The sequence below is a fragment of the Erinaceus europaeus genome, chromosome 17 (assembly GCF_950295315.1).
Source record: "Erinaceus europaeus chromosome 17, mEriEur2.1, whole genome shotgun sequence".
NCBI lineage: Eukaryota > Metazoa > Chordata > Mammalia > Eulipotyphla > Erinaceidae > Erinaceus > Erinaceus europaeus.
Window position 1 is genome coordinate 9,149,100 of NC_080178.1, and position 62,306 is coordinate 9,211,405.

At 45.4% G+C, this 62,306-nt stretch overlaps 1 protein-coding gene and 2 non-coding genes across 4 annotated transcripts; all 3 read right to left on the bottom strand.

Annotated features, from left to right (window-relative positions):
- Positions 1-3,713: 3,713 nt before the first annotated feature.
- Positions 3,714-3,845, bottom strand: LOC132534160 (small nucleolar RNA SNORA70). The gene has a single exon (XR_009545834.1). It is a non-coding gene; the product is annotated as a small nucleolar RNA SNORA70 (small nucleolar RNA).
- A 3,695-nt stretch (positions 3,846-7,540) lies between these two features.
- PATL1 (PAT1 homolog 1, processing body mRNA decay factor) lies at positions 7,541-60,480 on the bottom strand. 2 transcript variants are annotated; one of them, XM_007519504.3, is made up of 19 exons: positions 60,301-60,480; positions 56,764-56,875; positions 39,312-39,529; positions 38,606-38,686; positions 37,049-37,243; positions 35,942-36,043; positions 34,902-34,991; positions 34,470-34,690; positions 31,030-31,119; positions 26,852-27,032; positions 24,149-24,272; positions 22,462-22,559; positions 21,890-21,949; positions 19,272-19,420; positions 18,272-18,431; positions 12,738-12,893; positions 10,571-10,662; positions 10,329-10,478; positions 7,541-9,280 (listed from the first exon to the last, which is right to left on the bottom strand). In XM_007519504.3, the coding sequence occupies exons 1-19, from the start codon at positions 60,313-60,315 to the stop codon at positions 9,259-9,261; spliced, it is 2,316 nt and encodes a 771-aa protein (XP_007519566.1). In that variant the 5' UTR covers positions 60,316-60,480; the 3' UTR covers positions 7,541-9,258. The 2 variants fall into 2 exon arrangements, with proteins under 2 accessions (XP_007519566.1, XP_060032232.1); XM_060176249.1 differs by lacking the exon at positions 60,301-60,480 and adding an exon at positions 56,966-56,984.
- Positions 20,870-21,051, bottom strand: LOC132534167 (small nucleolar RNA SNORA23). The gene has a single exon (XR_009545840.1). It is a non-coding gene; the product is annotated as a small nucleolar RNA SNORA23 (small nucleolar RNA).
- Positions 60,481-62,306: the final 1,826 nt, after the last annotated feature.

A 62,306-nucleotide genomic window follows, 5' to 3' on the forward strand; every position in this document is an offset into this window, starting at 1 on the left:
ACAGAGGACCTAGTGGGGGTTGTATTGTTATATGGGAAACTGGGGAATGTTATGCATGTACAAACTATTGTATTTACTGTTGAATGTAAAACATTAATTCCCCAATAAAGAAATTAAAAAAAAGTATATTTCAACAAGTAGAACCTGAAATGGAATTGGCGTATTGCACCCAAGTAAAAGACCCTGGGGTGGGTGGGTGGGAAGAATACAGGTCCATGAAGGATGATAAATGACATAGTGGGGGTTGTATTGTTAAATGGGAAACTGGGGAATGTTATGCATGTACAAACTATTGTATTTACTGTTGAATGTAAAGTATTAATTCCCCAATAAAGAAATAAATAAAAAAAAAGTATATTTCACTCTCCCCCAGAACCTCATCCTGCTTCACTACAGAGCCTCAGATACGCTTTCCCACCCCCTGGCCCCGCGATTCCTTCTGAGCCCCTAGGTTTGCTATAATAGACCACAGGCAGGGAGGATTTCCCATTGTATTGTCCTTTGCTTTGTGTCTCTAAGTGGCACAACCTCAGTTGTGTGTATCAGTCTCCGTGTGTATTAGTAGCCCGAGCTTTTCAAGTTTTTATTTATTTATTTATTTTGGGGGGGAGGTTAAGTGGGGAATGCATAAAGATAACTTTTCATTATGCAAGACCAGCTTTGCAGTACATCAGAGCTAACTCAGAGAGGCCTATCTTCCTATGGGGGTATTAGATATGTCACAAAAAACAACAACAACAAAAAGCCGGGCAGGCGGGGGTAGATAGTGTAATGGTTATATAAAAAGACTCTCATGTCTCAGGCTCCTAAGTCCCAGGTTCAGTCCCCTGCACTACCATAAACCAGAGCTGAACCTGGCTCCTTGTGTAACATGTGCGTTCTGTCAGGTGCGCCATCACACGGCCCCTTCACACTGTAATTTCATTGACTATCACAACTCCATTTCTTCCCCCACTTCTTCCATAGGAAGGGAAACGGAGATTCAAACAAGTGAAGTAATTTATAAAGGCAAAAATCAGCATTCAGATATGAGCAGACCTGTATCCTTGGCAGACTCCATCCTACTTCTCATGCCTTAGGACTTCTATTTTTCCTTAATCATAGAAACAAGTCAAACTGAAACAACTTCATTCAACCCAATGAAGCAACATTTATTTATTGTTATTATTGCCTCCAGGGTTATTGTTGGGGCTCAGTGCCAGCACCATGAATCCACTGCTCCTGCAGGCCTTCCCCCCCCCCTCTTTTGTTGCCCTTGTTGTTGTAGCCTTGTTGTGATTATTATTTTTGTTGTTGATGTTGTTCGTTGTTGGACAGGACAGAGAAATGGTGAGAGGAGGGGAAGACAGAGAGGGAGAGAGAAAGACACCTGCAGACCTGCTTCACTGCTTGTGAAGTGATTCACCTGCAGGTGGGGAGCTGGGGGCTTGAACTGGGATCCTGTGAAGGGACTCCCCTGCAGGTGGGGGGCTGGGGGCTCGAGCCAGGATTCTTACTGGTCCTTGTGCTTTGTACCATGTGTGCTTAACTCGCTGTGATACCGCCTGACCTATTATTATTTTTTTAACCAGAGCACTGATCAGCTCTGGCTTATGATGGTGCAGGGGATTGAACTTGGGACTTTGGAGCCTCAAGCATGACAGTCTGTTTGCATAACCATTATGCTATCTACCTCCACCTGCAACATTTATTATTTACTTATTTATTATTATTGTTTTTTACCAAAGCACTACACTGTTCAGCTCTGGTTTATGGTGGTGCAGGGGATTGAACCTGGAACTTTGAAGCCTCAGGCATGACAGTCTATTCACATAACCATTATTCTATCTACCCCTGCTCTTTATTTATTATTTTTATCAGAATACTACTCAGTTCTGGCTATGGTGGTCCTAGAGATTGAACCTGGCACCTTTGGTGTCTCTGGCATGAAGATATTTTTAAAAAATATTTATTTATTTATTCTCTTTTGTTGTTATTGATGTCATTATTGTTGGACAGGACAGAGAGGAATGGAGAGATGAGGGGAAGTTAGAGAGGGGGAGAAAAAGATAGAAACCTGCAGACCTGCTTCACCACCTATGAAGTGACTCCCCTGCAGGTGGGGAGCCAGGGGCTCAAACCGGGATCCTTACTGGGGTCCTTGTGCTTTGCACCACCTGCGCTTAACCTGCCATGTTACCGCCCGACTCCCTTGAAGATCTTTTTGTATAAGCACTATGCTATCTCCCCAGCCCTAACATTTAACTTTGATAACAGGAAATGAATGGAATTTGTTTCTCTTATTATATAAAACCTAGGAATATATATATATATATATATATATATATATATATATATTGCAGGGCTATCCCTGCTGTTGTTCTCAGGACAGGCCCCAAAACTCTCCTATCTCTCTTCTAGCTACAGAAACCCTCCTGTTTTCTGCCAGATAATCAAGCATTATGCTTCAGCAAACAAACAAACAAAAACAAAAAGCTAGAGTCTGTAGGGCTAGGGAGACAGCATAACGGTTACGCAAAAATAGTTTTCAAAATTTGCCACCAGGGTTATCCCTTGGGGCCTGATGAGACTCCACTGTTTCTGGTGAATTTTTTTTTTGTCTTTTTAAATTTTTTTTAAAAATTATCTTTGTTGGATAGAGATAGCCAGAATTGAAATGAGAAGGGGAACTAGAGAGGGGAAAAGACAGAGAGACACCTGCAGCACCGCTTCACCACTTGCAAAGCTTTCCCCCTACACGTGGGGATCAGGGCCTCGAACCTGGGTTCTTGTGCATTGCAACATGTGCGCTCAACCAGGTGTGCCATCATCTGGTCCCTTTTTTGTTTTGTGTTTATTGTACCTAAAGCACAGAGGGAAAATACTTTTTAAAAAAATATTTATTCCCTTTTGTTGCCCCCCCACCTTTTTTTTTTAAACCAGAGCACTGCTCAGCTCCGGTTTATGGTGTTGCAAGGGATTGAAACTGGGACTTTGGATCCTCAGGCATGAGAGTCTCTTTGTATAACTAGTATGCTATCCACCCCTGTAGATCTTTCTTTTCATCTTTCCTTGCTATTCTTTCTTTCCTTCCTTTTTAATTTTTTTTTTAAAATCTTTATTTTTTTGATAGAAACAGCCAGAAGTCGAGAAGGGGAGATGGAGAGGAATAGAGACGGAGAGACACCTGTGGCCCTGCTTCAACACTCGTTAGGCTTTCTCCCTGCAGGTAAGGATGGGGGGGGGGCTCGAACCTGGGTCCTTGTGCACTGTAACATGTGCACTCAACCAGGTGCGCCACCACCCGGCCCCCTTTTTCTTTCTTTCTGTCATGCAGAATGTTGATTTATTGTGATTAAGGGGCATCTCTGGGGGTCTCAGAAGTGCAGGGCTGCCATTTGTCCAGGGGACCATGGTTGGAGATGTATCTGATTCCACAGCCATCTGGGATGAGGTGTTTTACAGCCCCAGGTCTTCAAATCCATCTGCCTTAAACTTGGTGAAGCCCCACCCACTTCTTGGAGATATGCATCTTGGACCCGGCCCTGCCTGTGCGGGGCCTCAATCACACGCCCCTAGGGCTGCAGCTTGGTGCGAATGGCTGTGAGGAGCGGGCTGATGTGGAGCCTGGCCACTGTGCCCTGGGGCTTCCCAGTGGCATCCCGCGTGTCTGTCTGGAGCCTAAGATTAGGGGCAGCAGAGGATCGGGGATGAAATGAAGACTGAGCAGGAAGGGCTGTCTCTAAGGTCCCTCATGGCGGCTTGTGCAAGTGACAGGCTGCAGACAATACCCAGGAGGTTGCGGTTTGCAGCAACTGCACATCTAGCGCCACCTGGTGGAAAGCAGTCAGCTTAACTGGCTGCAGATTCCTTCCCCTCCCCTCCCCTACCCTCTTTTCCTTCTCCTTTCTGTAGCTACAAGAAGAAATAGTTGGAGAGAGTGAGAAAAAGAAACACTTGCAATACTGCTTATGAAGCTTCTCTCCTGCAGATGGGGAGCAGGGGCTTGAACCCCGTCCTAGAACATAGAAATGTGTGCGCTTTTGTTTGCTGAATCTCTTTTCCCAGTGAAAGGTCTTACATACTACTGAATCAATGTTACTAGCACAGAAGCATAGAAATAAAAACTGCTTTCTGGGTGTTGGGTGGTAGCGCAGGACTGGCATGAGGATCCCTGTTCGAGCCCATACCCCCACTTCTCATCCCTTCACAAGTGAAGCAGGTTTGCAGGTGTCTTTTATTTATAAAAAGGAAACACTGACAAAACCATAGAATAAGAGGGGTATAACTCCACACAATTCCCACTACCAGAACTCCACATCCCATCCCCTCCCTTTATAGCTTTCCTATTCTTTAACCCTCTGGGAGTGTGGACCCAGGGTCATTGTAGGATGCAGAAGGTGGAAGGTCTGGCTTCTGTAATTGCTTTCCCACTGAACATGGGCGTTGACAGGTTGATGCATACTCCCAGCCTGCCAGTGGGAGTGGGGTTCTGGGGAATCGGGGCTCCAGGACACATTGGTGGGGTGGTCTGTCCAGGGAAGTCTGGTTGGCATCATGCTAGCATCTGGAACCTGGTGGCTGAAAAGAGTTAACATACAAATTGCTGATTGATCATGAACCTAAAGGCTGGAATAGTGCAGATGAAGAGTTGGGGGGGGGGCTCTGTTTTGTAGATAGCTGGTAGGCATATTTTAGTTATATTCCAAAGGGCTATACTAGTTTTTTTATTTTTTCCTGAGCCTGAAATCTGATATGCAGGTGGATCCAAGTTATTGTCTGGGGAGATGATGTCATGACTGGAAAAAGGACCAGAAAGCTGGATCTCTTCCCCTCTTCTCTTGATTTCTCTGTCCTATTCAACAACATCACTGGCAACAATAACAGTAACGGCAACAATAAGGGCAACAAAAATGGGGAAAAATTGGCCTCCAGGAACAATGGATTCGCAGTGCAGGCCAGGCAACGAGCCCCAGTGATAACCCTGGAGGCAAAAAAAAAAAAGAGTGCTTTCTGTAATAAAACACATCCAACTGTCCAGACAGTCTTTTTTTTTTTTTTTTTTAAGTTTCCTATGCTAAGATGCTCAGACTATACCTGACAGAGAATAAAAATGTGTGTGACGGCATGCGTGTGAGTTCTCAGAGACCCAGCTAAGTTTTTCTCCAATGGCTTTTCTCAGACCTGTCAGTTTTCATCTGAATTCATTTGAGAATGTGGTAAGTGCGTTTTTGTTCCTTGGCCAGGAGTCACACATTTTACCCTCAAAGTCTTTTTTTTTTTTTTAATATTTATTTTCCTTTTTGTTGCCCTTGTTTTTATTGTTGTTGTAGTTATTATTGTTGGTGTCTTGTTGTTGGATAGGACAGAGAAAAATGGAGAAAGGAGGGGAAGACAGAGAGGGGGAGAGAAAGACAGACACCTGCAGACCTGATTCACTGCTTGTGAAGTGACTCCCCTGCAGGTGGGAAGCCAGGGGCTCGAACTGGGATCCTTATGCCGGTCCTTGTGCTTTGTGCCGCGTGCGCTTAACATCTTTTTTCCTTTCCCCCAGAGCACTGCTTAGTTCTGGTTTACAGTGGTGCAGGGGATTGAACCTGGGACTCTGGAGCCTCCAGGATGAGTATCTCCTACATAAACCATTATGCTATCTAACCCCACCCTCACACCCTGAAAGTCTTGTGAAGATGTTCTGCAGAAAAATCACACAATGGTAGAGTTTTGAATCCTTTATCTTGAGCATTTTAACAGAAAAATGACACTCGAGTCTGAAATGATGAACGTGAAGAAACTACTGAAGTGTGACTAGCTGTGGTCCAGGAGGTGGCGCAGTGAATAAAGCAATCCCTGACAGCACGTGTACCAGAGTGATGTCTGGTTCTTTCTCTTATCTTTCTAATATTAAAAAAAAAGATGTGACTAGCTGTTCCCTATGTCTTTTGAAGAGGTGAATTAGATGTGAATCAGCAATAAGAACACTAATTATGATAGTTCATGGCCAAACTGGGTTACATGAAGGCTTTTAAAAAAAAGCTACATATGAGGGGGGGGCAGGTAAAACCACTCATTACAGTGCACAAGGACCCAGGTTCGAGTCCCTGACTCCCACTTGCAGGAGGAAGCTTTCTGAGCGGTGAAGCAGGGCTGCAGGTGTTTTCACCATCTCTGTCTCCCCCTTCCCTCCTCTCAATTTGTTTGTATTCAATAAGTAATAAAGCACTTTAAAAGCTACATATACCTACAGATAGACAGAAGGAAGATTAACTACAGTATACTGCCTAAAACTTTTAATTTTGGTTTACTGTTAAAAACAGGAAGGGAGGGGCCAGGTGGTGGCACACCTGGTTGAGCGCACGTTACAATGAGCAAAGACCCGGCCGGGTTCAGGTTCCTGGTCACCACCTGCAGGGGGAAAGCTTCACGAGTGGTGAGGCAGGGCTGCAGGTGTCTCTCCCCTCCCCTATCACCCCTTCCCTCTCAATTTCTGTCTCTAATAAATACTGTTAAAAAAATTAAAATAGGAAGGGGGAAAACTTAAAAGCATGTTAGGTTTTTTTCTTTTTTAAAAAAAGTCACCCTGTTTTCTGTTTGCTTCCCCCCACCCACCCACCCACACCCCAAATGGAGAAAGTTAACTGGTTGTGGTCCCAGAGGTGGTGCAGTGGATAAAATATCGGACTCTCAAGCGTGAGGTTCTGAGTTCGATCTCTGGCAGCACATGCACCAGAGTGATATCCGATTTCCTCTCTCCCTATTTTTCTCATTAATAAATAAATATTTAAAAAGTGGGGGTAGACAGCATAATGTTATGCAAAGAGATTCATGCCTGAAGCTCTGAAGTCCCAGGTTCAATCTCCCACACCACTATAAAACCAGAGCTGAGCAGTGCTCTGGTAAAAAAAAAAAAAGAAAAAAGAAAAGCTATTGGTGTATTGCACCAAAGTAAAAGACAAGGGTGGGGGGAAGAATACAGGTCCTAGAAGGATGACGGAGGACCTAAAGGGGGTTGTATTGTTATATGGAAAACTGAGAAATGTTATGCATGTACAAACTATTGTGTTTACTGTCAAATGTAAAACATTAACTTGTAAACATAATATCTTTATCTATTTTCCTTACAACAAAATATAAGGATAAATGTGAGTGATATTCTTACCAACCCTTAGCACGAAAAGTAATGCTGATCTTTTTTTTATACATTAAAAAAAATACTTTTCTCCTTTGTTGCCCTTGTTTTTTATTGTTGTTGTAGTTATTATTGTTATTGATGTCATTAGATAGGACAGAGAGAAATGGAGAGAGGAGAGGAAGACAGAGAGGGGGAGAGAAAGATAGACACCCGCAGACCTGCTTCACCACTTGTGAAGTGACTCCCCTGCAGGCGGGGAGCCGGTTGCTCGAACTGGGATCCTTAAGCCGGTCTTTGTGCTTCTTCGCGCCATGTGTGCTTACCTGCTGTGCTACCGCCTGGCCCCCCTCCATGCTGATCTTATAATATGTACGTCGGGAACACGCTGAAAACCACGCCTCGGAGTAATAGGCATAAATGTAAGCACACAGCTTTCTCAAGTATACAATTTGTTTTTATTTACAATACACTATAAAAATGTAAATTTAGAAACTTTAATTTTTATTAATTAGAACCAAACGAAAGATAAAATACAGAAAGGAAGAAATTATAATCAAGTGTTGACTTGATCGGTTGTGAAGGGAAGGCAGGGGAGGTGCAGAGTGGGACCAGTGCGTGGAGACGGCAGGGGGGAGCTAGGTGACACCACTGCAGGACAGCGGCACTCTGGGTAACAGAATGGGGAGAATGCGGAGAGGTGGTGATGAACAACTAGGACAGCTGGTTAGAAACGAGGAGTTTACCGTAGGATTATGTGTATGTGCAAATTTCTCCTTAAATATCGGAATGCGTCCCCCACTCTACAGCATTTGAAAAGGTGAGAACAGCAAAAAAAGTGTTTACCAGGACAGTCATGTGAAATTAATTCAGATTTAATTTTCTTGAGGGCCATAATCACTGGCGATCAGAACTCTTTATCCTGGTTGGTTGCTGAATGGGAGTGGGGTATAAGTGGAAGGGGCAGGGCAGCCTGTCCCAGCTGGGATTCAAAGCCAGGCAGGCAGGCACCTGCTTGTCTGGGGACAGGACTTGGGGGGGGAGACGGAGTAGCAAGGACAGCAGCCCTGGCTGTGGTGTGGAGGAGACAGACTGATGGAGAAAGCACGCTGCCTTGGCTTCCGTGCTTCCATGTGGAGGTCTCGACCCGTGATGCCAAATACAAGTGGGGGAAAAGAGAAGTCAGAGCGTGGCTTACTGAAGTGGTGTTAGGAAGACGGAGCGTGTGTGCAAAAGCCACAGCGTGGATGCGGGCTGTCAGGGTCAACTTGGGCCATCTGGCTCGCACCTGATGGGTTACACTCAAGTACACCCTCACTCGGGACAGGGAAAAGGACTTAACCGTGTGCTGTCTCCATTGAGGTGGACGGAAACAAACAAAATATGGGGGTGGGGGGTGAAGGGGGAGGAGGTCTTCTCAGTCTAGAACTGGGCACCAGCCAATGAAGTTTTGATTTTATTAAATGTACTGCATACCCTGTATTTAATATTAAACAAGTAGGACCTGCCAAATTAATTACAAGGACTAGAAACAGATTCAAAATTACATCAGCTGGTGTGTGTTCAGAGGAGGGGTGTGTAAACAAAAAAAAAAAATTTTTTTTTTCAGTGTAAAACTTGTTCTTTAAGGATCCTCTGGAGACCATATAAACTTATTTATGGGGGAAAGTGTGTGTGTGTGTGTATATATATATATATATATATATATATATATATATATTAACTTCTACTTCATTGGTTCTCCTATAGTCATATCGATATGGGGCCATCAGACATCAACAGGATAAACGAAGGAGTCCTTTGGCAGGCTATGATTTACTCAAAACTGGAGTAGTGGTGGTCGCATAAAGGGAAAGATTATGTCTGTTTCTAGAGCAAAAAAAAAAAAAGTGAAACTGAGAGGAATTGAGTAAAAGTAGGACATGCACAGTTATGACACAGAAGGTAAGAAGAAACCAGCAAAGTATCACCCAGCCTAATCCATAGAGCAGTGAGACAACACCTGGCATGAGATGACCCCTGTGAATAGGAATTAGTCCCACAAAGACGCTTTAATAAGCCACCTTCCCTCCCTCATGAAAAAACACTCCATTGGTGATGGCAGCAGTGCAGATGACAGCCAAAAGGAGGCACAGGACACATCTGGAGATCTTTTATCGTATCCCCTGAACTAGTCTATGGGTACAAAGGAAAAAAAAAAAAGGAAACTTGTTTGTATAAACGAGTCAAAACAGGGAGCAGTCATTTACATTAAAATTATATCCTTGTATGAATTCTCGTAATTTAACACCCAGAATTGTCCCTCACTCCGCACTGCACAGGCCAGAGCAGTGCTGTGATCTTCTTCACTTTTGTGAGTAAATTAATCTTTTTATAAACAGTAAAGTGACACCCAGGATACTGCTGTTTGAGCATTCAGGCAGGAGGGACGTGCCGCAGACAATAGCATTTTATCTGGCAGACACGTCAGATACCTTTCATCTTTTCCACCAGTTTCTTTCCTTTCTTTTTTTTTAAATTTTATTTATTTATTCCCTTTTGTTGCCCTTGTTGTTTTTTTATTGTTGTTGTCGTTGATGGATAGGACAGAGAGAAATGGAGAGAGGAGGGGAAGACAGAGAGGAGGAGAGAAAGATAAGACACCTGCAGACCTGCTTCACCGCCTGGGAAGCGACTCCCCTGCAGGTGGGGAGCCGGGTTCGAACCGGGATCCTTATGCCGGTCCTTGTGCTTTGCACCACCTGCGCTTAACCCGCTGCACTACAGCCCAACCCCCCCCCCCTTTTTTTAAACATTTATTTTCCTTTTTGTTGCCCTTGTTGTTTTTTAATGTTGTAATTGTTGTTATTGATGTCGTTGGATAGGACAGAGAGAAACGGAGAGAGGAGGGGAAGACAGAGAGGGGGAGAGAAAGATAGACACCTGCAGACCTGCTTCACCGCCTGTGAAGGGACCCCCCTGAAGGTGGGGAGCTGGAGGCTCGAACCGGGATCCTTAAGCCGGTCCTTGCTCTTTGCGCCACCTGCGCTTAACCCGCTGCGCTACCGCCCGACTCCCCCAACACATTTTCATGTCCCTCAAGCCCGACATCCTCACTGTAACTTTTTTTTAAAAATATTTATTCATTCCCTTTTGTCGCCCTTGTTTTATTGTTGTGGTTCTCACTGTAACGTCTAAAGGATCAACTTTAGTTGAGTGTAGAGCCTTTCTGTTTCAGACTTACTGCAGTTTTGTTTCCAGCAAGTTCAGTTTCTGTCGATCAACGTAGCGAGAAAACAGGGATACCAGGTTTGTGGGTATCGAGATCGGCTTGGCAAGGGCTGCTTGGGGAATCCGCAGGAGTTCCCGGGTTGCCATGCACATCACCTTCGTCCTGACAGGGAACACCAATTAACAATATGAGGAAGAGAAATGAACAGACAGCCGAAAACCTGAGACGACGGAAGGCACGTGACCCAGACTGACCACTGGTTATTTTGCGTTGATTCCGTAGCCGGTTCTGAACTCTGTAGGTCTTCCCCGCGGCTCAGGATGGCGAGGAGCAGTGACAGGCCAAACTAAAGGGGAGACAGCAGAGGGGATCCCCGCATTAGATGGGGGGGAAGGCAATCAAAGCGACTCTACTGCTGTGTTTTTCTATGAAACCGGGCGGAGGGTGGGCGATCGGGAGCTGAGAACCCTCATCTTTTTCCTGGTTTTATTTCTCGCACTACAGAAACATCAGTCAGTGAGGACAGATGAGTCTCAGCAGTGCTCTCTGCCTTCTCACCCTGAGATGGAAAGATGCCGGAAAGATAATGCAAGATTTAGCTTATCTTCTTCTTCTTTTAACCAGAGCACTGCTGAGCTCTGGCTTACGGTGGTCTGGAGGATTGAACCTGGGACTGAAGAGGCTGTTTGCATCATTATGCTATCCACCTTCACCCTCTTATCTTCTACTTATCACAACAGGAGTGAAAAGGAAAAGTCAAATGAAGATAAATTTTGATACAGAACATTAAAGTTTGTGGAAAAAAACAATCAAACAGAATTGAGATAAAATTTTGACTCAGAAAATGGTTCTTGAAGTCTGTGAGAAAAATGTATACAGAGGTACCTGAGATAATCAAACAAAGAGAAAGTGCTTTTTAAAAAAGAAATCACCTGATCTAAAAGTCTCAGGTGGGATCTTAATAGAAGTTAAAAAAAGAAAAAGTCTTAAGAATAGATATAGCGTGGTCTAGGAGGTGGCGCAGTGGCTAAGGCACTAGACTCTCAAGCATGAGGTCCTGAGTTCAATCCCTGGCAGCACATGTACCAGAGTGATGTCTGGTTCTTTCTCTCTCTCCCCTATCTTTCTCATAAATAAATAAATAAAATCTTTAAAAAAAAAGAATAGATATAGCAAGCATACCCAGAATTATTAAAATCCAGCAACATACTTTGGAGATGGAAATGTAACACACACACACACAGTCTCTCTCTCTTTCCCTGAGTATGTATGATTTCATCAGTCTGGGTCAACTGTCTCATTCACTCACGTAACAGTGAAAGACAGAGGTAGGGCTACCAGACCCCCCCCCCCCCAAGTCCCTCCAGAGCTACAGCAGCACCCCTGCGGAAATGTCAGGGGTGTGGGAAGGCAGGTGCCCACCTGGTAAACTATTTCTCCGGTGTCCTAGAGATCTGTGGGATTCAGTGGGTAAAGAAAGTCAGGGGCAGGTAGTCTAAAGGGGAGTTGACTGCAAGTCTAAACAGGAACAAGAGTTCCTAGGTTAAAATGTATGAAGAGTCAACAATTTGTTTGGCTTTGTATGTTAACTCTTTTCAGCTACCAGGTTCCAGATGCATGGTGCCGACCAGACTTCCCTGGACAGACAACCCCACCAATGTGTCCTGGAGCTCTGCTTCCCCAGAGCCCTTCCCCACTAGGGAAAGAGAGAGACAGGCTGGGAGTATGGATCGACCTGTCAACACCCATGTTCAGCGGGGAAGCAATTACAGAAGCCAGACCTTCCACCTTCTGCATCCCATAGTGACCCTGGGTCCATGCTCCCAGAGGGATAAAGAATAGGGAAGTTATCAGGGGAGGAGGTGGGATACGGAGTTCTGGTGGTGGGAACTGTGCAGAGTTGTATCCCTCTTATCCTATGGTTTTATTAATGTCTCCTTTTTTAAATTAAAAAAAAAAAAAGTATGAAGATGGTTTCCAGCCTTTCCTGCAGTGAGGTTTGGCTCTATAACTAAACTCTCACCACTCAGAGTGAGCAAAAGTTACCTACTAGAGCTCCTGGGAGAAGAGGAAATGAAGACAGTTCACCTACACCTTCTGGCCCCTCACATGCACCTCTTTTTTTCTGATGCAGAGTGGAGCCCTGCTTTCTACAAACACCGAGAAGCCTGAAGCCCTGACAGCACCACGGAGCCACGGTATCAGGTGGATTCCACACACAGCACAAAAAGTTCTGCTTTGTTGAAACCACTGACTTCTAGTCTTGGTTACTAGAAACATCGTGTACTTCTGTACACACTGCTACAGCCACAGCAGTCGTCGTCGTCATCATCATCATCATCATCATCATCATCATCATTTTATCTGCAATTCAAATTTAGAAGCCTTGCCAAGTGTAGGGACAGGAAGGGGCAAGGCCACCTTGTTCTGGAGCACAGCGCTGAGGTGAGGATTGGAGGGTGCCGGTACGGTCGCACTCTGAGGTAGGTTCATTAGCTGTTGCAGAAGGCTGGTGACAGTCACTGGTGGAAGATGATAGAGGAGGAGAGAGAAGGGATTCAGTAAGCACGGCAGCACCTACAAAGAAGAAGAAGAAGAAGAAGAAGAAGAAGCATTACATTCTAGCAGCTGTCACTTCACCCTCAGCAGGCAGGCATGGCTAGGATGGCCAGTAGTCCACTCAACAGCCCCAGGCAAAAATAAAGACACTTCTGTTACATCTCGCAGGTATTACCAGTGTCTTAAATTAATGGATTCTAAGATATCTACCAAGGATGTTAAAATACTCAATTTGCGTTAAGAAATGTCATGGTTTGTGTGAACCAAGGGTGTAAAACCACTTCTTGAATACACAGCAAGATTCACAATAAAAACATCAGTTATGGGAGTCGGGCTGTAGCGCAGCAGGTTAAGCGCAGGTGGCGCAAAGCACAAGGACCTGCATAAGGATCCTGGTTCGAACCCCGGCTCCCCACCTGCAGGGGAGTTGCTTCACAGGCGGTGAAGCAGGTCTGCAGGTGTCTATCTTTCTCTCCCCCTCTCTGTCTTCCCCTCCTCTCTCCGTTTCTCTCTGTCCTATCCAACAACGATGACAATAATAACTACAACAATAAAACAAGGGCAACAAAAGGGAATAAATAAATAAAATATTTAAAAACAAAAAACAAAAAAAAAATCAGTTATTTTAATTCATTCCACACAGTCCGAAATGCCTACACTGTGCCAGACATCATGGGGGAGGGGGAGGAAAAAGATAAACAAGACCAAGACCCTCAGGGACTTAATGTACACTGGAAATGACATAAACCAATAGACAAGTTTAGTAGGTTGCAAGAAGCATTTTATGACGGGTAAACTTTGAATACTACAGAGCAATCAAGAAGTATTTGTGGACTTATTTGTATCTTGTTTTATCTTTAAACAAGAGGTATTCAATAAGGGACTGACTGATAAATCTGTAATTTTTATAGATCATTACAAAAGCTAAGTGATCAGAGGTCAGCATTGAGCTAGGCAGCTTGGAACTAGAAGCAGAACCCAGAGTTGTTGAATTCTAGCTGGCCTGCTAGTCACTCCCAGGGCCCAGCCTGGAAGGTACAACTAGCATCAACACTGGTATAAAGGGGTCTTAATACATAAAAGGGGATGCAGAGGACTTCCAGGAACTCAGTGCTCGTGGTCTGAAGAGTGATGGCTGGCTTGACTTGAAATAGCCCCCAAGGATGAAAAGTCGACAACTTCCTGTGACTTACTATTTATTCTAAATCATCAAAGCTTTTTAAGAATCAAAGCGCTTGTAAACATACACCAAAGTACAAAGAGCAGCAGACTGAGGTCCGCTTCCCTGTCACGCCACTTGGCTGACAATTAACTCATCCACCTTTTGCCGATCTGATTGAATCGGAGCTGCTTCTGGGTGTCACTTCATCCATAAACGTGTTTGTATCCCTGGCAGAACCCCTCATACAATTTGGCAATTTGGCAAATAAAGCCGACGGTGACTCCTTGGTACCGTTTAACGTCTACTCCCAAATTCAAACTTCTCCTGATGTCTCAAAAGTGTCTTTTGGCTGCTGATATATATTTAGCATGATTCAAATAAGACCCACACATTGCTTCTGGCTGGGAAGGCCTTTAAAATTGGTTAAGGGCTCCATCGTCACTGCCCACCTCTGATTCCCGTTAACACTGATCATCAAAGAAGCTGGGCCACTTGTTCCACGGTCTAATGGTTTCACTTAAAAGGCTTTAATGTCCCGTATCCCGTCCTCAAAACATAGCTATTAGTGCAGGGACCGGTGTAAGGATGCCGATTTGAGCCCCCGGCTCCCCACCTGCAGGGGGGTCGCTTCACAGGCAGTGAAGCAGGTCTGCAGGTGTCTGACTTTCTCCCCCCGCCTTCCCCTCCTCTCTCCATTTCTCTCAGTCCTATCCAATGACAGCTATAACAACAATAATAGTAACGATAAACAACAAGGGCAACAAAAGAGAAAAAAAAAACAAGAACAAAAACAAAAAAACAAACGAACAAAAAACCACAGCTATTTATCAGAACTGAAGGCTGATGAGACTCAGGCGCAGTGCTGGAGGGCGGCACTGTGTGTCTCCTGCATCACATCGGCAAGCATGTAGTAGGTCTGGGAGCAGCTCAGCGGTCGAGCTTTGGACTTGAAAGCTTTCGAACACCAGTGGGGAGCCCCACCCACCTCACACACCGTAAGGCTTCAATATCTGGGGTTTTTAAAAAAATTTTTTTTTCATTATCTTTATTTACTTATTGGATAGAGACAGCCAGAAATCAAGGGGGAAGGATGGGATAAGAGGAAGCGAGACAGAGAGACACCTGAAACACTGCTTCACCACTTGTGAAGCTTTCCCCCTGCAGGTGGGGGGGACCGGGGACTCAAACCCGGGTCCTTGCACATTGTAGCGTGTGCGCTCAACCAGGTGCGCCACCACCCGGCCCCTCAATATCTGTTTTATCAGCAATAGTATCTGTTTGGACTGATGTAGAGCTTTTCTCACAAGCGCTATAAATGATTTCTATCACTTATTAGTAAAAATTCTTTTAAAGCGCACATAGTACTAAGCGCAAGGACCCGAGGAAGGATCCTTGGCTCTCACCTGCGGGGGGACTGGGGGGGGGTCCCCCGCTTCACAAGAGGTGAAGCACCAATATGTCCTGGAGCTCAGCTTCCCCAGAGACCCACCCTACTAGGGAAAGAGAGAGGCAGACTGGGAGTATGGACCGACCAGTCAACGCCCATGTTCAGCCAACATTTCAAGGAGAAAATGCCAACATTTCAAGGAGAAAACTTTTTCTTTCTTTCTTTCAAAGAAAGAGAGAGGCAGACTGGGAGTATGGACCGACCAGTCAACGCCCAAGTTCAGCGGGGAAGCAATTACAGAAGCCAGACCTTCCACCTTCTGCAACCCACAATGACCCTGGGTCCATGCTCCCAGAGGACTAGAGAATGGGAAAGCTATCAGGGGAGGGGGTGGGCTATGGAGATTGGGTGGTGGGAATTGTGTGGAATTGTACCCCTCCTACCCTATGGTTTTGTTAATTAATCCTTTCTTAAATAAAAAAAAATTAATTAATTAAAAAAAAAAGAGGTGAAGCAGGTCTACAAGTGTCTACCTTTCTCTCTCCCTATCTCCCCACTCCTTTCTCTATTTCTCTCTGTCTTACCCAATAAAATGGGAAACAATGGCTGTCAGAAGAAGTGGATTTATAATAGTGCCAATACCAAGCCTCGGAGGCAAGGAAAAAAAAACACACACACACACACACACACACACACACACACACACACACATATATATTTCCTATATATTTTTTAAATTCACCTTTCTCTACTTTTTTGTATGGGATCCAAACTTCTCACTCATCCGTAAATGCCAACATTTCAAGGAGAAAACTTTTTCTTTCTTTCTTTCAAAGATTTTATTTACTTATGAGAAAGACAGGAGGAGAGAGAAAGAACCAGACATCACTCTGGTACATGTGCTGCTGGGGATCAAACTCAGGACCTCATGCTTGAGAGTCTAAAGCTTTATCACTGTGCCACCTCCCAGACCACAGGAGAAAACTTTTTAATTCATTATTTAGGAAGAATACTTTCCAACTGAATCAAGCCATATGTATAATATATTTTTAATTCCAAACCAGAGCACTGCCTCAGCTGTGGCTTATGGTGGCGCAGGGAATTGATCCTGGGGTTTCAGGAGGCTCAGGCACGAGAGTTTTTGCATAACCATTAAGCTATCTTCCTTGCCCTGCCCTGTGTGACCATTTGGCACTATTTATTTTCTGAGGCTACCAGATAGTTATTACTTGATTTGCAGTTTGCTGTACCAGGTTCATTCTCGTTAGCTCTGTTCTATTAAATCTCATTTAATGTTGGCTCTCTGCCATGGTTTGAGCCTGGCCCTCACTGCACTGAAGGAAGTGCTATGATCTCTTTCACTCTCTCTACCTTTATCAAAAATAAACAAAATAAAACACTGTCCTTCAGTGTTATTGTATCAGTGTCTCACCGGGAACTTAAAGGACTATTCTAAATTTTGCTAATTTTTCAAGTATTATTGACGGTTAAGCAGAAATCAGCTCTAGCCAAGGGCTAAATACACAAATCAACTCTGACCGTTAAGTTTCAAGTTCCAGTCTAGTTTAGATCATAGTAAGATGCATTTAGACTAGTTCAGGAGCCTGGGGAGACAGCATAGTAGTTATGCAAATGACTTTCAAGCCTGAGGCTCAGAGTTCCGGGTTCAATCCCCAGCACTACCACAAAGCACAGCTGAGTAGTGCTCTGGTGAGGAAAAACAAAAACAAAAAAAAGAAAATGAAAAGAAATTCTGGCTTAATTCTTGTGGGGCACTGTTTAATTTCGGTTACTGGCAAATAGTAAGTTACAGGTAATGGCTGCAAGTGATACTTTATATCCAGCACAGTAACCAAGAACAGAAGTTTGTAAAACTTTGTTGATCATCAGAATCACACGGGGATTTAAAACAAAAAAAAAATTTTTTTTTTTGCTCCTGGGGTTATTGCTGGGGCTCGGTGCCTGCACTATGAATCCACTGCTCCTGGAGGCCATTTTTCCCTTTTGTTGCCCTTGTTTTTATTGTTATTATTGTTGTGATAACTATGTTGTTGTTGGATAGGACAGAGAAATTAAGAGAGATGGGGAAGACAGAGAGGGGGAGAGAAAGACAGACACCTGTAGACCTGCTTCACTGCTTGTGAAGTGAGGCCCCTCCCTGCAGGTGGGGAGCCAGGGGCTTGAACCGGGATCCTTAAGCCGGTCGTTGCGTTTGACACCATGTGTGCTTAACCTGCTACGTTACCGTCCAGCCCCCTAAAAGAAATTTTTTTTAAGACTTGGGGAGGGGAAACAGAGAGGGAGAGAGAAAGAGATAACCCTGCAGCATCGCTTCAGTGCTAGTGAAACAGAGAGAGAGAGAAAAGAGATAACCCTGCAGCATCGCTTCAGTGCTAGTGAAACCTCTCCCTGTAGGTGGGGAATGAGGGCTTGAACCTGGGTCCTTGTACATGGTAGTGTGTGTTCAACCGGGTGTGCCACCACCCAGCCTCACATGGGGATTTTACTGCAAGTCCAGAAGCCCTGGTCTTTCCTGTCAATTCTGATGGACTCTGCTTGAGACAGGGCTCAATTATCTGTTTCCCAAGTACTGCTCCAGACGGCGGTTTGACAGCAGTGCCAACTACAAAGAAACTTCTCAAACAGGTTCCCTTGGACCAAAAACGGGGTTAAAAAAAATAGGCTATGGTAGTTAGCAGTTTACTTTAAACAATGAAATTACACTGCCAAAGGTTAGACAAAAATAACACAACAGGGAAGGGGGAGGGAAGAGAAAGAGAAGTGTGAGTTTTAGGACTCTCAGCCAAGGAGGCCTAATAAAGGGGAGTTGTCCCACATGGCAATCACCTCGTCTTGCGCGTCTTTCTTGATAAGGAAAGGGAGGTTCCTGGTTGTTGTCATAAGGATGTCAGCTGCTTGCTCTGTGGACAGGAAAGGAAGAATCCGGGCAACCATTCTCTTCCCTTTTCGGATACACATGATCTGCACAAAATGGTCATCACTTGGCCTGTGGGAGAAGAGAAACGCTAACTTAGGTCAGCAAGAGCTTTGAACCTCCCCCCACCACATGTTATCAAATGAATATACTACAGTTTCTCTCTGGACCATGACTCCCAACCAAAGAAACAAATAGTAATTTCTTAAATTTCACAAATGTAGAAAATTATCATTCCACAAATACCACGCCAAAAAAATGGTCTAACGACATGCCCTAGTCTCTTTAAAAAAAAAAAAAATTAATGTTTATTTATTTTCCCTTTTGTTGCCCTTGTTGTTTTTTAATGTTGTTGTAGTTATTGATGTCATTGTTGTTAGGACAGAGAGAAATGGAGAGAGGAGGGGAAGACGGGGGGGGGGGGTAGAGAAAGATAAGACACCTGCAGACCTGCTTCACCGCCTGTGAAGTGACTCCCCTGCAGGTGGGGAGCCGGGAGCTTGAACCGGGATCCGTACGTCAGTCCTTGTGCTTTGTGCCACGTGTGCTCAACCCGCTGCGCTACCGCCCGACCCCCCCAGTCTCCTTTATTAATTCTTAGGTAACTACACAAATAACAGTATGGCAAGAATCTGGAGAAAAAAAAAAATGAAACATCCATAAAATCAAATGTCACCATTTTGAAGACTTTTTTTTTTAAATAAAAAAGGTTCCACAGAATCAGTATAGACATTAAGGCGCTCTGTCACTCTCTCCTGGCTGGGAAGGATTATGGAACACTTTCTATGGAATCATATTTGAGTTAGGTTGAAAGGCTTTGTGTTTACTGAGACAGGAAGAAAAGAAGGTAAAAATGGATGAGGCCTAGTTTAGTAACAGTCTCATCCTTTACTCAAAGTCTGGAATTCTTACCTCTCTTGTCCAGGTCCCTTTCCCCGTAAGTTGTCATACATGCTATAGATCTTGTGCTTCCTGTCCTCCGTCAGGGCAGGCCGGGCCTCTTCTAGACTCAGGAGGTAGCGTCTCTCATAGTCCTCCACATCAAGGAGCAAACTATAGGTCTGAGACACAAAGCAGGCCGCACAGGGTAAGGCCAGGGTCACAGGGCACTAGGCCAACAACTTCAAACAGTGACAAAAATCAAAACTCAATGTGTCAGACTGAGAGGGAAAAACAAACAAACCTAACCAACTCAACAAAACAATCGAATAAGAAGGAACTTCTTTGATGTGTGTACTTAACCAGGTGCGCCACCATCTGGCCCCCGAAGGAACTTCTTTTGACTCAGAAAAACATAGTGAGATGACTTAACATTCCTTTGCAACAGCATTCTTTGCCTTCCCTGACTGACTGTCCAGAAGACAATGATCACGAGCAGATCACACACTTCCCACATTCCCTAACAGGCAGAGTACCGTCCCCGGTACAAGTGATAGCTTGCATTCACGAGCACGTTGCCTCTTTAGAAGTCTTACTGTGGGCCTGAGACACTGTTCGCAACACCATTCATGTGCTCTTTCACCGCAAAGTTGATACAAACCCAGTGAAAGAGAGACTATATCTCTGTTATTACTAAGAAAGAAACTAAACACAGCAATGCTAGGGAACTCGTCTTGAGGCAAAGAGAGAGGACCCTGCGGCCTGTTACCAAGCCTGTGCTTTCAGACACTATGCTTATGGCCTTACAGTAAGATAAGGGACTGATGCTTTATAATGGCCCTATGTTCTTATTTCTGGCAGTGGGGTCTCACACATGGGAGGTTCCATGACTCTGGGTCACTTTTTCCTTCAGACTGAGAGACACAGAGGAGAGCACCACATCTGTGCTGAGACCACACCTCCTGGCTGGTGCAGGGGTGCAGACCTGGTCCTCACGCTTGGCAAGGTTGGTATCCCACCTGGTGAACTATCTCTCTGGTCCTACATTTATTTATTTATTTATTTATTCCCTTTTGTTGCCCTTGATGTAGTTATTATTGTTGTTGTCGTTGTTGGATAGGACAGAGAGAAATGGAGAGAGGAGGGGAAGACAGAGAGGGGGAGAGAAAGATAGACACCTGCAGACCTGCTTCACTGCTTGTGAAGGGACCCCCCCCCTGCAGGTGGGGAGCTGGGGGCTCAAACTGGGATCCTTATGCTTTGTGCCACCTGCACTTAACCCGCTGCGCTACCGCCCATCTTTCCTTTTCTTTTTAAGATTTTATTGATTGATTGATTGATAAGAAAGACAGGAGAGAAAGAACAAGACATCACTCTGGTACATGTGCTGCCAGGGACTGAACTTGGGACTTCCTGCTTGCAAATCCAACACTTTATCCACTGTGCCATCTCCCAGAGCACCCTACTTTGCTTTTCTTAATACTCAGATCTATGACCAGCATCTAGAAGGGATATATATATATGAACTTAACTAATTCACTGACATAACAATGTACTTTTCTTTTTTTTTTTTTTAATTTTACGTTGACGATTCCTACAGAAAAAGCGATACAATTCAGCTGTCACTACAGCTGTGTGTGGGGATTTGGAGGCTGACTTGTGATGAGTATGTCCAAAGAGACAGCACGAAGCCAGTACTATGACCCCGACTTATTTTTTGGCCCCATGGTGTGTGTGTGGACAACAGGGTCTGAATGCAAGACGCAGGCAGACGCCGCTCAGACACAGATGCAAACTGGGCACACATGACCAGGCAGCCATTAACAATGTACTTTTAAGACGATTTTATTTAATTAATTAATTGATTAATTAATTAATTTATTTATTTTTGCATAGAGACAGAGAGAAGTTGAGAGGAGGGGGAAGACAGAGAGGAAAAGAGGCAGAGAGATACCTGTAGCTCTGCTTCACCAATTGTGAAACTTTCCCCTTGCAGTTGGGGACCAGGGGCTTGAACCTAGGTCCTTGCACACCATAATGTGTGCACTCCACCAGGTGCACCACTACCCGGCCCCATGTACTTTTTATTTTCATCTTTTTAGAACATTGACCTGCTCCACAATACTCGGTCAATAATTTAAGAAGTTTGGAAAAAAGTGCAGTACTTCTAATTATAATTATAATTATAACTGTTCCATGAGACCACAGTGAATATTCCTGACGACTAATACACAATAATACACAACATACACTTAAAGCCACAGAATACGGATACTCTCTTCTTCACTTACAGACTCATACACAGATTTTAAAAATATCTTTACTGCCACCAGAGTGATTGCTGGGGCTCAGTGCCAGCATTATGAATCCATTGCTGTTGGTGGCCATTTTTCCTCTTTTCTTTTCTTTCTATTTTATTTTGATAAGACAGAGAGAAACTGAGAAGGGAGACCGACAGACATCTGCAGACCTGCTTCACTTCTCATGAAGTGGCCCCTCTGCAGGCGGAGAGCAGGGGTTTGAACCCAGGTCCTTGCACACGGTAACCTGTGTGCACGTCACCAAGTGTGCCACTGCCTAGCCCCTACAGACACCTATTTTGAACATCTCCCTATTTGCAGTCAAGTACATTAGTAGATTCTAAAACTTACTTTCTCAATAATGACAAGGGTTTTTCGTCTCTTGTCCCGAACCTGCTTTTCTTTTGTCTCCTGAAAAAAAGACAAACTATTACATGTGAACCCCCATCTGTTAAAAACAACTCAGTGTGCATTTACTCCTATCTGTGACAATTACACTAGAAGAGAATCCTTTTTTTTTTTTTTTTTTTTTGCCTCCAGGGTTATCACTGGGCTCAGTGCCCGCACGCTACAGATTCATAGCTCCTGTGGCCATTTTTTAAAAATTGTTTTGGATAGGACAGAGAGAAATCGAGAGAGGACGGAAGACAGAAGGGGAGAGAAAGACACCTGCAGACCTGTTTTACCGCTTGTGAAGTGGGAGCTGGGGGCTCTAACTGGGATCCTTGCATGGGTCCTTGAACTTAGAATCCTGACTCTTTATACCGGGATCTCTGCACTTGTGCAGAAAGCCAGGGTGCCACGGGTGACCAAGGGGTTAGGGGGTGAGAACTCCTGATTAGACTCAACTTTACCATGCCCGATCTCACTTCAGTGCCCACAAAGGACACAGTGCTCAACTGCGCGGTGCTGCTGACACTTACGTCATCTTCACTCCGAGACGTCACAACAGCATCAATCATTTTCCGGGGATTATTCACACTAGAGACAGTGAGTTTTCCCAAAGAACCTTCAAACTGCACTACAAGGACAGGGGGGAAAATTGCAGCAAATCAAAACTGAGCAGAGCACAGGCAAGGCAGCTTTCAAAGAAAATCTTCACTCAGAGCCCAACAATTCACTCAAAAAGCAACAGATTATTTCAGATTAGACAAAATCTCTTAACTGAATCTATCTTTTCCCATTTATATATCTTGTAATGATAATCACATAACTCCTTTCCTAGCTCTACTTCTGTGTTCTTTTATTTTTTAATATTTATTAATTAATGAGAAAGATAAAAGGAGAGAGAGAAAGAACCAGACATCACTCTGGTACACGTGCTGTCACGGATTGAACTCCAGACCTCCTGAGAGTCCAATGCTTTATCTACTGCGCCACCTCCAGATCACTATTTTATTTATTTATTTATTTAGGCTCCAGGGTTATTGCTGGGGCTCAGTGCCTGCACTACAAATCCACTGCTCCTGGAGACCATTCTCCTCATTTCTGTTGCCCTTGTTGCGTTTGTTGTAGTTGTTATTGTCATAGCTGTTGTTGGATAGGACAGAGAGATATTGAAGAGGGGAGACAGAGAGGGGGAGAGAAAGAGACACCTGCAGACCTGCTTCACTGCTTTCGAAGCGAGCCCCTGCAGGTGGGGTGCTGGGGGCTCGAACCGGGATCCTTACGCCATATGTGTTTAACCTGTTGTGCTACCGCCCAGTCCCCTGACCACTATTTTATTTATTTATTAATTTGCCTCCAGGGTTATCATTGGGGCTCAGTGCCTGCGGTATGAATCCACTGCTCCTGGAGGGTATTTTTTCCCTTTTGTTGTCCTTATTATCGATGTCATTGTTCTTGGATAGGACAGAGAGAAATCAAGAAAGGAGGGGAAGACAGAGAGGAGGAGAGAAAGATAGACACCTGGAGACCTGCTTCACCACCTGTGAGGTGACCCCCTGCAGGTGGGGAGCCAGGGACTCGAATGGGGATCCTTACACCAGTCCTTGCGCCTCGTGCCATGTGTGCTTAACCTGCTGCGCTACTGCCTGACCCCCTTTATTTATTTTTTAAGTACTGTTATGATCTTTATTTACTGGAGGCATCCAGAGGGGAGACAGAAAGGAAGCGAGACATCTGCAAATCTGCTTTACCGCTAGTAAAACATCCCCCTGAACCTGGGTCCTTGTGCACTGTAATGCGCGTAGCTCTACCAGGTGCGCCACCACCCGGCCCCCCAATTCAACTTTTAGAAGTCTTTTGTAATTTATAAAAAGAACTACGGAATCTTGAATAGAAAAGGGTCTAAAATTTCATGTCAGGCTGGGGATAACAGGTATGCAAAAGATTTTCATGCCTGAGGCTCAGAGGTCCCAGGTTCAATCCCCAGCACCACCATATGCCAGAGTTGAGCAGGGCTCTGGTGTCTGTCTCGCTTGTAAATAAGTAAAATTGAAACAAGTAAGATATCATGTCAAACCAGTCACTCCAGATTTTAGCACAAAGACTGCTCTCTGGATTTAAGGACACTGCTCCTTTACATATCAAGCAATTCCATCCTTTCTGTTTTCTCATTTCCTCATCTGATTTCTCATATGACAGATGTGGAGATCGGGCCGCCCTTACCTGGCTTGTACGCATGCTCCAGCCTGGCCACCTGAGGGGTGATGAGCTTTGTGCGCTCTTTTTTAGGGCCGTCGCCTTGTAGTTCCTCAGCAGCTGACAGTTTCTCCAGTTTTTCAAAGTAATTCTATAATTGGGCAGGGAAGACAGCATAATGGTTATGCCAAGAGACTTTCATGGCTTTGGAGTCCCAGGTTCAATCCCCCACACTGTCATGAGCCAGAGCTGAACAGTGCGCTGGTAAAAATAAATAAATAAATAAATAAATAAATAGTAATTCCAGACACAGAATGTTGTTCATCATTTAAAAAACAAAAATGGATGCTAATGATAGTAAGACAACTAAACTAAGCATTTATCAGATTACTATACATTTACCTGTACCCTATCAGTGGACCCCTTCCCCAGTCACAATAAAGTAATTTTATAAGAAATTTCAGGGCTAGGGAGATAGTATAATGGTTATGCAAAAGGCTCTCATGACTGAAGTTTAGAGTTCCCAGGTTCAATCCCTTAGCACCACCATTAACCAAAGCAGAGCAGTGCTCTGGTCTTGGGTGTCCGTCTTAACCAAAATAACGCAAAACTACACACACGCACACACATATACATGATGTGTTATTGTTAAAATAGAATGACAAAACAGGGAGGGGGTAGATAGCATAGCGGTTATGCAGAGTCTCTCGTGCCTGAAGCTCCAAAGTCCCAGGTTCAATCCTCTCCATCACTGTAAACCAGAGCCGAGCAGTGCTCTGGTAAATAAACAAAATAAATAAATTAATTAAAAACAGAATGACAGAACAGAATCCAGGCTTAGTGGTTCAGTAAATGATCTCTATTGTCAGAATACTGGACTCGCAGGCCTGAGGATCTCAGAGTGGAATGTACCCACCGAGCACACTGGCTTGCCTCTCTCGCTTTTTCTGCTTCATGAGAAACAAAACTGTTTCTCCTGTTTAACAGAAACAACACAAATCCCAACCTTCAAAAACCTGTTAACGGAAAGCAGACTGCTGACAATACTCAACGGACAGAGTCAGATTTTTAAAAAAAAGAAAGAAAAAAAAAAAGTACATCTATTTCTTTCACAAGTCAGTGTGAGAAGACCCAGAGTATCACTCTAGCGTATGTAATGCTTGGAACAAACCTGGGGACCTCATACTTGTAAATCCAGAAGTCTAGCACTGCGCCACCTCCTAGGTTGTGAAGAATTAAACCAGGGATACAAAACTTTGGTCTAAGAGTCTCTCCATGTAGGAAACAGAAGACAGGGATAGAAGCAGTTCAGTGAGAAGTGTGAGGGCCTTTCAAGTCTGACCAGGGGACAGAATTTGGTTAGGTAATTCTCTCTTTGCTATTTTATTTATTTATCTATTGGATACAGAGAGACATTGAGAGGGAGGAGGAGAGACACCTGCAGCACTGCTTCATCACTTGTGAAGCCCCCCCCCCCCCCCCCGGGTGGGATCTGGGTGCTTCAGCTGGGGCCTCTGGGCATTGTAATATGTGTGCTCTACTGGGCGTGTTATCTATCATCCAGTCCCCTGCTAAGTCGATTCTTTTTTAAAAATTATTTCTTTATTTATTCTCTTTTGTTGCCCGTTTTTTATTGTTGTAGTTGTTGCTGTTGTTGGATAGGACAGAGAGAAATGGAGAGAGGAGAGGAAGACAGAGTGGGGGAGAGAAAGACAGAGACCTGCAGACCTGCTTCACCGCTTGTGAAGTGACTCCCCTGCAGGTAGGGAGCCGGGGGCTCGAACCGGGATCCTTCCACCAGTCCTTGTGCTTTGCGCCACGTGCGCTTAACCCGCTGCGCTACCACCCGACTCCCTGCTAAGTCGATTCTTATCCATCGGAACATGGTTCTGATGTCAAAAAGCTCCATCTGGGATCAATTCTACTAGTATTATCTACTTTGACTTATTTTGGATATAGACAGCGAGAACTTGGGAGGGAGGAGTGTGAGAGAGGCACACCCCTACAATACAGCTTCACAGCTTGGGAAACCTCCCCCTGCAGGTGGGGACCAGGAGCTTGAACTTGGATCCCTGAGCACTGTAGTGTGTACACTCTGTGGGGGTGCGACACCATCTGGACCCTGTTTACTTTTTATTTCACAGGAGGGGGGTTAGTACTGTCTGGCTGGCATAAATGGTATTGGACACTGAATGTGGGGGCCTCATGAATGCATGCAAATCTCATGTTCTACCACTGAGCCACCCCTCCTGTTTTTTTTCTTTGCCTCCAAGGTTATTGCTGGGGTTCGGTGCCCACACCATGCATCCACTACTCCTGGAGGCTATTTTTTCCCATTTTGTTGCCCTTGTTGTTTAACGTTGTTGTAGCTATTAGTGCTGTTGTAGTTATTGATGTTGTTGGATAGGACAGAGAGAAATGGAGAGAGGAGGGGAAGACAGAGAGAGGGGGGAGAGAAAGACAGACACCTGCAGACCCGCTTCACCGCCTGTGAAGCGACTCCCCTGCAGGTGGGGAGCCAGTGGCTGGAACCAGGATCCTCACGCCGGTCCTTGTGCTTTGCGCCATGTGCACTCAACCTGTTGTGCTACCTACCACCCGAGTTAAAATATTATACACTTGTGGGCTGTAGTGGTTCCAACATTTTATGGTATCAAACACGTTTGGGAAATGCCTTTGCTGGGGGAGGGGGACAGACTGCTCTCTTTCTGAGTAGCACAGAACGCTGACCTGGTAATAAAAGTCATCCAGGTAGGGATCAGTGCTCTGCAGCTGCATCATCTGGATCTTAGCCACCCAGTCCTTTTCCCGCTGCAACATGAGGTTGGCATACGGGTCCTTCCGGAGATGGTCTTGGTGGCTGCTCCGATGACTTCCTCTGTCTCCTGCGCCGTTGAGATTCCGGTGCTGACTGCAAAAGAAACACACACCACGTTCACTCAAGTGGGGACATCTGTTACACCATGTAACAGCAGAGATATTGTCGGTCTGAATACAAAGTGTAATTGTAGTACACCAGGCCAATTAAAAAACGACTTCCCTTTGCTTGTGTTTGAAGATGATTAAAAACTTGAAATCTTTCTCTTTTTTTTTTTGCCTCCGGGGTTATTGCTGGGGCTCAGTGCCTGCACCATGAATCCACTGCTCCTGGAGGCCATTCCCTGCCTTCCCCCTTTTTTGTTGCCCTTGCTGTTGTAGCCTTGTTGTGGTTATTATTGTTATTGTTGATGTCCTTCGTTGTTGGATAGGACAGAGAGAAATGGAGAGAGGAGGGCAAGACAGAGAGGGGGAGAGAAAGATAAGACACCTGCAGACCTGCTTCACCGCCTGTGAAGCAACTCCCCTGCAGGTGGGGATCCAGGGGCTTGAACCGGGACCCTCACATCGGTCCTTGTGCTTGGCACCATGTGCGCTTAACCCACTGCACTACCACCCGACCCCTGCTGGGGCTTGGTGCCTGCACTATGAATCCACTGCTCCCGGAAGCTATTTTTTCCTTTTTGTTGCCTTTGTTGTTATTGCTGTTGTTGTTGGATAGGACAGAGAGAAATAGAGAGAGGAGGGGAAGACAGAGAAGGGGAGAGAAAGATAGATACCTGTAGACTTGCTTTACTACTTGTGAAGTGACTCCCTTGCAGGTGGGGAACCAGGGCTCGACCTGGGATTCTTACACTGGTTTTTGTGCTTTGTGCCACATGTGCTTATCCCGCTGCCCGACTTGCCCAAAACTTGGAATCTTAGCAAAATCTGAGAGGAAAGAGCTACAAAATACATAACTAAGGAAATAAAGAATCCGAGTGTGTGTCCAAGAGGTGGCACAGTGGATAAAGCTTTGGACTCTCAAGCATAAGGTCCCGAGTTCAATCCTGGGCAGCACATGTACCAGAGTGATGTCTGGTTCTTTCTCTCTCTCCTATCATTTATTTTCTTTCTTTTTTTTTTTTTTTTTAATTTATCTATTAATGAGAAAGGAGGAGAGAAAGAACTAGACATCTTTCTGATACATGTGCTGCCGAGGATCAAACTCAGGACCTCATGCTTGAGAGTGCAAAGCTTCAGCCACTGCGCCACCTCCTGGGCCACACTCTCTTCTATCATTCCTTATGAATAAATAAAATCTTAAAAAAAAAAAAAAAAGAAAGAAAGAAAGAGAAAAGAATCCGAGTGCTTTGCCATGCGCTCGTCTCTGTGGACTTTTGCATCCGCTCTCTAGTCACCTTACTACGGGAATAGTCGCATCTTCTCCACAGCAGACAAGTCGAGGCTAGAAGAAATCAAGTTGCTGTGAAAGGCTGCAGGCCTGATGGCCAGTTAGAGATCTGAGTACAGGCCAACTTGATTCTAAGTCTTTATACTTTTTTTTTTTCTTCCTTTTTCTTAATAACTCCAAAGTCATGAGATGACTCAGATAACAGAGAACAGCTCGGCGATATTAGTAAACACACACGTACCAACCACCCAACTACAACAGAATTTGCCCAAATTTGTCTTAAATTTCAAAGAGTAATGTTAAAGTTACAAAATCCAGTGCTAGTATGCCACTGAAAACCTTATTACTCCTCTCTGGATTCTGGACTCCAGTTTCCAGTGTCTCTGAATTCCTAGACAAAGCTGTCTATCCTGCCTGTGCTGTGTCCCCCTAAAATGTTGAACTACAAATGTCATTAGCTGGGCATCCGTCTTCAAGTATTTCACAGTCTGTTTTAATGCTCAGCTTTGGGTATCGGTGTGCTGGGGCCTTGGACATGTAAATTTGGTGTGCTACCACTGTGTTAGCTTCCCAGTCCTTCTGTAGTATGTGTGTGTGTCTAGGTTTTACGGAAATAGTTATGCATATATTTCTGCTCGTCTCCTTATTATCATTTAATTGTAAGATAGGAGAAAGACACCAGAGCACCACTCTGCCATTTCATGTGGTGCTGGGTCTCACACATTTAACCTATTACTCACTTTCCTAATTCCTGGTTCTTGTTTAACCACATGCTTTATGACTGATCCAGGCTGACAGGATAACCAAGGGCATAAAGAAAAGCCAAGTTACTAGTATACGATGTATCTGTATGTTCAATATTATTTATTACCAAATTCTCTCCTCTGTTCTTATCAGCCATCATCAGCAACGTAAAAAGGTCATCTCATTTTAATTTGCAGTTTTCTGATTACCAGTGAGCTTGAAAATTTTTTCATTTTTATGATCAGACAGATTTCCTCTATTGGGAATTATACGTTTGTATAGGATGTCTTTTGCTATACAGAAATTTATATATATATTTACCAGAGCACTGCTCAGCTCTAGTTTAAGGTGGTGCAGGGGATTGAACCTGGGAGTTTGGAGCCTCAGGCATGAGAGTCTCTTTGCTTAACCATTATGCTATCTACACCCACCCAGAAATTTTTTAAAAAATATTTATTTCCTTTTTGTTGCCCTTGTTTTTATTATTGTTGTAGTTATTAATTGTTTTGTTATTGATGTCGTCGTTGTTGGATAGGACAGAGAGAAATGGAGAGAGGAGGGGAAGACAGAGAGGGGGAGAGAAAGATACACACTTGCAGACCTGTTCCACCGCCTGTGAAGCGACTCTCCTGCAGGTGGGGAGCCGGGGGCTTGAACCGGGATCCTCACAATGGTCCTTGTACTTCGTGCCATGTGTGCTTAACCCGCTGCACTACCGCCCGACTCCCACCCACCCAGAAATCTAAAACTGTCGGGAGTCAGGCAATAGCGCAGCGGGCTAAGCGCAGGTGGCACAAAGTGTAAGGACCGGCTTAAGGATCCCGGTTCAAGCCCCCAGCTCCCCACCTGCAGGGAGTCACTTCACAGGCGGTGAAGTAGGTCAGCAGGTGTCTATCTTTCTCTCCCCCTCTCTGTCTAACCCCTCCTCCGTCCATTTCTCTCTGTCCTATCCAACAACAGTAACATCAATAATAACTGCAACAATAAAACAAGGGCTATAAAAAGGAATAAATATTTTAAAAAACTGTCAAGACCTAACTGATATAGGGAACTGAACATATTTAACGCATAGTCTGATATGTGAACATCTGCAAATGCCAGTGATATAATAAACACTATCAAAATAGCAGACATAGCCAGTACTTCCTCACGTTCCTCAGTGTTTGCCGTTAGTAACACAGCATCACACTGCTAACTTTAGGCACCAAAATTTCCTATTTTGATACAGTCAAATATACTAGTCATTTCCTGTATGTTTTGTATTTTCCGTATATTATTAGAGGCAAGAATAATGGCTTTAGGTAAAGTCCTAGTATAAGGTTAGTTACTGTGTTTTAAGGATACTTGTGAAGTAAAATGGTCAACAGAAAGTAGTTAAGAGCAAGAACCTGGTCAGGAGTGAGTCAGTCTCAGGGATGAAGACAGGGCTCAGTGTCCGCGCGCATGCCTTGCATGTATGAGGCCCTGGTTTAGTTTCCCACTCCTCCTCCAAATTAGCATTTAAAAAAATATTTATTTATTTCCTTTTGTTGCCCTTGTTTTATTGTCGTAGTTATTACTGTTGTTGTTATTGATGTCATCGTTGTTGACTAGGACAGAGAGAAAGGGAGAGAGGAGGGGAAGACAGAGATGGGAAGAGAAAGACAGACACCTGCAGACCTGCTTCACTGCTTGTGAAGCGACTCCCCTGCAGGTGGGGAGCCGGGGGCTTGAACCGGGATCCCTACGCCAGTCCTTGTGCTTTGCGTCACGTGCGCTTAACCCGCTGCGCTACCGCACAACTCCCCCGAATTAGTATTATCAGGATGACGGCATATATGTGAACTGCCTTTGCTGACAGAATAACCTTTATGCTAATTAAATTCACTAAAAAGTGAAATAAATGAGCAGGACCTGTTACACTGTTAAAATGAAAAGAACCGAGAAACCATAGAGGAGGAGGATGAGTACTTACTTCCGATTCTGTTGCTGTCTCTGATGCAAGAGTCGCCGATGTTGTGGATGGAGGTGAGTGGTGTCTGGTCTAAACATAGGGGCCTGAGATCTAAGGAGAACGGAAAACAGTAACGGATTCTGTCAGTCTGATGATATGAAATGGTGAAAGATGCCGTCAGCACAGAATGCTCAAACAGTTCCACCTAAAGGAATGTGGCAGCCTATTCTGCGGGAATCTTTTACAAGGAAAGACTGCAGTGCTTCTATGTCACCCAGGGGACAATTTTCAACTAGATAATCATAAAATCTGAGTGAATGGACAGTAGCTAGCAGTGTTCTTTTTCTATTTGTTTCTGTCTGTTAAGCAGAAGTCTCGAAACAGATATATGAGTGAGGACCCGGGTCTGAGCCCCTACTTGCAGGGGGAGAATTTTCATAAGCAGTGAAGCAAGTCTACAGATGTCCATCTTTTCCTCCCTTTTCAATTTCTCTCTGTCCTGTCAAGAAAAGAAAGTAAAAGCTTGCCAGGAGTGGTGGATTCACTGTGCAGGCATTAAACCTTGGTGGGGAAAAAAAAAATCTATGTGTCATGGTTAATTTTCTCTGTCATTCTGACTAAGCTAGGGAGTCCACCAATTTGATCAAACACTATTCCAGGGGCTGGGGGTGTGGCGCACCTGAAAGTACACATATTAACATGGGTAAGGAACTGCACTCTGGCTTACAGCCCCCACCTGCATGGGGGAAGCTTCAAGAGTGGTGGAACACTGTCAGAGAAGTCTCTCGGGGCCAGGCAGTGGTTAAGCATACACATTCAAAACTTTGGTCCCCACCTGTAGGGCCAAAACTTCACATGTGGTGAAGGAGGGTTGCAGGTGTATCTCTACCTTTCTCTATCTCCCCTCCCCCTCTTATTTCTCTCTATCCAATAATAAATTTAAAAAAAAAAACTCTCTTTCGGGAGTCCGGCATAGTGCAACAGGTTAAGCACACGTGGCGTAAAGTGCAAGGACCAGCTTAAGGATTCTGGTTCGAGCCCCCGGCTCCCCACCTGCAAGGGAGTCGCTTCACAAGCGGTGAAGCAGGTCTGCAGGTGTCTATCTTTCTCTTCCCCCTCTGTCTTCCCCATCTCTCTCCATCCTATCTAACAACAATGACATCAATAACAACAATAATAACTACAACAACAACAAAAAACAACAAGGGCAACAAAAGGGAAAATTAAAAAAAAAACAAACAGCTCTTTCTACCTCACTCCCTCTAATAAATAAAAAGGAAAAAACATGGCCACTGAGTGGTGGAGGCAGGTACAGTCCCAGCAGTAACCCTGGTGGAAAAAAAACAAAACAGGGGGTCGGGCGATAGCACAGCAGGTTAAGCACAAAGTGCAAGGACTGGAGGAAGGATCCCAGTTCGAGCCTCTAGCTCCCCACCTGCAGGGGAGTCCCTTCACAAATGGTGAAGCAGGTCTGCAGGTACCTGTCTTTCTCTCCTCTCTCCATTTTTCTGTCCTATCCAACAACGATGACAACAATGACAACTATAACAATAGAACAACAAGGGTAACAAAAGGGAATAAATAAATATAAAAAAAAAACAGAACAAAGAACAGGGAAAATAACAACAAAAGCATTATAAGCTAAAGCATTATAATCTAGATGTTACTATGAAGGCATTTTGTAGATGTTATTAACACATAGAATCCTTATTAAGGATAAAAAATACCATTGTTCATGTAAGGCAGACCTCACCCAGTCAGATGACTGCCTTTAAAGTTAAAAAAAAATTACATATATATATATATATATATATATATATGTGGTTTGAGATCGGGAAACATAAGTCCTGCCTGAGTTTAAGATTGCAATTTCAACTCTTACCTGAATTTTCTGACTACTGGTCTGTCCTACAAGATCTTGGACTTGGCAGCCCTCACAAAAATCATGTCCTCATTCTTTAAAATAAATATTGTGGGGCTGGGTGGTGGTGCACTCAGTATAGCACAGACATTACCAGGCACAAGGAGTCGGGTTCGAGTCCTCCCCTTGCCATCTGCAAGGGGGAAGCTTCATGAGTGGTGAAGCAAATACTATAGGTGTCACTCCCCTCTCAAATTCTCTCTGTACTATCAAATAAAGAAAAAAAAAAATCTCTGGGCTGGGAAGACAGCATAATTGTTATGCAAAATTTTCATCTGAGACTCCAAATTCCCAGGTTCAATCCCCTACACCATGAGCCAGAGCTGAGCAGTGCTCTGGTTGCTGTGTCTCTCTATCATTAAAAATAAATAAATTAGGGGGGCCGGGTGGTGGCGCACCAGGTTAATAGCACATAGTGAAAAAAAAAATAGGGAGTCGGGAGGTAGCGCAGTGGGTTAAAAGCATGTGGCGAGAAGCACAAGGACCTGCGTGAGGATCCGGGTTCCAGCCCCCAGCTCCCACCTGCAGGGGAGTCGCCTCACAAATGGTGAAGCAGGTCTGTAGGTGTCTGTCTTTCTCTCCCCCTCTGTCTTCCCCTCCTCTCTCCATGTCTCTCTGTCCTATCCAACAATGACAACATCAATAACTACAACAATAAAACAAAGGCAACAAAAGGGAAAATAAATATTAAATAAACTAAAAGAAAAAAAAGAAAAATCTTTCCATAAGCACACACCTCAGTGCTTGGATTTCTCTACAGAATTCTGACTGATATAATTTCACTGGAGCAGGAACATTCTCGAACCCCCCCCCCCTTTTTTTTTGCCTCCAGGATAATTGCTGGAGCTCAGTGCCTGCACTATGAACCCACTGCTCCTGGGGGCCATATTTCCCATTTTATTACTCTTATTATTGTTGTTATTGTTGTCATTGCTGTTGTTGGATAGGACAGAGAGAACTGGAGAGAGGAGGGGAAGACAGAGAGGGGGAGAGAAAGATAAGACACCTGCAGACCTGCTTCACCGCTTGTGAAGTGACCCCCCTGCAGGTGGGGAGCTGGGATCCTTACACCGGTCCTTGCGCTTGACGCCATGTGCGCTTAACCCACTGTGCTACTGCTAGACTCCCTTGAAACCCCTTTATTATAAAACCAGAGAGTAGATGGAAAACAACTGGGCCAGACTGAAGTCAGCTGGCTTCTCAGCATCTCTAGTTCTATCCTTAGCGTACTGTAGCTACTGTGAAGTGACAAGCACTGTTCGTCTATACATGTAGGTGTTTGTAAGACAGGTATCAAGTGAGGCACAAGAAACTTAAGAAACAAAAGGAGATGGACTAGTACTATGCCGATGTACGCAGGAAGCGCAGGATTCAAGCGAGATGTGACTGACAGAGCCTGTGGTCTTTGTGCTTAGTAACTGAGGATCCACCAACAGCTCCAGAGAGATCACGTGCCCATCAAATTTCTAATCACAACGCCGAGCGTCAATGCTCAAGAGACCCAGCTGACAGTGGTTAACAGGGACGCAGGTTTTGATACCGTAGGTTTTGCAGGTGAGGTCCTGGGCCGGTGGGGTGCTGCTGTGGAGGGGGTGGCGTGGCGGGGGGTGGAGCACTGAAGAAGGCACGGAAGCCTGGTGCTGGAGGAAGCATCTGCCCAACTCGCCCTTGCAGCAGCTTGGAGTTCATGGCAGCAAGTGGGCTACCGACAAATCCAGGGACCCGTGCGAACTGGCTGGGAGACATCCGTCCAGGCTGTAGCTATAAAAGAAAGGGCGTGATCTTAGTTTCTGGTAATCAGCAACTCCTTCTGCTTTTAGCCAAGCAAATGTAAACACTATCTCCATCTATAACTCCCCCCCCTTTGTAAATGAGGATTAACAGTGATTAACAGCAAAATAAGGGGCTGTCATCTAATAAACCTTAGGAAAGGAACAGAGCTCTCTATGTACTGTGCTAATTACAGGCTTACCTGTGCTCCTCCAAGGAGCTGTGCTCTCTGGAGGGGGCTGAGAACTGGAGGGACATTAGGAGGGAACGGGTGACCCAGCAGAGAAGAGTTCTAAGGGAGAGAAAAAAGAAAAAGAAAAAAAAAAACCACACTGTGAATCAGGCACATCAGTCTAAGAAAACTTAATAGAAATGGAGACTAACTTTGCACATAAACTCTCACAAATTGTATAATCAATGTGTTCCTTGAAGGGAGATAGGAGAATAATGCTAGAAATTCTGAAGCACTAGGATCACATAACAGAAAGAAAGACGGAAGCAGCGAGAAACGAGATGATTACTCTGAGTTTAGGGTTTATTTATTTATTTACTTACTTATTCACTTTTGTTGCCCTTATTGTTTTATTGTTGTTATTGATGCCATCGTTGTTGGATAGGACAGAGAAAAATGGAGAGAGGAGGGGAAGACGGGGGAGAGAAAGACAGAAACCTACAGACCTGCTTCACTGCTTGTGAAGCGACTACATTGCAGGTGTGGAGCCGGGGGCTTTAACCGGGATCCTTGCGCCGGTCCTTGCGCTTTGTGCCACGTGCGCTTAACCCACCGTGCTACCACCCGACTCCCGAGTTTGTTTTTTTTTTTTTTTTTTAATTTTATTATCTTTATGTGTTTATTGGATAGAAACAGCCAGAAATGGAGAGGGAAGGGTGGGGTAGAGAGAAAGAGAGACAGACAGACACCTACAGCACTGCTTCACCACTTGTGAAGCTTTCCCCTTGCAGGCGGGGACTGGGGACTTGAACCTGGGTCCTTGAGCATTGTAACACGTACACTCAACCAGGTGCACCACCACCCAGCCCCACCGAGTTTACGTTTTTAAAGACAAGAGTTAAGAAACAAAACAATGAACCAGGTCCTCACCTGGGACTCATAAAAATTCCAGAAATTCAAGTATGGCGATTATAAAACATGGACAGTCTAGGAAATAGCTACTGAGGCCTAGCAGTAATGGTCAGACAGGCTGGGAGAGGAAAACACAGGGCAGATAGAAAGTCACTTACTGGGACACTGCAGAGCTGGTTTGGAGACATCCTCTCACCATAGGGAGCAGGATAACGTGGTGGCATCGGGGGGCGAACATGGACTGGCTTTGGGCACAGAATCTATTAGGATAAACATATGAACAACTACACTCAGTGAAGCCGGTTTTTCCTCTACCTACTCTCCCTCCCCTCTAGTACTGGTAGAGACACAGAACTCAGTGCAAAGCCCTACTTCTAAGCGAATGCTCTTATCTATGGCTTCAGAGGCAGAACCTTTGGTCACCGGCTCTCACCAATACCAAACCATGTGCCACTTTTAACTGAAGAAGACTGAGCTCATTCTCCAGTTATCCCCACCCTTCCATACGACCTGGATACTCTGACTCGCCAATTCTCTCCAAGTGGATATAGTTTGGTAGCAATGAGGGAGAAGGAATGGTAAGAAAGCTGGAGGGGGTGACTAAGTCCTATTCTGGAGCCCCTGTGATATGGCCGCCATGCTCAGCTCTTTCGTGAAACATTGTGACTCCGTTTCATGGGGTACTGGTCCTAACTAGGCCATACCAACACCACCCTCCCCCCATACCTTCCAAATTGGCCTTCCTTTTCAGCTGCTGGTTTCAGGTGGAGGGAAGTCTATGGAACACGACTGCACAGGCTCTAGGGAAAGCAGGGATATCTTAAAGGTAAAAAGGGATGTGGACAGTGCTGTGTGTTCCCGCTCCCCCCCAGCTTTCAGTTGCCTCTCTGCCAATGTTTTGGGCAGCCAGCAAAAAAAAAAAACAAAAACCAAAAACAAAAAAAAAAACCCAAAAACCCCGAAACACTTGAAAGGATGTATACGCTAACTGTGTTTAACTCCCCTCTTTCTCCCCCGATTAAAAGGCAGCAGCAGCAACAGTAGCAGCAGCAGCAGCAGTAGCAGCAGCGGCAGCAGCAAAAGGCGTTAGGGAAATGTGTCTCTTTATTTGTACTATCTTCTCTAATTGACCTTTTTTTTTTTTCCTTTCTTCTAATTAAAAGTCTACCCAAAACTTCCACCCTCCTCCCAGCGTCGCACCTTGTCCAGATAGTTTTGCCCAGATTCCCAACATCCTGGGCTGAGTGCCTGCTCATGACAGGTACCTGCTGGTTGAAGCTGGGTGTGGCCATCTGCTTAGGCGGGGTGCCTATGGGGACAGCTCGGACAGGAGGACTCCCAATGACAGGTGAGGTGGACCGCCTTGGCAACGCGCGCTCAGAAAGGTCGCGGTCGTCTTCTGGGCCCTGGGGAGGCCTCTGAGGCAAGGCATATTCCAAGACAGACACCGTGGGCATTTCCTGTTTGACAAAGTTGGGGGGGGGGGCAAAGAGAGAAAATGAACTTACACGACTGTTTCAGTAATCTCTTTTTTTAATATATATTTATTTTCCCTTTTGTTGCCCTTGTTGTTTTACTGTTGTAGTTATTATTGTTGTTGTTACTGATGTAGTCATTGTTGGATAGGACAGAGAGACATGGAGACAGGAGGGGAAGACAGAGGGGGAGAGAAAGCTAGACACCTGCAGACCTGCTTCACCACCTGTGAAGCGACTACCCTGCAGGTGGGAAGCAGGGGGCTCGAACTGAAATCCTTACACAGGTCCTTGCATTTTGCGCCATGTGCGCTTTAACCAGATGCACTAGCGCCCGACCCCCACTCTCTCTTATTTATTTATTTACTACTGGATAGAGACAGAAATTGAAAAGGAAGGGGGAGATAGAGAGGGAACGAGATAGACACCTGCAGGCCTGTTTCACCTCTCATGAAGCTCCCACGCCCTGCAGGTGGGACCAGGGGCTTGAACCCATGTCACTGCCCACTGTAGTGTGCATGTTTAACCAGGTAGGTCACCTCCTGGCCTGTTTCAGCAATCTCTACGGATGCCCCTCACCTCCCCCCAAAAAACCTGAATTATATTTTAAAGTTCCTATCGGGTGGGTGGGGGTAAATAGCATAATGGTTATGCAAAGAGACTTTCATGCTGAGCCTTCCAAGTCCCAGGTTCAACCACCATCATAAACCAGAGCTGAGCAGTGCTCTGGTAAAAAAAGAGAGAGAGAGATCTCCCAGCTAGCAAAATGTACTCTCTAAAATGTAGTTGTTTTTGTTTTTGTTTTTAAAGATTTTATTTATGAGAAAGAGAGGAGGAGAGAGAAAGAAGCAGACATCACTCTGGCACATGTGCTGCTGGGGATCGAACTCGGGACCTCATGCTTGAGAGTCCAAAGCTTTACTGCGCCACTTCCCAGATCACTAGTTCTGAGTTTTGTTAAACCCACGAATCCACCACAACTGAGATAAAGAACTGCCCAACCCTCCCCACCTCCTTCATACTATTTAAGCCTTTAGTCACTCCCTCCCACCACCCCCCAGTCACTGACAACGCTCGGTTGTTGTCCACTTCTAGAATTCTGCCTAGAACTGACTTAAATTGGAGTTCCATTCACCCCATCTCAACCTTTCCAAAACAGAGCCCAGTCAAGTGAGCACTATGGCATGTGGGTTCAGCCAGCAGTTATAGCCACGAGTGCAGGGCAGAGTTAATGAACACAGTCCTGGCAAGGGACAGATACACTCAGGGAGGGGAGGGCGGCAGCAGGAGAAAACTTGAAACTTTCAGAGATGAGGAAGTTTACAGAAAGAGAAAAATGTTTGATACCTGAGCAAGCAGTGGTTCTCGGATACGTCTCAGAACTTCAGACCCATCCCAGATGCTGGAACTGAGACTTCCTGGTTGGGGCTAAGGAGAAAGGGAAACACACACACGAGGTTTAGAGCAGTGTGGGCTCTCTGCATGATCGGGCTGCTTGCCCCCCCAACCCCCTGTGAACAAGGCTTCAGAAGTCTCTGTAGACAGGCTATCATTGGAAATTACATCAATTTCCCAGGGCATGTGCAATTTCCTCACTATAGCAGACAAAATCAGATCACAAAACTTTTTCTTTTTTTTTTAAATAAAGTATTTTTTTTAACTTTATTTATGAGAAAGATAGGAGGAGGGAGAAAGAACCAGACATCACTCTGGCACATGTGCTGCCGGGGATGGAACTTGTGACCTCATGCTTGAGAGTCCGAGGCTTTATCTACCGTGCCACCTCCCAGACCACCAGATCACAAAACCTAATGACCTGCAAGGTGAAACAGAACAGTGGTTCGAGTGCTCAGTCAGGGAGCGTGGGATCTTAAGCTTGACTGCCAGCATCACATCACATGTGACAGTTCTAGTTCTCTGCCTTTTCCCATCTCTTTTGTTCTCTTCTCTCGCTCTCTTGTGCTGATAAATTAGAACATAAGATCACAACAATTCAACAGTTCACTTGAATTATCACTGCTATATCGTTCTCAAATCGGAGTAACTTACTCACTTGCAAAACTGGCCTGGTCTGCACTGCTGTCATGATTGCTGGGTCCTCCAGTTCATTCTCGATGACCATCTTACTCAGCCGCTCAGCCAGGTTCTCCTCGTGGTCGCCCAGCAGGTCCATCTCATCTTGTTCTCCATTGCCTGTTTGTTCAGTAGCCGCCACTGGCAGCTTCTCTTCCAGTTCAGCCAGGCGCTCATGTGCTTCTTGCCAATCATCATCTACAAGACAATTATCAAAAAGGAATTATGGGATTTGGGCGGTAGCGCAATGGGTTAAGCGCACGTGGTGCAAAGTGCAAGGACCGGCTCAAGGATCCTGGTTCGAGCCCCCGGCTCCCCACCTGCAGGTGAGTCGCTTCACAGGCGGTGAAGCAGGTTTGCAGGTGTCTTTCTCTCCCCCTCTGTCTTCCCCTCCTCTCTCCATTTCTCTCTGTCCTATCCAACAACAATAACAACAACAGCAATAAGAACTACAACAATAAAAAACAAGGGCAACAAAAGAGAATAAATAAATAACTATTAAAAAAAAAAGAAATTACATTTCAGGGGGCCGGGAGGTGGTGCACTGGGTTATGTGCACACAGTACTAAGCGAGAGAACCAATGCAAGGATCCAGGTTCACGCCCCTGGCTCCCAACTTGCAGGTGAAGCAGGTCTGCCTGCAGGTGTCTTTTTTTCCCTACTATTTTATTTATTTATTATTAATGAAAAAGATCCACTTCTTTGCCGTGGGACCCAGGTTAAGAATGAGTTCTGGGGTGATGTTATCATAGCCAGCAGCTGTTCCAGGTTTAACCCTCTTCAAAGCGTCTTCCAGTTCAGACAGTGTAAAGGGAGAGAGTTTTGGAGATGGACAAGATAACTGGAAGTGGGATGACCACTCGTGGGAAATTTCTCTTTTCCAGACTGGGTCGATCTTAGCACGTCCAACTTGAGTTAGGTGACTGGCCACTGAGTTTGGAGATACGAGAGGATGGGAGACGGGAGGGGGTTGGCTACCGGCACCCAGTCTGTGAAGAAGCTTCCAGGCCTTCCTACTTGAGTGGGTGAAGTTCAGACTTTCCGTGAGTTGTTGCCAGCGGGCTTGGTGTGCTGCATCCAGGGAGGCAATGAGATGGTCAGCCACATCTGGGTCGCCCGACTCATCATACTGCTTTAGTAGTTGCTCGTATTCAGCATCAAGACAAGGCATATAGTTAGCACGTCTCCCATGAGGAATGGCTTGGGAAGCTGCTTTGAAGATGGCTTGGCGGAAGCGCCTGTAGGAATCTTCAGAGGGGATAGAGTTAATTGGAATTGCAGGAATAGATTTGTTGGTAAGATCACTGAACAGACGCCAGTTTGCTTTCCGAAAGTTCCATCTTAGTTTCTCCGAGCACAGAGTCAGTGGGAGCTGGAGACCAATGTGGATGATAGCTGGGCGGTGATGACTGTGCGGGAAGATCTTGAGAACTTGTCTCGTAGCGGGAAAGGCTTGGCCGTTGACTGTGCTAATCCAGCACAGGCCGGGTGACGAGTCTTTATTCCATCTAGCACTGTGAAAAGAGCCTGGCTGTTTGGGATCGTATAGTAGGGAGAGGTCATTCGCTGAAGCCCAGTCGGCTAAGATAGAGCCTTCAGCACGAGTGGAGGAATATCCCCAGTCTTGGTGATGACTATTAAAGTCTCTATTAAACCGGGAACAGCTGCTGGCTATGATAACATCACCCCAGAACTCATTCTTAACCTGGGTCCCACGGCAAAGAAGTGGCTCGCTTCATTCCTGTCCCACATCTTGGAATCTGAGTCTATGCCCAAAGTTTGGCGTCGTGCGAAGGTAATAGCGGTTTTGAAACCAAAGAAAGACCCAACACTGGCCGCCAGCTATAGACCAATTTCTCTCCTCTCCGTGTGTTACAAACTCCTTGAGAGGCTGCTTCTGTCACGTATTTCTCATCTTACAGAGAAATTCCTATCACCCGCCCAAGCTGGTTTCCGCCCAGGAAGATCTACCTGCGAACAAGCCCTGGCCCTCTCAACTTACATTGAAAATGGATTCCAGAAGAATTTAAAGATGGGTGCTGTCTTTGTTGATCTCACAGCAGCCTATGACACGGTCTGGCACCGTGGTCTCCTAGTCAAGATCTCAAGACGCCTGCCTCTATGGGTGGGCAACACTATATCGTTTCTTCTCCAAAACAGAAGATTCCGGGTGCATCTGGGTGAGAAGTCTAGCAGATGGAGACTTGTCTCAAGTGGCCTCCCCCAGGGCTCTGTTCTGGCTCCTACGCTATTTAATATTTACATCAATGACCTTCCAGAAACTTCTTCAAGGAAGTTCATCTACGCCGATGACAACTGCTGTGCAACTCAGGCATCCAAGTTCGACATCCTCGAGGAAACACTCATGAAAGACATGTCCCTGATATCTGATTACTGTAAAAAATGGCGACTAATCCCTAGCACTGCAAAAACGGTATCATGTTTTCCATCTACACCATGCCTCGGCCTCACGTGAGCTTAATGTGCAGCTTGGCGGTACGAGAATCCGGCATGAAGCCCAGCCAGTCTATCTTGGCGTTACTCTCGATCGCACCCTGTCATTTCACAAACATCTCATAAAAACTGCAGCAAAGGTGGGCGCGAGGAATCACATCATTGCAAGACTGGCCAGCTCCTCATGGGGCGCGAGCGCTTCCACACTACGATCATCCTCTCTGGCATTATGCTATTCCACTGCAGAATACTGTGCCCCAGTATGGTTCCGTAGCCCCCATGTCCACTTGGTCGATTCCAAATTATATTCCTCCATGAGGATAATTTCTGGAACCATCCGTTCCACCCCGGTTCCATGGCTGCCAGTTCTTAGCAACATCGCCCCACCAGATATTCGTCAGGATGCGGCATCATCTAAGTTCATTTCCCACGTCTATGCTCAACCGGACCTGCCAATATACGCGGATATCTTTGCCCACCCTGTCCAACGCTTGACGTCTCGTCACCCAATCTGGTCCCCTACGCCTACACTGAACTTCTCTGTTCCAGTCTCTTGGAAACAGAGTTGGCAGTCAGCTGAGGTCAAGAACAAACACCTCATCACAGACCCCTGCGAGCGTCAACCCGGCTTTGACCTAGCACGTTATGACTGGGCCCTCCTCAATCGCTATCGAACAGGCCATGGCCGGTGCGCCGCTATGTTCCATCGCTGGGGAGCCAGAGACGACCCGAACTGCCCCTGCGGCTCCAGACAGACTATGACCCACATAGTCAACGACTGTCACCTCTCCAGATTCAAAGGAGGTCTTGAAACTTGACATCAGGCTCAACCTGACGCTGTTGACTGGCTACGGAAGAAGGGCAAACGCTAGAAGAAGAAAAATGAAAAAGATAGGTGGAGAGAGAGAAAGAGCCAGACATCACTCTGGTACACATGCTGCTGGGGATTCAACTCAGGACGTCATGCTTGAGAGTTCAATTCTTTATCCACTGCACCACCTCTCAGACCACAGGTGTCCTCCAGCTTTCTCTCTTCCTCTCTACGCCCCCCCCCCCATTTCTATCTGTCTCAATCAATCAAATGGAAAAAAATGGCCACCAGGAGCAGTGAATTTGTAGTGCTGGCACCAAGCCCCAGCAATAACCCTGGCGTGGAAGAATAAATAAATGAAAAATAAGGACAGCAGCTCAGCTATCTACAGCGCCAGCTTCTGCTAGTGCTACGGCATTTCCCCATGCTGCCGGGGCGACGCCTGAGCCGCTGTGCGCATGCCCAGATAGCCACTCTTCCCGAGAAGACAGTGTTCCAGTCCAGGAATCAGTTTTTATGAAATTCTTTTTCTTTCTTTTTTTTTTTTCTTTTTTTGAAATTCTTCTATTAACAAAATGAACAAGGAGCCAGGCAGTGAAGCACCTGGTTGACAGCATACATTACAGAGCACAAGGATTTAGGTTCAAGCCCTCCTGGGTCTCTGCCTGCAGGCAGGAAGCTTTTTAAGTGTTTAAGCAAGGCTGTAGGTGTCTGTCTTCTGTCTCTCCCCTAATTTCTGTCTCTATTTAAAAATAAAAAAGGTCTCAGCCATTAAATTTTCAACTGGATTCACTGAAATTAAATTTTTACTTGGAGACATATATCAAAGCTTAAAAAGGACCCAGGGACCTGAGCTTTTCCCTATTAGGAACAAACATCACACAAGGGATAAAATCCAATCAGTAGTTGCCACCTGGAATGCTGAAACCGATTTCTTTTTCTCTTAAAATCGATTTCTAAACCGGTGTCAGAGATGCACACTCCAGCCTGCCGTTTTGAGGCTCTACTATATTTCAACAAAAGCTGTAAAGGAAAGTTCTGCCACATTGCTTTCTCTTAGCTTATAATCTTTATCTCCCCCCCCTTGTTGCCCTTGTTTATTGTCGTCGTTATCACTGTTGTTACTGCTGTCATTGTTGTTGGATAGGACAGAGAGAAATTGAGAGAGGGAAGAGAAGACAGGGGGGAAAGAGAAAGAGAGACAAAAACCTGGAAGCAATTGAGATGTCCAACAACAGATGAGTGGCTGAGCAAGTTGTGGTCTATATACACACAAAAGAATACTACTTAGCTATTGTGAATAATGAATTCTGGGAGTCCGGCCGCAGTGCAGCAGATTAAGGGTATGTAGCGCCAAGCACAAGGACTGGCGTAAGGATCCTGGTTCGAGCCCCCGGCTCCTGCGGGGGGGCTCACTTCACAAGGGTGAAGCAGGTCTGCAGGTGTCTGTCTTCACGTTATATGCACTCAACCCACTGCGCCACTGCCCGGCTCCCAATCTTTATCTTTCTTCCAAGTCTTTGCGCACGTATTGATTTTAACCTACTAATATTTCCTCAGTATCCATTCTAAGATGCACTTAAACTTCGAGAGCTTGAGATCCAACAGTGCACACGGCGGGCAAGGAATCCTGTCTTTATGCAGTTTTTTTTTTTCTCTCTCAAGGCAGGGAAGAGACAAGAGATATTAAACAATAAATGTAATTAAGAGAATGACATCTGCACAGAAGATGAAAAGCTACAGGAATATGGAGCAAAGGTTGAGCACATTAAGAACTGTAAACGGGGGTGGGGGGTCCGGGTGGTGGCGCACCTGGTTATGTGCACACACTGCAGTGCGCAAGGACCAGGGTTCAAGCCCCCGGTCCTCACCTGCAGGGGGAAAGCTTAACAGGTAGTGAAGCAGGGCTGCAGGTGTCTCTCTGTCCCTTTCCCTCTTTATCTTCCCTTGTCTCCATTTCTCTTTGTCCCTATCCAATAACAAATAAATATCTTTGAAAAACAATAATAATAAAAAAGAACTGTAAACGGGACTGGTTGGAGACAACTCGCTGGGAGAGTGTCGCCTGAGCAAAGCTTCAGAAGAGAAGCCAGCCGCGGGGTGTCTGGCAGAGACACAACTGTATTAAGGGCTTCCGACGACGAGGACCAACTTTGAGAAAAGCGAGGACTTTGTTTGGACTGCAGACGGGGAGAAGGGAGAAGACAGCAATGCAGGGGCAGGGAGCGCCTTCTGGGTCACTCTGACTGACATGGGGAGGTCACTCAAGGTCATGATGCGAGCTGATATTTTGAGAGATATTCTATTCTGCACTTGAAAGAGACTTGGGCTGCGAGGAGGGCTGCCAGGCTGGCTGTAGCAGCCTGTGTGTTCTGGCCCAGTGCCAGGGCCTCTTCTATTTGAACTGTTCCTCCCTGCCTTCAACCTGCAGCCAGCACTAGCTTGCTTTCTCATGTTTAGGCTGGCACAGCATTCTCTTAAAACAGTTTTACTGGGCGGGGGTAGATAGCATAATGGTTATGTAAAGAGACTTTCATGCCTGAGGTTCCAAAGTCCCAGGTTCAATCCCCCATACCACCATAAGCCAGGGCTGAGCAGCGCTCTAGTTAAAAAGTCTTACTGTAACTACAGATGAAAATCTCCAGAAGCCTTTGTCAGTTTCTTGTTCTAGGACTTCTCAGTCTCATTCGTTAGTTTCCAACATAAAAACTTGGACTGTTTTGCTCCTGCCAGCCAGCACTCAAATTCAGACTGGTTCCTGCTTGCTGACGCTCTACCTGAATAAAGATGTCTTCATTTTAATTCTACTTACACATGACCTAAGCACACACCACAAAGCCCAAGCCTCCTTCTGCACGTTTTATTCTTAGCTTTGTTTTGTATGCCCCTTAGAGTTTATCAGAGAGGGATAATGTATAATTTCCCTTTATGACTAAACTAAAAAGCAGGGTGCTTTCAAGATGATTCAGCAGGGCAAACGCAAGGTTCACCATGCACGAAGCTCAGAGAAGCCGAGAAATGCAGATGGTGGGGTTGTAACTTGTTGTTTGTTCTTCCCCGCCCTCTCAAAAATAGTAACAGTTACTAAAATTTGGCTGGGAAGGCCAATCAGTTGACCAGTACATGCACAAAACATGCACAAAGCCTAGGATTCATTCCCTGACACCTCATTAAGAAACAAACCAACAGGGTGGTGGTGGGGGGATGGCATAACGGTTATGCAAAAAGATTCTCATGCCTGAGGCTCTGAGGTCCCAGGTTCAAAACCCCCCCCCCCCACCATAAGCCAGAGCTAAGCTTTGGAAAAAAAAACAAAAAAAAAAACATCCAACCAATCACAAAATTTGGAAAGTGTTCTCTATGATAATCCTCCATGTAAAATTTTTCTATAAACCTCATTAGGAGAAAGGAGAAGGAAAGATAGGAGATGCCGTAAGGAACAAAATAGCAGTTACAAAAAAAAAAAATGTCTACTGGGGCTGGGTGGTGGCAAACCTGGTTGAGCGCACATGTCGCAATGCGCAAGGACCCAGGTTCGAGGCCCCAGTCCCCCCCTACAGGGGGAAAGCTTGGCAAGTGGTGAAGCGGTGTTGTAGGTGTCTCTCTGTCTCTCTCCCATCTCTACCATCCCTTTCTCTCTCAATTTCTGGCTGTCTCTGTCCAATAAATAATTGAACATCACACAAATAGGAAAGCTCCTCATAATTCCAAGGGTGTGCTGAGTTTTTTGTGGGGCAGAGGTCTCATGCACGTGTAATTCCATCATTCCTGTTTTTTTTTTTTCATTTTTTAAAAAAATTTCTTTACTGGGGAATTAATGTTTTACATTCAACAGTAAATACAATAGTTTGCACATGCATAACATTTCCCACTTTTCTATATAACATTTTAAAAAAAATTATTATTTCAGATATACTGAGAGACAGGAAGAGACACCTCAACACTGCGCCACCATTCATGGAACTTCTCGTGGATGCTGTGCTACTGAGTTTGTCCATGTGATACCAGAACTAGACTGAGACTTCACACACAGTGAGCTATCCCCCAGTCCCGTGTTAAGGTTTTACAAACGTAAGCTGTAAGATCGAGCTTGCTTCTTCTTCTTGTTCTTAATGTTCTCTTTGTTTTTAATTTTTATTTATTATTGGACAGAGACAGAGAGAAATTTAGAAGGGAGGGGGAGACAGAAAGGAAGAGAGACAGAGAGATACCTGCAGCCCTGCTCCACCACTAGTGAAGCTTTTCCTCTGCAGGTGGGGACCAGGGACTTGAACCTGACTCCTTGTGCACTGTAATGTGTGTGCTTAACCAGGTGTGCCACCACTGTGTCCCTGCTTGCTTCTTCTTTAAGCAATATCTCTTGGGATATCTTTTCATGTGTATGTGTACACACACACACACACTGCTAATATTTTACTGTTTAGCATTCTATGGAAGATTCTCTTATACTGATGAAGTTTCACTTACTATCTACTGATGGAAATGTGAATTATTTGCAAATTTCCAATATAACAATTAATACTGTAATATGTCGAAAATGGTGTGCAAACTACATGCTGAAACAGAATTCTAAGCTGGTGACTGATGTGTGATATTGCCTGGTGGATTTTATAGGTAACATGGCAGATTTATCTTTTTTAAAAAAATTATTTATTTATTTGTTATTGGATAGAGACAGAGAGAAGTTGAGAGAGAAGGGGGAGATAGAGAGGAAGAAAGACAGAGAGACGCCTGCAGACCTGCTTCATCACCTGTGAAGCGACTCCCATGCAGGTGGGGAGCCAGGGGCTCGAACCGGTCCTTGCGCTTTGTGCCATGTGTGCTTAACCCGATGTGCTATCACCCGACTCCCAACGGATTTATCTTTTAATGCAACCTATCCTCTGTTACCTGTTAACATACCAAAGGTAATATATTGTCTATTAAAGCAGCACAGAGATTACGCAAAATCCTTTTCACTGTCACATTATAAATATTTAGAGTTTGCTGTTTTATTATATAACAACGTACTGTACGTAACACTGGTGGATCCCAAAACTAAGGAAAAGTAAGACTTTCAACTTTATAATTTGGAGGCCAAAGCTCAACCAATAGGTAGAGCCTGGCACCAGCAAGCCTGTGCGATTCGGTGCCACATGGGGAGCAGGTTCCTGGCTTTTCTAACCTTACATGAAACGAAGAAATCACAAACAAACAAACAAACAAGACAAACCCAACCAACCAACCAACCGCTCATTTTATCATGATCAGAACTCTGGTCTATTTTTTAGCAGTAAGATAGATTTACACATGCTATGTGTGGTAAAAGGAAGTAATCACTTTAGATGAAAAGTACAGTAAAGAATTAACAATTTAAATGACCATTTACCTGCAAAAAATAATCTTTTTACCCACTAGGATTTTCTGCTGGGGCTTCAAGCCTACATGATCGCACCATTCCCAGTGGGTTCTCTCCCCCTCCCTCCTCTCTCTGATACAGGTGAGGTAAAGAAGAAAAACCACACCACCAGAGCCCCTGCGGCACTGCTTTGTATGGTGACCCGCATGGTGCTGGGGGCTCAAACTCAGGGTCTCCAGCACAACAAAGCACGTGCTCTACTCTACTAGGTAAGCCGACCCTGGGCCTCTGAAGAAAAATTCTTGAAGAGCAGTCCCGAAATTCGTGCAGTCTGGAATGTTCCTGGCCGTGACCACAGAATGCGAGCTCAGACCTACAGGGAGGCAGAGGTTACACAGGCTCCCGTGCTGACTATGGGCCCCAGATCAAACTGGTGGGGTTTACAGTTAACAATATGTATATATTTTCCCCAGATTGGGGAGCTACTCTCTTCCCTGATCCAGCTTTCTAGTCCTTTTTCCAACTATGACACCATCTCCCCAGACAATAAACTGGGTCCAACTGTATATTAGACATCAGGCTCAGGCAAAAACAAGTAAAGTCACGGGCCCTCTGGAATATACCTAAAATAGACCTACTCACTTTTTCCAAAACGGAGACCCCAAATCTTCACCTGCAATATTCTTGCCTTTAGGTTCATGATTAGTCAACAATTTGTTCTGCTTTTTATCTTAACTCTTTTTCAGCCACCAGGTTCCAGATGATACCATGATGCTAACCTGACATCCCTGGGCAGACAACTCCACCAATGTGTCCTGGAGCCCCGCTTCCTCAGAGCCCTGCCCCACTAGGGAAAGAGAGAGATATTGGGAGGATGGATCTACCTGTCAACGCCCATGTTCAGCGGGGAAGCAATTCCAGAAGCCAGACCTTCCACCTTCTGCATCCCATAAGGATCCTGGGTCCATACTCCCAGAGGGATAAAGAATAGGAAAGCTATCAAGGGAAGGGACTGGATAGGGAGCTCTGGGGGTGGGAATTGTACCCCTCTTATCCTATGATCTTGTCAACATTTCCATTTTATAAATTAAAAAAAAAACAACTAACTCTAACAGGCTGGGGAGACAGCATAATGGTTCTGTAAAGATTCATGCCTGAGGCTCTGAAATTCCAGGTTCAATCCAGGTTCAATTTGTCACCATATGTCAGAGCTAAGCAAGGCCTGGTCTTTCTGTATTTCTCTCTCTCTCTCTCTAAATCAATGAATATATTTTAAAAATTAATTGTAAAATTAGTATTTGCATAATCTTTGTTAAGAAAGAACCAGCTTAATTTTTAAAGGACAAATTATTTAATTTTACTAACTTAGAAATCTCCTAAATGAAAGGTCTCATTAATCTCATTAAAGGTCTTTTTTTTTTTTTATTTTATTTATAAAAAGGAAACACTGACAAAACCATAGGATAAGAGGGGTACAACTCCATACAATGCCCACCACCAGAAACCCATACCCCATCTCCCTCCCCTGATAGCTTTCCTATTCTTTATCCCACAGGGAGCAAGGACCCAGGGTCATTATGGGGTGCAGAAGGTGGAAGGTCTGGCTTCTGTAGTAAGTTTTTCTTTTTAATGTCTACTTCCCCAAATGTAAGAATCTGATTTAATAGACTGACTTTAATGCAACAGAATTCTAATTTGTACTGTTTCACTTATCCCTAGCATTACCACATTCTATCAGAGATCAGTAATTTATTTTTCCATACATATAAAAATCATGTTCCTTACATTAAACAAGCAAACTCCGGTTAAATAGCCATATTCTGTAAGAATGGCTCTACTTTGAGTACTTTTTGAAACATGTAAACAAACTATGTTAGAGAATGCCATCTAAATTTGTTTTTTCCTTTAAAAAGTTTTTTTTTTGTTCTTGCTTGTGAATAATCACCTGAAGCAATGTGTCAGGGACTGCATGCACTCACTACGGCAGTCACTTCACTCCGTCTTTGTCAATATGACCTAAAGATAAAGTTGCTTAGATAAGCTAACAGTTGACTTCAATCCACTTTGGTCAAAATGATAAAGCTTAAGCAGAAGTATCATGGTAAAAGCTTCTTTCTGACGTTTTGCTTTGACTTTTCAGGCGTTTACGTATACCCCGATGTAAGTCACTGAATTCCCAGCAGTGGCACGCCTGGCTGAGCACAGGTCACCAGTTCCTCTGAAGTCTGTGTCAAGGATATTCATGATGAAATGAAAAGGAAGAAGAGGAAGAGGTGATTTTTTTTTTTTTTTTTAGGCAGGGGCCGGAGGTCCCAGAGTGGTGCATGGGGCTAAATTTTTTAATATTTATTTATTTATTTATTTTCCCTTTTGTTAGCCTTGTTTTTTACTGTTATTATTTATGTCATTGTTAGATAGGACAGAGAGAAATGGAGAGAGGATGGGAAGACAGAGAAGGGGAGAGAAAGCCAGACAGCTGCAGACCTGCTTCACCACCTGTGAAGTGACTCCCCTGCAGGTGGGGAGCCGGGGGCTCGAACCGGGATCCTTGAGCCGGCCCTTGCGCTTTGTGCCACCTGCGCTTAACCTGCTGCGCTAGCGCCTGACTCTCGAGGTGATTTAATGTTAAGACAGCTGCGTTCCTGAAATTATTACAGCAGCAACCAGTAAGAGAGAAGCAGAAAGAAGGTGTCCCAAATAGAATAAAGGAGACTCCCAAAGGCAGTTTTAGCAAAACTGGTAGCTTTCACTAACTCTAATTATAGCTATTTAACTTCTCTCATTATCTAAAATGGGGCTAATAATAGTTACCGTGAGGATTGAAAATATATGCAAAGCATTTCGGACGATGTCTACCACTTAATAAGCACCTTTTAAGTTTCTATTTTCAGAGGATGAGCTGAGAGTGCCATGGCCCATTTACTGCTCTGGGATGATGCAAATTATTTTTCCAGGCAGAAGATAGTGACCAGTCACTTAAGGGAAGGTGACATCAGAGCAGTTGTAGCCACTGATTTAAACAGTTGACTGAGAGCAAACATCTGTACAGAACTGGTACAGGTCTACAAAAAAAGAAAAAAAAAAAAAGAAAACCCCAAAATCAAGTGGGCCAAACTTCTCTAAAGAGGAGATACACACGGCCCACAGACACATGAAGAAATGCTCCACTTCACTTCATCATTAGAGAAATGCAAATTAAAACTACACAGAGACTCCATCTCCCACCTGAGACAATGGCTGACATCCACCAATCAGGACATCACAGGTGTTGCGAGAGGTGCGAGAGAAGAAAGGACACTCTGCTACATCGCTGGTGAGAAGGGCAACCCCATGCAGCCCCTCTGGAAGGCTGCATGGACAGCCAGTCCTTAAATAAATAAAAATACCATCACCTCACGATCCAGCAATACCTCTCTGCTGCATTTATCCAGTGGACCCATAACCATGAATTGGAAGGGACACGTGCAGTCCCGCAGTTATTATTCACAATAGCCAAAGAACAGAAGCAGCCTAGCTAAATGCTTAGCCAGTCAACAGATGACTGGCTAAACAAGTTGTGTCACATATATATATATATTCATTCCATGGAGTACTACTCTGCAGTTGAAAAGATGATATTGTGTCCACTGGGACAAAACGGATGGGACTAGAGGTGATCATGCCTAGTGAAATAAGTAGAGATGAAAGACAACTACTGGATGGCTTCACCCATATGTGGAAACCTTGATCAGATACACATGAACTTGAATAAAAACAATGAAAACGGAAGCAAACAGGCTGTTTCTAAGACTTGTGAGGCCTGGTGGTTATCTTTGGGAAGTAGGAGGGTGGGGATACAGAACTCTGGTGGTGGTGGATGTGGTTTGAAACTCTACATTGTCAGGGAGTCGGGCGGTGGCGCAGCGGGTTAAGCACAGGTAGTGGAAAGCACAAGGACCCGTGGAAGAATCCCGGTTCAAGCCCCCGGCTCCCCACATGGAAGGGGGGGTCGCTTCACAGGCGGTGAAGCAGGTCTGCAGGTGTCTGTCTTTCTCTCCCCTTCTCTGTCTTCCTCTCCTCTATTTCTCTCTGTCCTATCCAATGATGACAACAATAATAACTATAACAATAAAACAAGGGCAACAAAAGGGAATAAATAAATATTAAAAAACAAAAAACAGATTAGTGGTCCGGGAGATGGCGCAGTGGCTAAGGCACTAGACTCTCAAGCATGAGGTCCTGAGTTCAATCCCCAGCAGCACATGTACCAGAGTGAAGTCTGGTTCTCTCTCTCTCTCTCTCCTATTTTTCTCCTTAATAAATAAATAAAATCTTAAAAATAAACAGATAAAAAAAGAAACTACATTGTCATCTTACAGTCTTGAAACATGCCATTAACATCACACAGAAATATACTACTGTGCTAATAGGTATCACTCAAGACACTCACTTCTTGAATAAAAAAAGCCGTCAAATCAAAACAGTATGTCGAGTCTGACACTTGATTCTTTATACCCCTTGTATATGTATCTACCTGCAGACGCATATTAAAGAAGATATGACGGGATGAGCTAGAAAAGAATTTCCTTGTGCTGTGTGAGACGGCGTGAGGGCACGAGTTCAATCCCTGGCAGCACCATGTACCAGGGTGATGTCTGGTTCTCTCTCTCCTAGCTTTCTCATGAATAAATAAAATTAAAACAGTATTTTCTTTTAATAAACATACGTACATGATATGTACATCAAGATGCTGTAGGGAATTAAGATTTTTTTTTTTTAATTTCTAATATTTTTGGGTGGAGGCTGGATAGCATAATGGTTATGCAGAGACTGTCATGCCTGAGGCTACAAAGGCCCAGGTTCACTCCCCGTGCACCACCATAAGCCAGAGTTGAACAGTGCTCTGATAAAAAATTTTTAAAAATTACAACATTTAAATTTATTTTTAAATTTTTTTTACTTATTATTGAATAGAGATGGAGAGACACTGAGAGGGGAGGGGAGATAGAAAAGAAGACAACAGGGTCGGGTGGTAGCACAGAGGGTTAAGCAAACGTGGCGCAAAGCACAAGGTCTGGCATAAGGATCCTGGTTCGAGCCCCCAGCTCCCCACCTGCAAGGAAGTCATTTCACAGGCAGTGAAGCAGGTCTGCAAGTGTCTCTCTTTCTCTCCCCGTCTTCCCCTCCTCTCTCCATTTCTTTCTGTCTTATCCAACAACAATAACTACAACAACAATAAAACAAGTGCAACAAAAGGGAAAATAAATAATAACAACAGGGAGTCGGGCAGTAGCACAGTGGGTTAAGCGCACGTGGCATGAAGCTCAAGGACCAACATAAGGATCCTGGCTCAAGCTCCCAGCTCCCCACCTGCAGGGGAGTCGCTTCACAGGTGGTGAAGCGGGTCTGCAGGTGTGTATCTTTCTCTCTCCCTCCTCTCTCCATTTCTCTGTCCTAACAACGACGATGACAATAACTACAACAATAAAAACAAGGGCAACAAAAGGGAAAATAAATAAATAATAATAATAATACAATTAAAAAAGAAAGACACAGAAAAGCAGCTGCAGCCCTGCGTCATCACTCACTAACTCTGCCCCCTGTGTGTAACTTCTTCTGAATACTAACTAGTTTCTACTGAACTAACTTTTAAATACGATTTGCAAGTCACATGAGCTCCCTGCTTCTGCAATTCTATCCTATGTCCCTTTCCTTGTGATCACCCTGGAGAGAACAGCATCTCAGCTCATGGCATTCTCTTGAATAACCTCATTGGCCCACGTGTGGCTATACTCCAGGAGGCCTTTGGCTCCATTCTGTCATGAGTCTAGCTTTGCATGAAACACTTCCCTAGTTGCCCTCAAGGCTAACAGTTTTAACTTCCTCCTGAATCTTCTATCGGTCCCGGGTGGTCTCCTTTGGTATTCCTAGTTGATCTGGGAAAGGAGAGGAGAGGAGAGAAAGCGATCTGTTGCTCGTAGCTCCGCCTCCGGAAGTCGAATTCTCCTGAATCTTCTAAACCCTAAGTTGGTAATAGCACACTTTTCTTATTTTTGGCTGTACATTCATCTCAGACTAAGTCTTAGTAATTCTAAGATGCCGGGTCACTGTAGAAACATCTGATTTTAGAATATACATATATATTATATATATATATATATATATATATTATATATATATATATTATTTATTACCTTTTGTTGCCCTTGTTGTAGTTATTACTGTTGTTATTATTGATGTCGTTGTTGTTCGATAAGACAGAGAGAAATGGAGAGAGGAGGGGAAGACAGCGATGGGGAGAGAAAGACACCTGCAGACCTGCTTCACCGCTTGTGAAGTGACTCCCCTGCAGGTGGGGAGCCGGGGGCTCGAACCAGGATCCTTAAGCTGGTCCTTGCACTTTGCGCCACTTGTGCTTAACCTGCTGAGCTACCGCCAGACTCCCCAATTTTAGAATATTTTAAGAGGCCTTACATGTCATATGCAAAACCTCAGCATCATACATTCTGCTGAATCTCCTCTTCTTCCTTACTGCCTTTTTAAATTTTCTTCCCTTTCATTTTAGAGACAGGGAGGTAAGGAGGGAGAGAAGGGAAGAAAGAGAGAAAGAGAGAGACTGAGACTACAGCACCAATGCTTCCTTCCATGTGGTGGGGTCTAGGCTGAACTCTGAGTATATGCTCTAGAGAGAGAACTGTACATCTTTTTTTTTTTTCAATTAAAAAGAATTATCTTTATTTTATTTACTGGACAGAGACCGCCAGAAATCAAGAAGGAAGGGAATGATAGAGAGGGAGAGACAGAGAGACACCTGCAATACTGCTTCACCACTTGCAAAGCTTTCCCGCTGCAGGTGGGGGCCAGGGGCTTGAACCCAGGTCCTTGTGTACAGTGACATGTGCGCTCAACCAGGTGTGCCACCACCCGGCCCCTAAACTATACATCTTTACTCCACTCAGAACAGCACTGCTACTTTCAACATCAACAGCCGGAGCGAAATTATCTGCATTGACTGTCTATTCTTTTTTAAAATATAGTTTAATTTCAACATATCTATATTGCTGTTTTAAATGCCCTAATATTCCAGCTTCATAAAGAACCTTGCTGCTTAAATCTCCTATCTCAGCAACTACTGTTTTAAACCTTTCTAGTACTAAAGTTCAAAAGAGAAACAAGTGGAATGTTTCACTTGTTTCACTCCTGGAGTCATGCGAATCTTCTGTTATCTTTCTGGCTTTTTAAAAAATATATTTATTTTTCCCTTTTTGTTGCCCTTGTTCTTTACTGTTGCTGTAGTTATTATTGTTGTTGATGTCGTCGTTGTTAGATAGGACAGAGGGGAAGACGGGGAGAGAAAGACACCTGCAGACTTGCTTCACTGCCTGTCAAGTGACTCCCCTGCAGTTGGGGGGCCGGGGGCTTGAACCGGGATCCTTACGCTGGATCCTTGTGCTTTGCACCACATGTGCTTAACTCACTGTGCTACCACCAGATTCCCTATTTTTGCTTTTTTAAAGATTTATTTTTCAGAGTGCTGCTCAGCTCTGGTTTGTGCTGGTGAAGAACTGAATCTGGGACTCTGGAGCCTCAGGCTTGAGTCTCTTTGCATAACCACTATGCTATCTCCCCAACCCAGTCTCTTTCTGACTTTAGTGTTATGTGCTGTCAAAGTGAGCTCAATAACAAGGATATTTAGCTACATCCAGGGGTGGGAAATTTTCCTGTGTACAGCACATTTTTAACTTCTCAAGACGCTCACTAATGTTCTCAGAATAATCAGCCTTATTTCCCTTTCATTCAAGATGCTATAAAACAATGGGGCTGTGCAATATACTATGGGCCAGTTAAATTTCAAACTATATAGTTTAAAAACATGCATTTAGGGAGCGGGGTGGTAGTGCAGTGGGTTAAGTGCAGGTGACGCAAAGCACAAGGATCTGGTGTAAGGATCCCAGTTTGAGCCCCCAGCTCCCCACCTGCAGGGGAATCACTACACAGGCAGTGAAGCAGGTGTCTATCTTTCTCTCCCCCTGTGTCTTCCCCATCTCTCTCCATTTCTCTCTGTCCTATCCAACAATGGTGACATTAACAACAACAATAACTACAACAATAAAACAACAAGGGCAACAAATGGGGATAAATACTAAAAAAAAAAAAAAAAAAAAAAAAAAAAGCATTCATGGTCTGGGAGGTGGCACAGTGGATAAAGCACTGGAGTGTCAAGCATGAGGTCTTAAGCACATGTACCAGAGTGATGTCTGGCTCTTTCTCTCCTATCTTTCTCACTAATAAAATCTTTAAAAATTGCATTTAAAATTGAATCGAGCTTTCTTCTAGTCCATTAGTTTTTCTTTTTTTTTTTTTAAATAATTTATTTCTTTATTGGGGAATTAATGTTTTACATTCAGTAAATACAATAAAACAGTAAATACAATAGTTTGTACATCCATTAGTTTTTCTTAAATTCTGTGTTCTGCAAATAAAATTTTCCCTTTCTGAGATTCTAAACCTTTGTAAAACATCTACTTCTCTAGCCATCTGGATTCCTTCCAGTATCATCCAGATCCAAAGATCGTATCACTAGAGGGTACAAGTCTTTCAGATACCAAGTATTATAAGTGAAATAAAGGAGGACCAGAGAAGTCCGGGAGACGCTTCCAGAATAGGCAGCCTACCCTAACTGACACCAAGGATAGGCCATTTTGTTTAATTAGTGATGGAGGTGATTCCTAAGATAAGCCACTTACAAAAGGGGCCATTTGGTCAAGTGGGCACCCACCCGTGTGCTCCACCGCCCAGGCCTGCCTAAAAAGAACAAGAGGGCGAGGAAAAGACAAAGGTGGCACTTACCCACTGCGCCCGATCCAAACGTGTCATCATTGAATTGATCAATCTCTTCATCTTCCTCACCCAACCCTTGAAAGGCGTCTTCATCTTCATCCAGAGGACAATCCTCCAAAGACTGAGAACAGATAAAAGAGACACTTTATTGTTGTGCTCACAATTTCGTCATCTTAACAATGGTCTAAAAAAAAAAAAAAGTTCATCTTACCTTTCTACTTCACATAACAGATTGTTTCGTTATGACTTCTTGCAAAGGTGGCATTTTTTTAAATTTTAAATTTATTTCCCCTTTTGTTGCCTCTGTTGTTTTTTATTGTTGTAGTTATTATTGATGTTGTTGTTGGATAGGACAGAGAGAAATGAAGAGAGGAGGGGAAGACAGAGGAGGAGAGAAAGACAGACACCTGCAGACCTGCTTCACCACCTGTGAAGTGACACCCCTGCAGTGGGGGAGCCGGGGGCTTGAACCAGGATCCTTATGCTGGTCCTTGCACTTTGAGTCACGTGTGCTTAAACCACTGCACTACCGCCCAACTCCCAGGAGGCATTTTTCTATGCTCCAGTTCCCCCAACAGAGGATGACTTCAGCATCTTATCTTTCTACTCAACTTTTGCCCCAAAACCGGCCACCTCACTAGCAAGGATTCAGAAATAGCATTTCCTCATGCAACCAAGGAATTAGACCCACAACTTCCTTAATTTCACTTGTTAGAATACCAGTACAACTAAAATCAAAATTTCCTTTTGCTTGAGTTTCATAGCCTTCAAAATTCTCACCTTCCTTACTCATACCATCTTGAATAACTTTCTCATTTTCCATCCTTTTGCCTTTCTGTTGACAAAAAGCCCAAACCCCAGGAAGCTCTGTATTTCAACCACAATTCGGGGAATTTTAGAGGGGAAAGCTGAGATAACGGCTGAATTCTTTTTTTTTTTTAAATTTTATTTATTTATTTTCCCTTTTGTTGCCCTTGTTGTCTTTTTTTTATTGTTCTTGTAGTTGTTGTTGTTATTGATGTGGTTGTTATTGGATAGGACAGAGAGAAATGGAGAGAGGAGGGGAAGACAGAGGGGGGAGAGAAAGATAGACACCTGCAGACCTGCTTCACCGCCTGTAAAGCGACTCCCCTGCAGGTGGGGAGCTGGGGGCTGGAACCGGATCCTTACGCCGGTCCTTGCTCTTTGCGCCACCTGCGCTTAACCCACTGCGCTACCGCCCCACTCCCCCACGGCTGAATTCTTACAAGTGGAATGAACTCCCAATCTGACTCACCGAACACTAACTGCGCACCTACTGCTGTCAGACAGAGCCTTTGCACGCTGTTTTGAGGCTCAGGCCCTTCGGCACTAAAACAAGGATAGTACTGTGTGCCTTTGAGGATCAAATAATGCAAATGTCTGGGCAAAGGGCGTGAACTGCTAACCAAACCTAGCTATCACTGTGATGATGTAGGGAAGTCTCTTTTTTGCCTCCAGGGTTATCTCTGGGGCTTGAGGTCTGCACTAGGAATCCACGGCTCCTGGAGGGCATGTTCCCCCCATTCTATTGTTCTAGTTCTTGTTATTGTTGGACAGGACAGAGAGCAAAGACAGACACCTGCTGACCTGCTTCACCTACACCCCCTTCCCCTCAGGTGGGGAGCCAGGTGCTTGAACCACCATCCCTGCGCTTTGTACCACGTGCCTGTGTGCACTTAACCCGCTGCTCCCGCCACCCCAGTCTTCCTTTTTAAATGCAGAGCTGGGGAATGAGTTCAGGATCTTGCCATGGTACCGTAATGTCAACTGTTACGACTCTACTGGGTCCAACCACATTCAGCTATTTATTCTTCAATTTAGAAACCGAGACAGGCACCACTGCACCCACTCTACCGCCCTTGCAGGACTGGGGACCCCCTGCACTTACTGTCCGTGGGGCTCCCACGTGGTGTTGGACCATGGCACCGGGTGAAACTTTCAGGGTGACCCGGCTCCTGAAAGTTCCCTTTTTAAAGTTTCCTCTTCCTTTTCCATCCTCCTGCCCTACGGTTCTCCAAAGGCCCAAACTCCAATGATAAAACAGAAAGCTCTGTATTTCACCCATACTTCAGGGAATTACATAATCTACTCCAACTTTTCAACAGATCTCTCAAGGTTTTTCTTGTTTGGAATATTCCGCTTGCTACATCTCACCTCTCTCCTTGTTGACATTAAGCAAATCTGCCGCCCCAAAATAAAAGTATTCTTATAGGGAGTCGGGAGGTAGGCAGCGGGTTAAGCACACGTGGCATGAAGCGCAAGGACTGGTTCGAGCCCACGACTCCCCACCTGCAGGGGAGTCGCTTCACAGGCAGTGAAGCAGGTCTGCAGGTGTCTGTCTTTCTCTCCCCCTCTCCGTCTTCCCCTCCTCTCTCCATTTCTCTGTCCTATCCAACGACATTAGTAACAATAATAACTGTAAGAATAAAACAAGGGCAACAAAAGGGAATAAATGAATAAATATTTTTTTAAAGTATTCTTATAAAGGACTAAAGGCCCCCCCCAACACACACACACACACACACACACACACACACACACACACACACCCCAACCACGACACCAAGTTTTCAAAGACTTGGACTCTGCTTCTAGATATCTGCTTAGTGCTCTCTTACCCGGCTAGATTTCCCCAAAAGGGAAGATGAGCTCCAAAAGCCACGCTACCTACAGTACATGCAAACAAACACACAAAACAAAAAATCAACTACCTCCACATCAGAAACCACTTTCTACTTAACCAAGTCACTTTTCTTTCTTTTCTTTTTCTTTCTCCCTTCTCTCTCTCTCTCTCTCTCTCTTTTTTTTCCCAGTTAGAAAGACTGCAAAGAGAAATCACTGAAGCCCATGCATCCTTTGCATGCTCCAAGAGACAGAAGAAACCTTCTTTCTTGTCTGGAGACGAATTGTTCAAGGTCGGTCAGTCGGTGGCCGTGCCCGGGGCGCCCAGACAGCACCCTCCCGGGCCGGCTCTGCCTCCCCTCCCCCTGCGGCAGCGACTCCGGCGGGACACACCCCCCTCCATGGGGTGCTTGCTCCTCGGGTGCACTGGGTCCCCCCTGCGAGGGCCAGTGCGTGTGTGCGCGTGTGAACGTGTCTGTGTGTCCCCTGCCCTGGTGTCTGTCTGTCTGTGTGATCAGAGCGGCGCCGGTTCCGGGTCCAGGGCGGGAAACGTAGCTCCGGACATTCCCGGGTGACTTTCCCAGCCGGGCTCGGACCTGCACCCCGAAGTGCGGGGGGTCCCCTTACAGGGCGGCCCTCCCCTCCCCTCCCCTCCCCGCCCCCACCCCCCTCCCCAAAGCGGCTCCCGGCCCGCGGGGTGCAGCCGCCCCCTCCCCCCTCCCCCGGCAGGCCCGGCGAGGTCGGGGCCGCCCCGCATGCGGGTGCCCCCCACACCCCAGACGCCCCGCCACCCTCCCCGGGGGCCGCGGGACACCGCGCGCACGGCTGGGGGGGGGAGGGAAGCGGGAGAAGAAGAGGGGCGCGCGAGCGAGGGAGGGGTCACTTCCGGTCGCCACAGCTCACCTCGTAGCGGAACATTCTTGGGGAGGGGGGAGGGAGCGGGGAGGGGAGTGGGGGGAGGGAGGGAAGACGCGTTGACTCCCCGGGTTCCTCCGCGCGCGAGACACGGGTCCTGCCACCGGCTCGCGACCCCTGGCCGCCGCCGTACGCCGGAGCGTGCGTGGGGACGTGCGCATGCGCGCCTCGGCGAGGGCGGCTACTCGACTGGGTTCCTGCGGGCGGCGGCTGCGCAGGGGGAGTGCAGGGGGACCGATTTGGCGCGCCGCTTCCTCGCCCGGACGGCGGGAAGTAGGTCCCGGGGAGGGAGACTGCGCACGCGCACGGCTGGGGCCGCCTCGCAGGGCTGGACGGGCGGCTCCGCCCCGGCTGTTCCGGGCCCTCCCGGAGCTCAGGTTCAAGTCACCAGTCTCCCGTCTGCGAGCGGGCGGTGGCATCCCTGGTGACGGTCACACTCGCGGCTTTGCAGAACCCCAGGCTGTGCCCGGGCAGGGAGAAATGCACATGCATTTATTATTATTTTTTCCAAACGTCCTGCGAATTTTTTTTTTTTTTTTGGTGGGGAGGAAGGCTGCTCAGGAATTCTCTACAAACGAAATGAGCGATAAATAAATAAAACCGGTGAAACCCAAAACTTCGGGTCCTCGAAAGGGGCTGTTTGCAGAGACACATCGTCCGCTGATTCGACGGCGATTCAGGCCTGTGATTTATGGCTCTGAGTGATAACGGCTCAGCTATTTTATTTATGGATTTTTTTTTCAACTTGGAGGTTCATGCAGGGTTGATATATATCTTTTTGGGAGTGGGGGAGATAAGAGCTGCAGACACGTGGGACGGGACTGCCCAGCGGGCCAGCAGGTGTGACAGAGCAAGAAGGTCCCCGAGCTCCGGGGCGCCTCTGGGGGACACGGTGACACCCCCTTCCCTGGAGGGTCCAGACCCCAGAGGTGACACTGTGATACCCCCTTTTCGGGGGGTTTCAGCTTCAGCATCCTCAGAGAACACGGTGACACCCCCTTTCCCTGGACGGTCTATCCCCCAAAGGGGACACGGTGACACGCCCTTTCCCGGAGGGGTTCAGCACCCAGAGGGGAAACAGTGACACCCCCCCTTATCTGAAGGATCCAGCCCCCAGTGAGGACATGATGACATCCCCTTTTGGAGGGTCCAGGACCAAAACATAAAGGGGTCACAGTGACACCCCCTCTGAGTAGACCAGCCCCCAGCAGGGACACGGTGACGTCACCTTTTGGAGGATCCAGGCCTCCAGGGGAACACGGTGACACCCTTTTCCCTGGACATTCCAAGCCCTAACGGGGCCACCCCACCCCCTTATCTGGTGGGTCCTGTCCCCAAAGCAATGGGTGCAGCTGAGCCACCGAGCACCCAGCTTGTCTGTCCTAAACCCTGCAAGCCGGATCTCTACTGTTTTGAGGTCTTGAACATACTCATGAGGCAACACCTTGTGTGCATTTCATACCTGTTTCTCTGGTTGGATTAAACATCAGGCTAGCCCAGTCATGATGCACAGCAATTTCCTTGTGTGTGACTGGATTATTCAGACCCTCAGTCCTGAAACTTTAAGAAATGGAAATTCGGGGGAATCAGGCGGTAGTGCAGCGGTAAAACGCAGGTGGCGCAAAGCGCAAGGACCCGCGTAAGGATCCCGGCTGGAGCCCCCAGCTCCCCACCTGCAGGGGAGTCGCTTCACAGGCGCTAAAGCAGGTCTGCAGGTGTCTATCTTTCTCTCCCCCTCTCTGTCTTCCCCTCCTCCATTTCTGTCTGTCCTATCCAACAACGACATCAATAACAACAACAATAATAACTACAACAATAAAACAACAAGGGCAACAAAAGGGAATAAATAAATAATAAATATTAAAAAAAGAAATGGAAATTTGGGAAGGGAGTGAGGGGGTGGTGTTAGTGCTTTGTCATGGGGATATTCGATTTGAGCGGTAAGTTAGGTAAATACGGCTGAGCTCTTATTTCTTTTCTTTTCTTTTTTATTT

What these genes read in the sequence shown, in the direction of transcription:
- PATL1 (XM_007519504.3), bottom strand. An exon ending in CACCCAGCTTCAACCAGCAG is followed by an intron (nt 36,044 to 37,048) that starts GTACCTGTCATG and finishes TTATCCTAATAG; the next exon opens with ATTCTGTGCCCAAAGCCAGT. An exon ending in CGTCTCGGAGTGAAGATGAC is followed by an intron (nt 21,950 to 22,461) that starts GTAAGTGTCAGC and finishes TCTTTTTTTCAG; the next exon opens with GAGACAAAAGAAAAGCAGGT.